Genomic DNA, 72,089 nt, shown 5'->3' on the forward strand with positions numbered 1-72,089 from the left:
GCTTCTAGGGTCGCTCTCACGGGCTCTCTAGTCCCTTCTATTGTGGGTTTTACACACTCAGCCCTGTCAGCTGTCTCTGCCCCTTGTAAAACATGGCTGGAGTCAGTGTGGAATCTGAATGGTATACTTAGAGCAAAATATACCTTTGAAGGTGGATCTGATTTCTAGAAACAGCCAATGGTCTTTAGGAATCAAGACTCTGTGAGGTGGATGATTGAGATGAGAAAAACTTTTGGTTTAAAAGATCGAATTGAGCAATTATAAAATCTGGCCCAAACTGTCACTAAAAGGATTTATTCCTAGAAGAAATTGACAAAAAACAAACAATAGCAACATTATTAAATGAAGTGTAGACCCTCCCAAGGCAAGGAGACGCTCAATTCTCTGAAAGCAGGCACATCCCAGTAAAATGTAGACAAAAACTTCAAGAATGCCATTTACAAGTATTGGCAGAAGTGTCATAACTTATGACACGATTGGAGAGAGACCACCAGTTCGCGCTGCAGCTGTGTCCCAACTGCAGTGTGGCTGGGAATTTACGGTGGTGAAATAGTCCAACCCCAGCGGCACCGAGGCTTCCCCACTCTGAGCTCGTGGCCTCTTGTGGGGGCGAGGCCAAGGCCGGTGTGGGCAGCCGCCCTGCCCAGAGCCCCGTGGAGCCAGGTCCTGGACTTTCCCTGAAGCCTGGTTGCCTTTCCAGTAACAAGCATGACTTCAAAGGACTGCCAGGGAGCAGATGGGCAGTTTCGCCAGTGAACTCACTCAGCCGCATGCGTGGGAGTCTTGCGCCCGGGGGTGTTGGAAACCACCCCTGGCAATTCTGGGCTCCAGAACCAAGTCCCGAGGGAGGGAGAAGGAGGAGGGATGCAGCCAAAGGACCTGCTTTGAACTTGATCCCCCAAGGCAGAGGTCACACGTGGTGATTCAAGGCACCCCTGCCCGGCTGGCAGGGAGGCCGGGAGGCCCAGGGACGCCACCTGCCTTACTTTCCTCTTTCCAGTCCTGCGCAGCCCACTGGCATGCTCTTTCCACCAAGCCTGACTTCCAAACAACACAGGCTTTACCTATCTCTCCTCTCATCCCCAGAGACAAGCCCCGGCCCTATGGGCTGAAACATAACGAGAGTACAAATCAGGATGAGCATCGTGAGAGCCGGACACACGAGGGCAGGCCAGGGAGTGAGGGGAGAAGCGCCGAAGGAGCGAAAAAGGACGGTGTTCGGGAGAAGGGAAGGTGGGGGCTGGGCGTGTGGACGGCGTTGGCCGGCACAGCTTGGGTGGCTTCACAGAAGGTGCGAGAAGCAGGGGGTTTGCAGCCCACACAACTAGGGCAGCCCCTGTGGCCCCCACAAGGCCCTTGTGAAGGGGAGAGGGGCCCGTGGTCACAAGGACTAAATGATGATATTTAGCACCTCCCGCAGTGTCTGTCACATTCAGTACCACTTGGGACACCTCCTAAGCTTCACAAAAAAAGAAAACGAGTTTCAGGTAACTTGTTTCACATTTATAAGCACTTTCATTCAGTTCATTTGGCCATTAAGATGGCACTGACAAAACAAAGAGCTTTACAGAGTTTCACAAACACATGGACCGTGAGCTGGGAAGAGCACGGTCACGTGTGGCCTGAGCTCTGGGTTTGGAAACCAAGCCCGGGGAAGGTGAGGCACCTCGGCTGCTACCATGTTACCTGCGTGGACAGTCCTCCCTGCACCTTCCTGCTGTTTGAACTTGTCTTCACAAGACAGAGGTTATTTCTCCCAAATTCAAAATGCTTAGACACTGAATAAATGGTCCAGGAAACGGTTGCACAGTAGAACTAGTTAGAAGCCGAAGAGACCCTTGTAGCACAGCCATCACGGCGACTTGTCAGGGATGTGGTTCCATGAGGAATTATGTAATATCTTTAAAGGCCACAGAGGCCCGAAAGCATCTTTAGTAACAAGGGCAGGCCTCTTAGGCATGTCCCAATACTCAAAGGGAGTCTAGCCGCACAAAAGCGTCAGAGTATGCCAAGGGCAGAAGCCAGCCAGCCACTGAGAAACCCTCGGGCACACACGTGCTCAGAGCTGCCAGCTCCCTGGACACACGGAGTCCCTGTTGACTCAGCCCCACCTCTTAAAGGCATTTCCAGAACTTAGGTTACTACTGCCCTTGGCAGCTCTGCTTCACGCACAAATACTCGGAGGTTGAAGTTTATGAAATGTGACCTGTTTATCAATGACTAAGTTCCATTAACCTCAGCTTCCAAATGTGAATTCTTACCTCTGGCCCTGGTCGGGCCATCGCAGTGGCCGCCTTTACTGGGGGCGGGCAGTGGGGCAGACGTGGGTGGGGGGGCATCACAGAATCCTGAGCCTAAGCCACCAAGCTAGGGGCTCCCGCACCCAGAAAGTAAACCCGGGGGCTCCTCAAAACGAGGATGGGTTTACAAAACGTTCCCTGAACTTCAGAAGTCCTGCTCAGCTGGGGAAAGAGCTGGCCTCGAGGATCCTGAAGAAGCAGTGAGAATCAGCAACGCCTACCCTGAACTCAACCAGGAGACAGGGTGGCTTCCTAGACCCTAGTGTGCCCCCCAAAGCAGGAGGGCTGGTGGGGGCCTATGGCAGACAGATCCAGGGGGTTGCCACGGAATCAGGAGGCAGAGGGCATCCCAGGATCGCAGGACTCCCTGGGCACCCCCCGCTCCTTAGGGCGACTTATGGTTCTCCCCACCCAGGTCAGAGAATACTGGGTTTGTCTGGCGTTCAGGCTCTGCAGGTTGTTTCTGGAAACCACCACGTTACCCCTCTCTTACCTTGTTGTTGAATAGTACGCTCACGCAGTTTAGAGGATAAGACGCGAGGCTGAAGTACATCATTAAGAGCCAGGTTTGTACCTGGTGGGGCAGCCTCACTGGGCTCCGGGGGTCATCCGTGTCCCCACTAGGACAATAAGCAGGAGGGAGAGGGAGCCTGCTGGTGACGGCAGTGACTGGCGTTTCTGAAGTCTTACGAATTTGGAATGTGTAGGAAAGAGTTTTATTATATTTTTTTGAGTCAACAGACATTTTAGAAGGACTGCAACCATCACTCTCAAAGGTTTTTATGCTGAAAAGAGCGGGATGGGAGGTGCCCTTTGGCCATCATCCTGTCGCCCAGCCTTTTCTCATGCAAACAGGTGGATTTGTTCCCCAACAGCATTTTTTTTCTTCTAGAGAAGAGGGTGCTTCTGGCCGGGGAGGGCCAGCAGGCGCCGGAGAGGACGTGGTCAGCGAGCAGGAGGCACGGGGCTTTCCCTGGCAGGGTCCAAGCAGGGCTCCGACTTTCCCAGGCCTCGGCAGCTGACAGCCCTGCCTTCTCTTTTCTCAGATATTGAAAGCAGGGCCTTTCCAGCGAGTAGATTAGGAAAGGATATGGGAACTTGTTCCCCATACTTTGAAGCAGGGAAAAAGAGCCTTGTTGTGAAGAGAAGAAACAAAACCTGTTTGGTGACTTGTCATTTCAATGAAAACACAAACCTCTCACAGGTGAGCATTCCCCACGCGCCTCCCCTTCCTCCTGGATCACAGGTGGAGGGGAAGAAAACACTGAAAAACTACCTTTGCTCCTTCAGAGGACGTGTTGACTTGGTGACAAACGTTTCAGAAAAAGTTTCTTGATAAGAGTAAATTGTTTTCATATTTATCTTGTTTTTCTCTCTTCATTCCTCTTGAATAAACAGAAAGAACTGATTTCTTAGATCATCTGCATAAAAAACATAACCATCAAATCCCCTGAAAGGTCAAGTTCCTCACAGCCAGACTGTGGGAATTCAGTAAAAAAAGAATACCATTCTTTGTATTTTTCTTTTCCATTATGGTTTATTACAGGATATTGAATATAGTTCCCTGTGCTGTACAGTAGGATCTTGGTGTTTATCCATTCCGTATATACTAGTTTGCATCTGCTAATTGCAAACTCCCAATCCATCCCTCCCCTACCCCACCTCCCCCTGGGCAACCACAAATCTGTTCTCTGTGAGTCTGTTTCTATTTCATAGATGAATTCATTTGTTTCATATTTCAGATTCCACATCTAAGTGATATCATATGGTATATGTCTTTGTCTGACTTACTTCACTTAGTATCATAATCTCTAAGTCCATCCATGTTGCTGCAAATGGCATTATTTCAGAGAATACAGTTCTGATTTTTTTTTTTTTTTTTACAAATAAAAAGGTCAATCAATCCTCAGGGTTCCATAAGGCCTGACTTATCAACTCCATGAAGCTCTTCGCAAAAACTTGTTTCAGATGGGGAGCCCACCCTGGGAGCTACCCATCAGGAACTCTGAGTAAAGAATCCTGTATTGTTGAAGTCGGGGGTGGGGGGAAGAGAGCAAGAACGCAGCTCTGGGGGAGCCCTCTGCGTCTTGAGAGACTCTTGAGAGACTCAGAGACGCTGGAGGGACACCTGCACCTCTGCCTTTTCTCCCCCACAAGCCTTATAAGAGGAGAATGACCCTGGGGAGAGAAAAGCAAAGATCAACATTTCTACCAATTTTGTGAAGATAAGCACGCACGCTAGCCAAATAGAGTAGGAGGAGGGCACTGGACCAGACTCTGTTACCCTGGTAACTGCAGGGCATTACCCTTTGCAGATGAGACTGTGGTTTGGCCATTTGAACATACCTGCCTAAAAGCAGAGGAGAATTTTTTTTCCTGATTTTAAGTATTAAGGTAAAGAGTTTCATCTTTATCTTAATGGAGACTAAAATGGACTGATTTACAAGCATCACTTGAAAAAAAAAAAAACAAACTGAGCACTTAAGATTCATCTTTCCTTTTCGTTACAAGTTTGCTTTGAAATATGGTCCTTAAGATTCCCTTGAAGATGACCCTTTAAGAACGTCCTATCACAGAGTTATTGCAAGGAAACAAATGCCCCTCAGAAAATGAATTTTTTTTGTTAAGGTGATACATACAAAAATAGGTTAGTTCATTAGCAGCTATAATTTGAACCTTGTACAAAATATATGGCTTTAATTACTAGGGTTTTGGGCACAAGAAATGGCCAGAGTAACAGTCAGTATAATTATGAATAAGTAGGTAGAAAAGATTATGAATAAACAGAAGGAAAGGATATAAAAGAAAATTTAAAAGAAAATACCTGAGAATAAGTATAAAATGCAAAAACAAAGTTGCTTATACTTAAGATAGATCTCTAAATTTATTTTTCAAAAATGCCATTATGAGAACAAATATACTAACATATAGTCAAGTTCACCTTAATCACAACGAAGTCATAGGATAAGAAAAAAAGAAAGAATCCTCAAATACAAGGGATATTTAAAATGTTAGCCATATCAAGATCCTCTATTTTTAAACACTGTAACATGGCATCTCGCTATATAAAAAGGAAATAACAGGGCTCAAGAATCCTTTAAACAAATCCAACATAAACAGGAGTAAAGTAAAGACTATTTTTAAGAAGCTGTAAAATCAAAGCACCCATTTAAATGAAGACCATCAAGAATCTATGAGATTATTTCAGGAGGACAAGGCCTGGGCGAGACACTAAATACTGTCGTTCTAAGGAAAACATTACAATCATTTTATGTAACTTACAAGGCAAATTAATACTATGAAAAACGTCCTTCACAGCACATTTAGAAGTTTGAGTTTAAATAATACTCAACAGAAAAGAAACAGATTCTGTGACAGTGGCTGAGACATACAATAAAAGGGTGTGACTTTCAAGTGTGGTCCTTCCGGGTCTATTTTAAGAGGTTTTAGACTCCAGCCTGAAATAGTTTTGATAATAATGCTTGTGGCTACAACTCAGCATGTAAGACATTGTCTGGGACAAAACCAGTTCTTTTCATGCTGTGTAACTTAGTTAGCTGTTTTTTCCCTTTTAAATTAATCCTGAGATCTTGCTCACAGAACATGGGGGATGTTAAGAATCTTTTGTTTCCTTCTGTTTACCAGCCACCTTGGAACATGCAAAACTAAAATTAGGTGATAAATTAAAATTAGGTGATAAATGACATCTTTAAAAGCATACTTCACTAACAAAGGAACTCTCTTGCTTAGTTGGAAGCTTATTCGGACTATTTAATTGGGAACAGAACACGTTGAGGAAAAAGCACTTTGGTTTAACGAAAAGTTATGGAGATGTGTCCTTAAAAGACTTCCTTATTAGGAAGTAACAATTTCTATGTCATTATCTCAATACTGAGATGGCTTGTGTATCAAAAGAATAGGAAGTGCTTGCATCCTGTAGTTATGTAATAGGGTTTTAAGAAGTTTATATATATATGTAATAATGAATGTGTGTGTGCACATCATCTATATCTGTATATAACATATATGTACCTATAAACACATATTATGTACATGTATATACGCAGTACACACTCATATATATATCTCCCAGTAACACAGACTCTGTAGTCTGATGAGACTTACTTTCTTAAAACTACCACCTTTTCCAAACCCAACCTTTCCATTCCACTTCCATAACTCAACGTTACAGTAAATCATACTGTAAAGGCTTCAATTTTCAATTAAAAAAAATCTGGGCAAACCAAATTAGACCAAGAAACAAAGGCATATTTAGGCTAACATACTGTCTTTCACCTTTCAAAAACAAACAAAAAACCAAAACAGTATTTTAAGACACTATGAAAATTGAACAAGCACTTCTTTATTTTCTTGGAAAGGAGGGGACGGTCCCTTTCTTAGAGAAACGAGTATGAGAGATCTAAACTGGCTTTCATGTCATGCACTTCGGATAAAAGGTTAGATTAGAGACTCAATAACAGAAAATTCAGACCCAATCCCCCTCCTCCTAGATCCAAAAAACATATGGCATTTACAAATCATTGAAACCTGTAGGTGTTCAAGGTTATTCTCCGAGCTCTTGGAAACGGGAAGATGTGGTGCGGGATGCTCTCGTTCGGAAGGATGTCCCAGCTCGGATGCGGGCCAGAGCGGGGCAGACAGTCGGCTGACTCCCGGGCCCCCATCGCTGGTCCTCCACGGGGTTCCGCAGTCCGGGCTTTGCTACTGTGCTGTGCGCATGCACACATCCATGATCGGCCACACGTACCTGGTCACCCTAACTCCCCCAGCGCCGCCCACTCTCCGTCACAAGTTCTCCTTCAGGAGGCCGAGCTTCCGCAGGGCCTCCCGACGGGCCTCCTCCGTGGAGCCCCGGCCCGAGAACTGGACAGTGATGCCCTGGGGTCTGAACCCCACAGCCCGGGGGAGCGAGCCCGACCGCTTCCTGGCGTCCTGGCCGCAGTCCGGCTGCCGGGGTGCAAGTTTGCTGGGGAGGGCCGGGTCTGGACGGAAGGTGACCGTCTTCCCTGTAGAGACAAAGGGCCCGGGATGGCTCTTGAGGATGTCGTGGAGGCTCTGGAAGCCGTTGGCCATCGGCAGGGGCTGTTCCGTCTGCACGCCTCTGGACTGCTGGCCGCCGTGCGCCCCTGCCCGCGCGGGAACAGCCTCCCGGGCCGGGCCCGGCTGGCTCTGCTCCGGGGAGATGCTTCTCCTCTGCTCGGTGGGCTCGCTCCTCTGGGCCCGGTCCTCCGTCTCCCCCATGGAGAGGAAGGAGACCCCATTGATGTTGGCCAGGACCTGGGCTTTGCGCTCCTGCACGTTGACCGCGGCCTTGGAGATTGTCTTATTGAAGTCCTTCCCCGCGCTGTTGGTCACGCTGATGTTGCTCGGGAAGCGGTGGATCTTGGGCGCCGGCTGTGCGGCGTGCCTGTGCCACAGCGAGTGGTCTCCGTGTCGAGGGGCCACGGAAGTCAGCGTCCTCCATCCTGCAGGCCTGCCCTCTTTGGACGGGGATGTGGGCGAGAGCCCTTCGTTCCCTGCCAGCTTCTCAGACATCTTCTGGGCGATGACGAGCGGAGTGGGGACCGAGCGGGCCAGTTTGGGGTGCTCTGCTGGAGTAGGAGGGGGCTCTCTCCCGGGGTGGGCCGGGGCTGCTGCGGGGACAGGGCTGGGAGGCGGCAGGGGCAGGGCCTCGGGACCTGGGGGGTCTGGAGGGGGGGACTTCTCAGCATCCTCTTTCCTGAGGACAGGAGTGTCTTCCTTTCCAACAGCACCAGCCCCTGAAAAGTAGCAAGGATCCTCATAAGCTACCACCATATGCAGAAATAAATGCATCACGTTTCCTTTTCACTGAATTTACAAAGGTCTCAAAGGGATTCAATACCAATTTCAACAGTACCTCTTGTAAGCTAAACTCCCTCTACCCTATTCCCTGGACTAGCGAAAGAGAACATAGTATATGATTCTCATAATCACCTGACGAGAAAGAATGAATTAGCAGTGGTGAAAGATGTGCAAGCCAGAAACAGTCAGTACCTGGGAAGCATATGGTAAATGCAAGTTTCTAAGGAGCCATCATCCTGAGACATGTAACAGGAGGAAACAACAGCTTACCTTATGGGGGATTTTACAGAGGGGAAATGGAGGCTGGGAAGTTTGTGGTACCCACCAACCCCTCCCTCAGGTCTCTCTAGATGAAAGATAATTGGATGTGTCACTTTCCTCTTGAAACAGAAATGTTTCCTGACAGCCTCCAGTACAGTTTAATACACCAGCCTATGATTCTTTACTATATCCTAACATATGTGATCACAGATCACCTAACACTTTTCTGCACTAGTGTTTATACACCCGTGTCTGCTGCAAAATTGGGAGCTATGTATTATATTTATCTTTGTATCCTCAGAATCTCACACAATGCCTGCCACAGAGTGGGCACTTAAAGTTGTTAAGAAAACATCATGTTAGAGAACTGATGGGCAAGTGGCTTACTTTCAAAGAAATGTTTTCCTTGGCACAATTATATGATCTGACATTTTTAAGGGATCAGTGGTTCAAATTAATTTTAGGAACTAAACTTCAAAGAAGAAGTGATAAAAAGGGGAAGTTCATATTAAGTCTCTTCTTTGAAGAGATGGCTGCAAACTCAGCCCCATATTTGGAACATATAACCAATAGTACATGAAATTCTGTGTAATACACAGCCTTGCTTACAAAAAATAAAGGGGTGGGGATATATTTCTACAGGCTTGTGACAAATGGAAGTATTTTGTAGTCAACAGAGCAAAGATATTTTCCATCCTATTTTTCCCTCATCTTTTCCAATCCTTATCCCCTTGTCCACATTTCCAATATCTTTTCCAACCAGGAAAAAAAAAAATTGGAAGAACGTTTTCTCCTTGTCCATGTCCCTCTGGTTCTATCACAGAACTCAAGGGGCAAAAAGCATACCTCTCCTCTGATGCCACCCTGAATCAAGCAAACTTTACAAAGCAGATGCTGAGCTGAATTTCTGTTCTGATCATTTTTGTTTTCCTGAACCAGCTGACTTTTCAGTTCAAACACTCCCACCTTGGAATAGGGGTATAACCTTGCACAAGAATTGAGATTGAACCTCAAAGGCTAAAGTACAAGTCCTTTGTATATTTTCTTTGTAGAATGGGATTGTTTCCTGACGCCATTTCCAGTTTTCTTTTTTCAATTTCCCTTCCATGTGTTTTCATCCTAATATACCATGAAAGCACCTATTTAGTTGGACAATCAGACTACCAAGAGGATGCTTCTACCCTACAAAAATCTGATCAGCCCCAAGAACTACTATACTGGCTGGAGACACAGAGAACACGACAGAAAGGAGGGCCTCTGTGTCTTGTACCACACGACAAGCCACGTCAGAGGTGGGGGACCTGTTCTCTGGTCCTCACCTGCTGCCTCCGTCACATCCTGAAGGCTCTCGGGTTCCCCGGCTCCAGGGCCCAGCTGCACTAAGTCCACTGCGTCCTCTGGCTCGGAGGGACCAGAAGTGCTCTCTTCCAGAGACCGTGGAGAGTGGCACTGAGCATCACCATCACACAGCACCTGTTCCTCAAAGTCGTCTTCCAGGGAATCAATCGTCTCTTCAAAAAACAGGAGGACGTCCTTTTCCTCATGTGTGAGGTACTTCAGGCTCTCATCATCCTGTACAAAAGGTTTGGACATGAGGAATGAAAGCAACAGTGGTTTCGCTGAAGGGAAAACACCCCACAACAATGTAGGGATCAATACAGAGCCTGGGGTGGAATTCATGGCATCCTCCAATTTCCCGTCTGGGGAGAGTGCACCATCCAGGCAACCCTGCTGGCGCACCTCTGCCTGTGTGTCCCTCACCATTCGACTTGCATGAGAAAGAAGTTTGTCCAAAAGGTGTAGCAGATTACGGATCTTAGACACTTTTGTTCCTCATGAGTCAATGACAAGAAAGCAATTCTTCAGTACCTCCTTGGAGGAGGTCTTTTCAACTTACTGCTAACAGATGTGCTTGGTTTCCCCGTAATAGCAATGGGGGGATCTTTAGTTAAAGACAGTGGAGTGAACTCATATATTTATCTCCTCTCCCTCCAGAAACCTCACTAAAACAAAAATGGGCTTTATCTGTTTTTAAAGATACACATCACAAAAACAAATATCATAGGAAATGAGGTGATAGCAACAACATGAGGGAAGGCAGACAGCAGAAGGACAGGTGGTGACTGACTCAGAGAATCCAAGAAAGGTGAATCTTAGTCAGCAGCTGGGGGTGGGGCCGGAATCAACCTGCGGTGGCATGGAGAGCCCTCACAAGGCTCAGCACAGCGTCGGGGAGGTGCTGGGCAGTTCTGGAAGTCTGCCTAAGATGACATTGAAAAGAGCAGAACTGGACGAGAGTCTCTTTCAGAAGCAATCAGGTCACCCAGGCAGAAAACTAGATGTTTATTCTTAAAGAAGGTAAAGCCGGGGGGCATCAAGCCAAGTTCATGGTAAAGAACCGTTCTGAAAACTGGGAGTCAGGGAATCAAACTGACCCTCTGGACAGAGGATTGGAAGGGTCTTCTCTGAGGAAGTGAATGGTCCAAGAGCTAAGAGGTGGACACCTTGGGCTCCCCAGGGAAACAGCTCAGCAAGATCACTCTACCAGTGAAATCACCGTCAACAAACCCCAGCACAGAATTCTTAATCAGTTTCTTAACATTCTGCTCTTAAGTGTGTTCATACAGCTAATGATCACCAGGCAGCTGAGAAAAACCTCTAACATGAAAGACACATCAAAACAAGATAAGAAGGAAAAAAAGGCAACTTGCAAGAAACAAACTATGCAGAGTGGTGAAAATTCCAAAAAGATGATCATGAACATCCTCAGAGGGATCAGAGGAGAGGCTGAAACCATAAACAACAATCTGATGCTATTTTTAAAAACTAGAAGACAGAAAAGAGCTCTTAGAAATTAAAACTATGACAGAAAAAAAATGAAATACAAGCCTAGAGATAAAGTAGAGAAACCGGAAAAGTACAACAAAAAGTCAAAAAAATTTTTTTAAACAGAAAACTAGAGAATACGAGTGGGAGGGCCAACATCTGAATAATGTGTTCCAGAAAGAGGAATGAGGACAAATAGAGGGGAAGAAATGATCAAAGTAAACAAGTAAAATTATTCAAGGAAATGTCCTTAAACAGAAGGATGTGAGTTTCCAGATCAAAGGGTCGTGAGAATAACCTGATGAACAGGAATAAAACAGACCTATGGCAAGGCCCATCCATTGAAATTTCAGCCATGGGAGACGAGGCAAGATACTAAAAGCTTCCCAGAGTGGAAAACGGGTCACATAACAAAACATCAGGAGTCAGAACAGCAACAGACTTCTCAGCAGCAGCTTTGGAAGCCAGAAGACAATGTTGTGATTCCTTTAAAATTCCAGATGAATTCAGGACTAGAATTCGTACATAATCAAGTTAAAGTTAGAGTAGAATAATGGTGGGGTTTTCTTCAATTAATTAATTAATTAATTAATTTTTCTCTGCGTTGGGTCCTCATTGCTGCTTTCTCTAGTTGTGGCGAGCGGGGCCTACTCTTCGTCGCAGTGTGCGGTCTTCTCATTAACGGTGGTTTCTCTTGTTGCAGAGCACGGGCTCTAGGCGTGTGGGCTTCAGTAGTTGTGGTGCATGGGCTCAGTTGCTCTGCGGCATTGGGATCTTCCTGGACCAGGGCTTGAACTTGTGTCCCCTGCATTATTGGCAGGTGGATTCTTAACCACTGCACCACAAGGGAAGTCCCAATAATGGTGTTTTTAAGACACACAAGGTCTAACCAGCAGATCTCCCATGCGTGCCTTTCTCAGGAAGCTACTGCAGTGGGGTGGAGGTAGGGCTGTTCCCCTAGACAAGGGAGGAGCCAAGAAGAAAAACCTGGGAGCCAGAATATAGGAGAGAATGAGAGAAAGTGGAGGGAACCCCAGGAAAACAGTGCTGTCCCCAGGATGTCAGCTGTGCAGTGAACAACCAACCTAGTTCAGAGCAAGCCATGGGGCCACACAGAACATGAACAAAGAAAGCAAATAAAACCAAAGCAATTATCAACCACAGGAAAAACTAAAGTTATGAGACAAAGCATGTATCTGTGAGTCAATTCCTCTATAGCAACACACGCCCCCACACCCACAGGTATACTAATTATATCAGTATTTATGGTAGCAAGAAAATGAGAAACCACCTAAAATGTCCAACAATAAAGGTATGGTTGAACAAATCAGGGCACATTCACAGATGGAATATTATACAGCCATTTTAAATGGTGTTTTCAAAAGAATATAATGTTAAGTGAAAAAAAATGCAGATAAGCAAGAGTTGCCTTGATTTAAATATCAATATATGCATACTTCATACATCCACAAATACAAAAAGTACTGAAAGGATAAAATGTCAATAGTGGGGGAAAATGAAGGTAAATAACAAACAGGAATGAGTTAAAAGTCGTTGCCTCCAGTGAGTCGGAAATGGGAGGAGGGGTTCAAGTAAGACTAATGCTTTTTATAAACCTTATAAAAGTATTTGAGTCTCAACGAAGAAACTAAATTTTGATAAAACAACAGGAAAAAATATAGTGGAAGCAAAGGTGACTATGAGTTGGTCCATGTGGTATAGAATAATGCACTTCATACCGTGATCTGAGAGGTCTTCAAATGCCCACCTATCCAGGCCCATCACAGAGCCTGCAGTGTCCAGAGGTTTAGAGACTTTTCTTTAGTTTCAGGCACAGTATATACTTGTTTGGGGGATGATTAGCACAAGAACACATGCAAATTTCTCAAACTAGCTTGGCCATGTTAGCTGAATCCTGAAGGAAGTCCACTCAGGAAAAGGGGACTGTCCACGGCATGGGTTCAGTAAATAGGAATAACAGAATATTGCTGGGGAGAGAAGCAATACATACCTATATACAACTGCTGGGTCATAAGATACGTGTCTGCTTTGGTAGACATAGCCTAACAGTTCTCCCAAGCGGCTGGACCAACACACACTGGTTGGTGCATGGCCCTGCATGTGGTAGCATCTCCTTCTGATATTCAGTGCATTCCCAAGAAGACAGCAGTGTTGAGATTTTTTTCCTCATAATACTTAACTGGCTGTTTGGAGATCCTCTTATGAAGTGCCTGTTCAAGTCTTTTGCCTATTTTTCTATCAAGTTATCTTTAAAGAAATAATTTGTAGGAGTTCTTTTATGCATACTTGATACAAATCCTTTGTGGGTGTTTTTATTGCAAATATTTTTTCCTACCCAGCGGCTTGCTTTTTCTCTCTGTTAATGGGGGTCTTCTGGTGACTAGTCCTTAATTTTAGTGTAGTACAATGTATCAGTCTTTTCTTTAGAGCTTTTTGTGTCCTATTTAAGACACCACTACCTACTCCATGGTCATGAAGATGTTCACCTGCTTTTATTTATTCTAAAAGCATGGTTGTTTTTAAACTTCCATATTTGTGCTGCAATTCATCGGAATGAACTTTTGTGTATGGTGTGAGGTCACAATTTGCTGTTTCCTACACTGATACCCAACTGTTCCAGCAAAACTGCTTGAAAAGACTATTGTTTCGGGACTTCCCTGGTGGCACAGTGGTTAAGAATCTGCCTGTCAATGCAGGGGAGACAGGTTCGAGCCCTGGTCCAGGAAGATCCCACATGCCTCAGGGCAGCTAAGCCTGTGCACCACAACTACTGAGCCTGCACTCTAGAGCCCACGAAGCACAACTACTGAGCCCATGTGCCACAACTACTGAAGCCCACGCGCCTAGAGCCCATGCTCCACAACAAGAGAAGCCACCACAATGAGAAGCCCGCGCACTGCAACAAAGAGTAGCCCCTGCTCGCCGCAACTAGAGAAAAGCCCGTGCGCAGCAACGAAGACCCAATGCAGCCAAATAAAAAAAAAAGACTATCGTTTCCCCACTGCAGGTCCCCTTGGTTGTAAATCAGGTGACAGGTCATGAGTCCATCTGTTTCTAGATTCTCTTTTCTGTTCATTTGTCTACTTGTCTGTTTGTACAATGATAAAACACTGTTTTAATTATAACATTATAGTGTGTCCCGAGTTTGAAGCCCTCCTGTTTTGCTGTTCTTTAAGTCTGTGCTGGCCCTTTTTATATCCAGTATCAGCTGGTCAGTTTCCATATACACATAAATACACACACACACCCATGCTGGGATTTTGATTGGACTTCATGGAAGTTCTTCAAATTGAGTAGAACTGATGTCTCACAATATTTTTTCTATCCATATGGTATACTTATTTAGATTAGTGGCTCTTAAAGTGTGGTTCTTCACCCAGCAGTGGCAGCAGCACCCGCGAACTTGTTAGAAATACAAATTCTTGGGCCCCATCTCAGATCTACTGAATCAGAAACTTTAAGGGGTTGGGCCTTCAGTCTCTTTCAACAGACCCTCTGGGTAATACTGATGAACTAACGTTTGATATGCTTTGATCCAGTTCTTTATTTTCTCTCAATAATATCTTGTAATTTCCAGTGTAGAGATTTTACAGATTTTGTTATCTCTCCTCTTAGGTATTTGATGTTTTGTGATGCTATTAGAAATGGCATCACTGTGAACATTTTCTAAATGTTTCTGGTCTATAGAAATACAAGATATACTGACCTTGAAATAAGCAAATTTAACAAATTTGCTGCACAGTACTAACAGTTTATCTGTAGGTGCTTTTCAGTTTTCTACATAAACAGTGGTGTCTATAAATGAGAGGTTTTTATTTCCTCCTTTCCATTCCTCATGCCTTTCATTTTCTTCATTCTGCCTTATCGTACCACCAGGGTCCTCCAGTTAGCTGAACAGAAGTGGCATCTTCATCTTGTTCCCAATGTTGGGGAGAAAGCTTTCAATATTCCACCATTAAGTACAGTGTTTGCTGTAGGTTTTTAAAAGATGATCTTCATCAGATTAAGAAAGCTGTCTTCTATTCCTAGTTTGCTAAGTGTGTTTGTCTTTAAAATAATGAATGGGTTTTGAACTCTGTCAAAGGCTTTTTCTTCATTTATTGCAGTGGTTCTCAGCTGGGGATGATTTTACCCTCCCTGGGGCATTTGGCAATGCCTGGAGACAATTGTAGTTGTCACAATTTTCTCATTTATTCTGTTAATGTACTGAAGTATGGTGATTGATTTTCAACTATTAAACCAACCTTACATTCTTGGAATAAGTCCAACTTGGTTGTGATGTTATTAGCCTTTTTATACAACACTGAATCTGATTTGCTAACATTTTGTTTAGAATTTTTGCATATATATCCACAAGACAGATTATAATTTTCCTTTCATTATAATCAGATTTTGTATGGATTTCCTTTTTTAAGTTTGAACTTAGGAAACAGTGTGCCCTTAGATTTTAGTTCATGGCATATCTTTCTGTTCCACTTCTTTTGAGATTGGGTGGGGGGGAACAGAGTGATTTTAAGGAAAAATTGTCTCCAGTTCAAATTGTAACAGTTTTGTATTAACTAGATCTCTGTAAGTTTATCAGTTTACATATCTAGCAGTTGTGTAGCCCTTAAGAACTTCAATTTTTCCCTCTAATAAGAGGATCCATGTGAAGGCACATTAGAAGAGTAGCAGGATACTACAGGGGAAAATGGGCACCAGGCGTTCCTTATTTAATACTTTTTATTGAGCACTGAACCAAAGAAGAGAGGAATAGGTTTTAACAAAAGAACCAGGGTTAAAATCTTGTAAGTCCTTCGTGTCTACAGGATATATGACTAATGGGTTTACACTTAATTCTGAGAACTCCAGGATCTGGCCCTACCTACCTTTTAAATTTATTTATTTATTTACTTACTTTTGGCTGTGTTGGGTCCTCGTTGCTGCGCACAGGCTTTCTCTAGTTGCGGCGAGCGGGGGCCACCCTACTTACCTTTTAAATGTCACTCTTACTCCTCTCCCCTTTATACTCTATAGCAGGGCTGGTAAACTTTTTCTGTAAAGGGCCAGATAGTAAATATTTGGGGCTTTGCATTCTTAATGGTGGCAACTATTCAACTCTGTCAACGCAGTGTGAAAGTTACAGGTGATATGTAAATGAATGAGCTTATTAGCTTTGTTACAATAAAACTTTATTTACAAAAACAGGCGGGGGGCCACATTTAGTCCACAGAGTCGGGTTTGCTAATTCTTGCCCTATAATCAAATCAAATCACTTGCTATTTCCTAGACCTGTTTCTCTGTCAGCAATGCCCATGACTGTACAGCCACATCTCACCTGTCCTTCCTGGTCCAATTTAAATGTCACCACACCTCCAGCCTACCCCCACAGCACCCATTGAATCATGCATTCAAATATTTGAGCATCTAGTAAGCATCAGGCAATGTATATAGGAGGGTGTAAATAATGTTCTTGCTGTCTGGTTTAGTTCATCTAATGAGGGCTTCAGACAAGAAAGTAGACAAAGTGGCTATGACAAGGTGACTATGGCGAGTTAGGGAAACATAGTATGGGTGTCAATTCACACTTTTGGGGCAGGGGTTCCGATACGGAAAAACTCTGGCGGTGAAATGATTGTCAATAATCTGAAAGAAGTGGGCGAGAGTTCAACAAAAAGGGACCAGGGGTAGTTAGATACGTATTTTGGAGAGATCACATTGGCAATAGTGTGGAAAATAGGAAACAGTGTGGACAACTGAATACGGAAACAATTTAGACAAAAGTTAAAAGTCACCTAAGGTAGAGCCATGGTGATGGGAACAGAGAGAAGCAGATAAGTTGAGGGTTATTTAACAGGAACAATCGACTCTTCGTATAAAATTCTATTTTTTACTGTAGTTGTTCATCACCCATGCATTTCACCTTTGCTGGACTTTATATGTAGAGGAAAGAGCCATGTCTGAGGCATCTGTGAACTCTGCACAGAGCTGAGAGTTTGTCTCGTGTCCAGGATGCAGTCACTGTAACCGTAGTGTCAGCTGCCTCCTCACCATGTAGGTCTGTCTTGGCCCTCTGGCCACCAGCACACGAAACTTCCATAAAAAATTCAGCGATGCTACTCGTTTCGTGATTTTTCTAGACTTATTGCGGGTTGGCAGGTGGCACAGAGCATCCTGCCTCCTCTTTCCTCTTAATCTAGCCTGAGTCTTGCTAGATTACCCCACGCCCATCATTCAGCACACACCACACCAACCCTGCTCCTCCCAGAGTCACCCTAAGACATTTCGCATTTTTCTTCTCTCCATGCAGAGAAGTTCAGCTTGGTGATTCAGCCACCACCACGACAAAAAACCCTGCAAGTCTAAAATGAGTAGGGCTCTTAGCATGACAAAGATCCCTCTAGTTAATAATTACAACCACCATGGATGTTGTTAGGGTGACGTGGTAATGGTAACAACCGGAACCAAAAAAGTCTTAGCCCCAACTATTTGTTGAATTAAACGTCTTGGGGAAATAAATTAATGCTCTCTACCCTTTTCCTCCTACTTTGACCTTCCCAACTCAGTGTTTCAATAGGGTTATTCCCAAGATTTTAGATAATCTATTGATACTTTGGCTGGGTATAATGATTTCTCTTTGGTTAGACAGACAGTAGAATTAAATAGGCAACTGACCTGTAACACGCCGTCAGCTTAAGACACACTCCCATTTCCCAATTAAGTGAGCGGCAAAAGTGAGAATGGGATATATAAACCCCGCACGTCCAATCAAAGCAAGGAGTCCCAACATAATATTTCATTTGGAAAATAAGCTTAGAAAGGGAAGCTCCTATTCAACCATTTTATGTTGTGTGACAAACTACAGGACTCACGGGCTGACAGATGCAACGCGGAGATCAGTCAGTCCAGCTCCCTCACCTGAAGGTGTGAAAACCAGGTGCAGAGGCAATGTAATGACTTTCCAAGGGTCGCACAACTATTTTGTAGAGCAGCCAAGGCCAGAACCAGTTCTCTGCTTGCTTTCTGTTCTGTTCTACTTATTTCCCTTTCTTTTTATAAATTTATTTATTTATTTTGGGCTGCATTGGGTCTTCATTGCTGTGCGTGGGCTTTCTCTAGTTGCGGCGAGCGGGGGCTTCTACTCTTCGTTGCGGTGCGCGGGCTTCTCACTGCAGTGGCCCCTCTTGTCGTGGAGCACGGGCTCTAGGCCCGCGGGCTTCAGTAGCTGTGGCACGCAGGCTCTAGACCGCAGGCTCAGTAGTTGTGGTGCACAGGCTTAGTTGCTCCGCGGCATGAGGGATCTTCCCAGACAAGGGCTTGAACCCGTGTCCCCTGCATTGGCTGACGGATTCTTAACCACTGCTCCACCAGGGACATCCCCATAAATCAGTTTTAACCAGGCTGGTCAGCGATCAGAGCCCCAGGTCCTGGCAGACTCAGATTCTTGCATCGTCAACTATCCAAGTTATCTCTCAAGCGTTAGAGGCTGGAGGACAGGCTGGGTGACTTGTTCGTGATCAGCCTGGCCTTGAGTCTTGACCTAAGGGGCAGGGCTAACCACGCCGTGGACTCTGTTGCCTAATTCCCCAAACAATAAGCTGCCCTCCAAACGAACCTGGACTCTGCCTGTACCTAGGAGAGGAAAGGAAGCAGAAACAGAGAAAAGCTGCAGTGCCAAGGGCTGGTGAGCCAGGAATTCAGGGCCAGAAAAGGGGCACGTGGCCCTTGGCTGAGAGAGTTCTGTCTACACCTCTATTCCCAGGAGATGCTGCTGCTGCCTCTCTCAGGCAGGGACGTTAAAGAGGAAGACGTGGGCCTCGGGGAAGAGGCAGAGCCTGAAGGGCAAGGCAGCGAGCACAGGCACATCTATGGAGCCAGGAAGCAGATGAGAGGTTGCCCAGGGCCTAGGGCAGTTGGAGGGAAGCGGGGAGTGACTGCTAGTGGGCACGGGTTTCTTTTGGGTGATAAAGATATTCTAAATTTGGTTGTGATGATGGTTGCACATCTCTGTGAATCTACTAAAAACCACTGAAGGGCATACTGTAATGGGTGAGCCACAGGGTATGTGAATTACATCTCAATAAAGCTGTTACAATACATTTAAGAAAAAAAAGCAAGGCAGTGGCCCAGTGGCCCCATGTGAGGAGGGAAGAGAGCTGGCACCGTGGCCGGGGTGGCCCCTGCTTGATCACTGGCGCTATTGGATGAGAGAATTACTAACTCAGTTCCCAAAGAACTAAGCAGAGAGGAAATGAGGATAAGAAAACATAGCAGCTTTCTTGGAACGGGGTGAATGGAAGAGAACAAACATTTGTCCCTATTATTTGGAAGGTAGTAGGCTGACAGCAGAAAAAAATTTTTTAAATTCCTTTCTATCAATGAAGTTTTTAATGCGCCAATTTGGGATGTGGAATAAAGGGAAGTTCTTTAAGGCTACAAATCTCCTGATGCTAAAAGAACGGTCTAGAGAACCATCCCTCACCTGTACTACCCCACCTACCATGCTGACTGCAGGTGATGTCTACAAGCCTCTCAGGGAAACACTGTTTTGCTTCAAGAACTTGGGAGTACATACATTTTTACCCTAATCTATGTATTATGATGGTGAAGAAATAATTTCTAATGTATTCAAACCAGAAAATTCAAAACGCCAAATCTACTGCCGTAACTGGAATGCACACTGAACAGGTCTCCCATGAGGAGGAGGACAGAGTCCCAGACTGGTGCCATCTATCCTCTGCTGCAAAGATGACAGCAAAATTGTCCCTCTAGTCCCGGTGGAGCTCTGAGAGGAACATGGTCCTGGCTGGATGACCAACTCTTATAACAAATGCGACCAGCAATGATAAAAGTCAGTGATCCTAGACATACCTATGGGAGTACAAATGTGTGACAGGAGATTTGTTTTTAGGCAAATGGCAGAGAGGAAAAAAACCTTTGTTTGTTTGGCTGAACAAAAAAGTCAAGAAGGCTTAAAACACTCATACTAAAATAACCCCCACCTAAAAAAGCCACTGAATTAATTCAGTTCTTAGGCTTTTTTTCCTTTTGTTTTGCTTTTCTTTTAAACAAAGAAATTGGATTTGACAGCAGATTAAGACAACAGTGGTAACTCCTTGTGAAGGAGGAAAAAAAAAAAAGAACCAGCAGAACTTATCTGTATCTTCAACGAAAAAAAAAAGAAAGAAAGAAGGAAAAAAAAATTTTTTTAATAAATTTATTTTATTTATTTATTTTTGGCTGTGTTACGTCTTCATTGCTGCTCACGGGCTTTCTCTAATTGTGGCAAGCAGGGGCTACTCTTCATTGCAGTGCACGGGCTTCTCATTGTGGTGGCCTTTCTTGTTGTGGAGCATGGGCTCCAGGCACACGGGCTTCAGTAGTTGCAGCATGCAGGCTCAGTAGTTGTGGCTCGTGGGCTCAGTAGTTGTGGCTCACGGCTCTAGAGCACAGGCTCAGTAGTTGTGGTGCATGGGCTTAGTTGCTCTGTGACATGTGGGATCTTCCCAGACCAGGGCTCGAACCCGTGTCCCCTGCATTGGCAGGCGGATTCTCAACCACTGTGCCACCAGGGAAGCCCAGAAAGAAAATTTAAGAAAGATTATGATGGCTAAAATAATTTCTTGAGATGAGTCAAGATGTCTTAACCCCCAACTCTCCCAGGTAGGCGGCCTTGGGTATTTGTTCAGGCAGAATGTGAGTTGATGGTCACATTCTCTTTCTACAAACACCGAAATGATCTCCCTGACACTTGAGCAAGGCTTTATTGACTTAAAAACCCAAGGTGATGAGAGACACCCCCCATGAGCTGAAACACAACGTAGGGGCAGTGAGAAGAAAAGAGGAATCAGTGTCTTCTGTGCTTCCGACCCCCCTGTGAATGCCACGCTTTACTTTGGCAACCTCATAAGAAAGACCATAAGTGCATGTGGCCTTTCCCATGGTTTCATTACAAGGGCTTAATTAGGGTTATTTCTAACTAGTCCCTGTTGTAATTTTTCACTATGGTTAACGTAAACCTCTACTTGTGGCCGGAAAGAGACACAGACAAGCCCGCGGGGGATGAGATATGCAAGCAGTTTTGATTACAGGTGGAAAGAATCATGGCTTTGAAGGACAACGCTGGGCTCCCTGGCCGCCTTAAACTTCCCTGAACTGGCAACGTCATAAAGCGGTCCCGACTGAGAGGGAAATGCCTTAAGCGCGTGGCGTCGTGCGTGAGACCCCACATAAGCTTGTCACACGTCCCAGAGTTCCACGTGGCGGTCGTGTCACTAAACTGTGAGTTCCCGAAAAGATTAAAACCGAGTTTTATTCCATCACCTATCCAGTCTGGTATGTGGGAGGCATTTACTGCATGTTTACTGAATTGAACTCTCCTCAAAGCAGTTTAGCTTTGTTTTAAAATAGCTGCTCTGTCCAGGAAGTTTTGGGTTCAATCTGGGGAAGGAGCCAGAGCTGAAAGGACAATGTGGTTACTACTGACCAGTCTGCTTCTCCTTCCCACGCCTCTGTTCTGTGTCTTCTCCTTGAAACTGTCTGGCGACAAGCATGTCAGATTCCTAGTGTCCTGCTTAGACTTCAGGCGGAGCCAGCCATGGAGACAGCTTTGCCCCCGCTTGCTTTACCTTCTTCTTCCACAACCAACGGGTGAGGCCAAACGACCTCAGAGGCTTTGGAGAAGGAAGGGGTGATCAGGAGCTGACGACCGCTGTCTGATCACAGGCTTATTATGTGACTTGAGGGTTATAAGATTTGTCTGCTGAGGGACCAGGCAGGGTTTCAAGACAGTTCACTGAATATCAAATCTCCAAAAACAATGAATTTGGATCATTGGTTTTGCCCAAGTTAGAGACAAAAATGAATAGGAAGTATGCTTGGGGACTTGGGCTGTTTCCAATCCACCTTCAAAGTGGCACACACATTATGAAATTCCTTAATTCCTAAGGGTATTAAGAGCATCCCCTCTTTTCAGCTAGTTAAATCATATTCTTTTCTGGAGGAAGCTTCAGGGTGCCTGCCGGGCAGAGCAGGCTTCAGACCATGTGCATAAGAAGAACCTAAGGATCCTGGCATGAGGCAGTACTGGTCCCTGGAAGTGCACTCCGGATGTTTGATGAGATGTGTGTCTGAGATATTGGCCTTAAGAGCTTAAGAATATGTCACCTTATACCCAAAGCTTCCTTTGTCCCCTTAAAGAGCTATCATTTATGAATGTCTCTAAATCCTTCCTGAACCTTTCATTTTGAATCCCCATCACCTCTCGAGGTGGTAAGTTTCAGAACTACACTACCAACTGTACTGTACTGAAGGTGTCCTTCTTACAGTTCAAAGGAAAAAGAGACCCTCTTAGTCAAGTATACAAGGATTTGGCCAGTTTGCTCTTTTTAAAAAAATTTATTTATTTATTTATTTATTTATGGCTGTGTTGGGTCTTCATTGCTGCGTGTGGGCTTTCTCTAGTTGCGGTGAGCGGGGGCTACTCTTCGTCGCAGCTTCTTATTGCGGTGGCGTCTCTTGTGGCGGAGCACGGGCTCTAGGCACGCAGGCTCAGTAGTTGCGGCATGTGGGCTCAGTAGTTGTGGTGTGTGGGCTCAGTAGGTGTGGCTCACGGGCTCTAGAGCCCAGGCTCAGTAGTTGCGGCGCACAGGCTTAGTTGCTCTGCAGCATGTGGATCTTCCCGGACCAGGGATCGAACCCGTGTCCCCTACATTGGCAGGCGGATTCTTAACCACTGCACCACCAGGGAAGTCCTGGCCAGTTTATTCTAGTTCTAGCTATACATTTTGCTAGAAAATGTTCAGAGGAAGAATTCCTTACAAGAAAAACAATACATGTACACAACCACAACTAGCCTCTTGAGCGATAAAAAGTTCACATACTTCATCCTCCTAGAACAGCCTGGGTCATGACGGTGGCCATGTGGATAGCCACAACAATCCTACCTAAGCAGCTATTTTAATTTTTAACTTGTACTGCCTCAGGAGAAAGGTTTCTAAAAAGCAAAGATCTGTCATCTTCCAGGCCACACTTCAACTAGTGTTTAAAAACTTTACAATACTCTCATTGAACTTTAGGCATTAATGTTTTATCTTCTTTTTAAAAATAACCGTTGCTTAAAAGAAATACACACTTCTATAAATTGGAACTATCTTTTATGTAAAGAGCCCTCCAAGGGATGCATTTAATCCCATACAATCTGGAGGCCTAAAAACACTGTTACTGACAAACCTTTTATGAGGTCAGGGAATAAAGAACAGGGAGTAGGGAAACTACTACAGTTGACTGTCGTTCTTTAGAGACAAGTCATAAAAAGACTGAGGATTTAGAATAAAAACATAAAGACCCTCCCCAAATTTAGTTACTTTTCCCAGGTTCCAGAGGGAGGCACATCTGAATTTGAACCGGGCATGTCTCCAGTATCCTGTGTTTATTACTCTCCTGAGCCAATTGTCAGGATACTGATTAGTATCACTAAATAAAGCAACTTGAAAAATGCATATGGATTTCTGGGAGGACTTAAGGGAAATTATAAACATCTTGGGGAGCGTCCTTCTGATCTGTACTCGACTCCACTGTGGAACCCGCTTAGCGCAGCACTAAGGCTCACGAAGCCCTTCTAGCACAGGCGGCTCACAGGCATAACGCTGTGCCCACCTCGCCCATCTTGACCTCCTGAAATTTACAAATGTCAGACATTTATAGTCTTTTCTGTCTTTGAACCTAAAGATAATTCTCATATCTTACCAAAAAATACGTCCGTGATAAAAAGTTTTATAATAAACCATTTCTCCTTGTGACTCCGGAGCTGAAACTTAGTAGACCTCCTTTCAAAGAAGAGCTTTTGCCTCTGAAGATGAATTCCTGGGTCTGACATCCTGACAAAGAGTCAAAATGATGCATATTCTCCAAATCTGCCAGGTGATGGAATGGACACCCCACCTGCCTAGACAGACACTCTGTGAAGAGCTGTATTTATACGGTGGTCTCTTGTAAACTCCCCGAATTCATTTCACAGTCTTGCTTCTTCTAGTTCAGACATCTTATAGCTGTTCTGGTGCCTTCGGTCCCTCTAAAAGGCTCTGTTCCTTTTCTCCTACACCTTCGTGGTAGGGAGTGTGATGCACCCCCCAGGTCACCCTGGGGATGAAGGACCTGCCCCCATCTGTTGGGAATGCTGCTGGCAGGCGGCCCTCAGCTGTCAGTCCCCTTTGGGGACTGTCTCCAACTGAAAGGAACTGTCTTGTCAAGGTCGTGCCTCCCTCCAGGGATGTCCTCATCCCAGGGCTGATGGCAGAGTGGGTATCCAGGCTCCACTCTCGGCCCAGCAGCGCCAGGGCCTCCTGAGGAACAGCTAAGGCCTCTGTTGGGTCTGCCTCACAGCCCAGCTTCTCTCTCTGCCCAAACCCTGCTTCCTCTTCCTTCCAGATGTTGAGCCCAGGAACAGCCCTAATAAGCCTCCTGTGCTGTAACGTTGTCCATCTCAGAGTCTGCTGCCTGGGAAGCAAATCTGCAGCCAACTCTGTGAGGGTGAACCACAGCCACCAGACTGCAAGCTCTGCCTCTGTCCTCACCTCCGAGAACAGTGCTTCAGTATTTGAGCAAAGGGATAAATCACCTACATAGAACAGACGGAAGGCAGTCCTCCATGGACGGGTTTGCAGAGATCAATCAAGTCCTTTCTGTCTTTGGAGTATGAGTTTGACCCACCACAGAGGATGTGGTGAGGGTGGGTATGAGTTGGTGCATGTGAAGAACGGACCCTATATGACTACAGTGGAGACAGAAAAGTAGCGACTTTCCTGCCCAAAATTCAGTGCACGTGACACACCTGGGGTTATGGACTCTCCCAGGAAGAGACAGAGAACAGGTATTGCTTCAGCTTTCTATCAAAAGAGGCCATGGTACAAAGGATGTTAAGAGATTTGCCTCAAGTTCAATAAGAAAATGAAAGTGAAAGGCAAGCAAATAATTCGAGCACTGACTCATAACGCACTATACCCATTTCCTCAGAGACCGAGGTCATCTGACGACCATTCTCGACTTTATTCCCGCCCCACACACACAGGGCAGCCCTTTAGACTATGGTTCCTAAGTTATCCACGCCATGTTTTAGAAATACCCTCTACATCAGAGCAGAGCTCCTTCCTAACTGTGCTTTGGAGAACAGACTCCACTAACGACTGGAGTAATAATCTGTATGTCTTTCTACCTATTCTTTTAACATATTCTTTAAATACAGTTTTTAAATTAAAAAATTAGTCCCAAATTCTCTGTTCTTAAGGATTTATAGATTCTCAGATATTCAGAGAGTAATTTGTAATATATTTTTCCTTTGGCGAATCAAATAATATTTATTACATACTTACCATGGTGATTGAAAAAAAGAAAATATGCAAGTAGGAGCCTATAAAATTCTATTGTTACTATTAACTGCCCTCTGTACACTTCTTTCTTATGTTCAGCATAGCTGGGGTTAATTTTAGGGATTGGTGTATCTTTAGAAAATTTGTGCTCCCATTGAAGATGGGCTGAGATGAACAATGGACCATTTTTAATTGAGATCCAAGGTGGACTCTCTCCTGTCCTTCCGTCTATGAATATGAAGGTCTCCATCCTGAAAGGTGAATACCCTGAGGGGTGGGGAGGGCCAAAAGATCTTCTCTTAACTTTACAGACTTTTTGTGAAAGTTCCCAAAGCTTGTTGACACTTACGTAAAGGTCTGAATGCCGAGAGAAAGGGATAGGAAAGCATTTGTATTTGTAAAGGACTTAAACATCTGTTTTAAAGTGAATTTGATGTTATCCTGTGAGGTGTTTCCCTTCTTCCAGACATTGGACCTGAAAGGCAGGCGCCCTGGCCTGGGCTGGTGGCCACCTTCAGGCACAGCGTGCTCTGGGTCTTAGCAGCCAAGTTATCACTGCTCTGGATTTTGTGCAAAACTCAATACGATTCACACTGAAATGCCGCTTCAGAGAGCGAGTATTCCAAGACGCCAAGCTAGTTACCCCAAAAGGATGTTGTAAGATACTCCTGATAGGGGGGCAAAATCAGCCAACATTCAAGCACACAGAGCACCGGAGAAACAGGGACTCACCCGAGTGAGACTTCTGGAACGAGAGCTGCTGGCCCGACTCTCCAGACTGCCCCCTCTGCTCAGGCCACTGAGCCTGCAGCCGGGCAACAAGTCAGGGTCCATCTCCCAAGAGTCTGACTTCTGGTGATGGACAGGCATCCCCACAGTAACCCCGGCCGCTGGCTCAATCACAGGAAGTGGGGAAGGGGCCGGTGTCCCATGCCCAAGTAGTGGGTCACCTCTGGCGGAGTAAGCACAAGGTGACAAGGGTTAGTGAGCTCAGACAGCAAAGGCCTCATTCCCCCAGGACGAACAGGCATCACGAGATACAGTCGGCTGGTCCACAGCCTCGACCGTTAGGACTAAGGTGATCAGGACCCCCGAAGTCAACTTGTTTGGTGATGCTCATTTCCATTTCTCCTTTATCTCCTTCTCCATTATGAAGACGTAAGAATTATTTTTATTTTATTTTTTATTGAAGTACACTTGATTTACAATGTTGTGTTAAGTTCTGCTGTACAAGCAAAGTGATTCAGTTATACATACATATATATTTCATTTTATATTCATTTCCATTATGGTTTATCACAGGATATTGAATATATCAATATTTCCCCATGCTGTACAGTAGGACCTTGTTGTTTATCCCTCCTATATATAATAGTTGCCATCTGCTAACCCCAAGCTCCCAATCCATCCCTCCCCCACCCTTCTCCTCCTTGGCAACCACAAGTCTGTTCTCTACATCTGTGAGTCTATTTCTGTTTCGTAGATAAGTTCATATTTTAGATTCCACATATAGGTGATATCATATGATATTTGTCTTTGTCTGACTGTATGATCATTTCTAGGTCCATCCATGTTGCTGCAAATGGCATTATTTCATTCTTTTTTATGGTTGAGTAGCAGTAAGAATTATTTTTAAGGAAAGATGGGTGTACTAAAAATTTCTTTCGTGCTGAAAATTTGATGAAATAATGTTCTGGCGCCGTCCTCTGCTCTTCGGGTCTGTACTTTCACGCTCCGTCACACTCGGACTCAGGCTTTCCCTGTACTGCTTATAAATTCTATTCTTTTCTGCCCCAGACACCACAACATCATGGTTCCTTTTCCAGCCTCGTTACAGTTCAGAGTTGAGGTAAAGTGACAAGAGCTAACAAATTACTAATGGAAGTTTGGTTGACATCTCCGAAATTCCAGACTCTTTGGAGGCCGTGATACTACTGCAGTTTCTACATAAAATGCTAAGGTCCCATCAGTTAATACCATCGGGAAGTTCATGTTCCCACTTTCAGGAACAAGGACACTGAAACTGTCCCCCCCGAGCCCTAGTCTCATACAGTCCTCTGACTGTTCCAGCAGGAAATTCAGCTCAGCCCCTGAACAACAGACAACTGAGTTCAACAAAACCTTCCAGAAGACTAAAGAAGGCTAGTAGGGAATAAGGGAATATGCCTCCTGTCCATTACATATGACCTGATGTTACGGCAAGTGAGGAAATAGATGCTCACCCCTCCCTACACTGAAAGCACCACCAGGTGGACTTACGAGCCCCTAAAGAATCCCGAGGGGCACGTGAGCTAAAACCACCATAGGTGCCATCTGGTGGGGGCGGGGGCGGGCAGTGAATCTTCCCCTGACAACAGAGGAAAGACGGGAAGCGAGGTACTGATTCACCTCCAATGAGGGACCTGGGGGACCGTGTGCTCGGTGGGGCAGGACCTGGAACTTGGCTCCGGATCTGTGCAATGAGACAGCACATGGGACCCTCCGTGGGGCGGAGGGTGGTAACTGACTATACCATCCGAGAGCACGCCTTTCTCCTGGGCTACTAGCGTTTTAAAAGCTATTCTGATGCTGTAACACTGTAGTGTTTAGACTTCTACAAATTGTTCCCTTGAAAGAAGATGAGGAAGCTAATCAGAATTCTCCAGAAGGCAGAGTCTGTTGGGGAGAAAGTGGAAACCTTGGTTCAATATCCTTCACAGGCTCGAGCTGTCAGTCTTCTTTCATCTCTTAAGGAATTGAGAACCAGGGGCTCCCTGGTCCTAGTTCCCCAGGAGCCAAAAATATAAAATTCCATGGGTGAGCCACTATGGGGTGTGGATTTCTGAGCGGGGGGCAAGGTCCGCACTGGAAAGGGGAGAGCGTGAGATAAAGAAGCAGGAGCAGATCCGTCTGACAGAGCGGCCAGAGCCGTGAGTCTGTGAGGTCATGACCACCTCACGGTATCTAGTCTCCTTTCTCAAACAAGGGCTCACTTTTTGTGTTTGCTAACAGTGCACTTTAGAAAAGGGAGGCCAGGGTCAGACTAAGAGGGCTCCATAGATGAAGAAACCGACTTCTCCCAGAGGGCGCAGAGCAGGCTCACTGCGGGGGCGCCACAAGCTAGCACCACAAAGGGAAACTAGAGCCGCATGTGCGTGTTTCTGTTTATTCTCTTGGGCTTCCTGTGTTTGTTGCTCGGTATTTACTAGTAACAGCCTTTTCTGGTAAGGTTGAAGGTCACAAGTGATCTACAGTCTTGGTAAATCTCTGTCTGCCGAGCATGGCCGGTCAGGGCACAGCAGCCATCCAAGTTGATGGTGCTCGTGGAACTGGTGGAGCTAGTGGGGCAAGAGAACCTCCAAAGTGAGTGCACTGGAGCCAGAGAGGAAGGAAGCTCCTCCTCTTCATCCTCCCCTGTACATTCCAGAAAGACCTAGAATGGCCTGGATGGAAGGCATCCAGCCCTCCTCCCACTATCACCCCACTCCGTCAAAGTTCCAGATGGCCACAGTCAGGTCTGCAGAGCAGCCCAAGGAGCTAGGTCCTTCCACTATTCACCAAACCCCAGAGATGAGTCATCTTGTCAAAGACCCGTCCTGAGGCACAGTGGCTTTCAGCCTCGTCACACAAACAGCTTTGGGGACATCTTTGACACCTCCCTGTCCCTGCCACTCACAACCAACCAGCTGCCCAGCCCTGTTGATTTTTCCTGCCCAATGTCAGTTGGATCCGCTTCCTTTCTGGTCCCCCTCCCGAGTTCAGGACCATTTTTACCACATCATCTGACTGTTCTTGCTTTTTCCATTTTGGCCATCCTTTTGCTGTATTCTTCTGCTGGATTAATCTTGAAACACCACTGTGATGTCACCACTCTCCTAAAAGCAATCACCTCAACCCACTCCCCACAGGCTGCAGAATCAAAGTTCGTCCAATCAATCAATCCTTGCTTCACTTGGAACCCTATATTCCTTTCTAGTCTTAGCATGTTCTTCTGATGTTTACTGTTCTCCTACTTCATATGGGGCAGATTCCAGGTACTAGAGAAAGACTGATGGGTAAGAGGCATCTCCTCCCCAGAGGAACTTAATCCAGCAACGGGTCAGAACCAGATCTACTGAATACATCTGTGGGGGTAACAGCTGAGCATGTGCATTTTTATCAAGTTCCACAAGTAATTCTGCCACATGGCGCCAACTCTAATGGAGGACGGATGCATCACCGTGTTCAGCGCCAAGACAGGGCACATGGGAGCAGGGGGAAGGTGCCCACACTCCCCAGGAGGGCTCAGAGACTTTCAGAAAGGCCAGCAGTAAGAGATGTTTGAGATTTCAGGTTTAAACAAACCATGCTGGGCATTCCAAACACAGAAGGAGAGTAAGCAACACATGGCCTATTTGAAAAGTCGTGAGTGGCTGGGGTGAAGCCCTGAAATGAGCTAAAGCACAACACAGAATGAGCTGGAAAAGGGAGAAAGTGCAAATAGAGGCACACAGAGAAGTGGACCCAAGTGAAGAGGGACTTGAATCTTGAACTTCACCCACAGGTGATGGGAAGCCCTGGAGAGAGGCAGCATCACATTTATAGGTTAGAAAGATGACTCTGGCAACAGTTGGGAGGGTGACAGCACCAGGGGGAGAACCTAAAAGCAATCAGGACAAGCGATTTAAAAGAAGGAGGAGGCTGCTCAGTGTTCTCCGGGACACATTTTAGAGTGTGGAAAGAGCTAAAGGACAGAACAGAGTCTAGTATACTTCCATGTGTATAGGGAAAAAAATGAAAAATATCTCTGTTTATGCTTTGATGTGCCTAGAATCTTGCTGGAAGGATACACGAGAAAAATTCCAACAAAGGCTGCCTGTGGGGAGGGAGAAATGGATGGATAGGAAGTAGCTGGAATCATTACAGTAAAATCAGACAAAGGAAAAGAAGGGAAAAGTGAATTACTAGAAACAAAGAGGAGTACTTCAAAATGATAAAAATTTCGATTTACCTGCATGTACCTCAAATATAAATAACATGAGTTAATAAACCCACCATTATAGTGGGAGATTTCTGCACACCACTCTTAACAATAGATAAATCCAGCAGACTGGGAATAAAGAAGATTTAAACAACACAATTAACAAGTTTGATCTAAGCGACATTTACAACATACTAAGTGAAGCAACTTCTTTTTCTTTTTTTTCTTTTTTTTTTTTTTTGCGGTACGCGGGCCTCTCACTGTTGTGGCCTCTCCTGTTGTGGAGCACAGGCTCCAGACGCGCAGGCTCAGTGGCCATAGCTCACGGGCCCAGCCGCTCTGCGGCATGTGGGATCTTCCCGGACCGCGGCGCCACCAGGGAAGTCCGAAGCAACTTCTTAATACATATTTTTTCATGTTCACATAGAATACTTGTGGAAACTGATGGCATCCTGGGCCAGAAATCAAGTCTCAGCAAATTTCAGAAGACTGGTGGTATCAGAAAACACATTATTTTACTACAAAGCAATTAAATTAGAAATCAGTGACCTAAAGATAATCAGAAGAATCCATGTCGTTAGGAATTTATATTTCTAAGTAACTCTTAGAAATATTATTAGAAAGTAGAAAGTATTTAGAACTACATGATAATAAAAATACTGCATATCGAAACCTGTGGGATGTAGCTAAAACATCACTTAAATGCTTACAGTGTTAGAAAACAAGGCTGGAATTTAATGAACCAAGCAAGTAACGTTTAAATTAGAAAAAAAACCAAAAGAATAAACACAGAATAGACAGGGTAAAAAAAAGAATGTGAAATTAGATAGATAGAAAAACATACAATAGAGAACTAAATTTCAAAATGTATTGTTTTGAAAATGCTAATAAAATTGACAAACTTTTGGCAGAAATAATCAAGAAAAAATAGACAAACAATATCAGAATGAAAAGGGAAACATAAGTATAGATGCCACAGGTATTGAAAGGGGGTATTATAAACAATTTTATGCCAGTAAATTTGAAAAGATAGATGAAATGAACAAATTCCTAAGAGAAGATCTCCTTAAAACTAACACCACGAATAAAAGAGAAAATCTGAATAGTAATATAATCATTAAAGAAAATAAATCATTATATAAAAATCTTACAACAAAGAAAACAGCACATCCAGAAAGTTTTACTAGAGAGTTTTATGAAACATTCAAGGAACAAATAACTCTAAGTTTACACAAACTTCTGCAGAGAAGAGAAAAAGTAGAAACAAACTCATCTCATTTTGAGGCTATTAAAACCTTGATGCCAAAACCCAAGAATGTATAAAGAAGAAAAAATTATAGGCTTCTGTCATTCATGAACACAGATACAAAAAGTCCTAAACAAAATTATTAGTAAGCTGGATCTAGAAAGCAAATAATGACCAAGATGACTTAATCCCAAAAATGCAAGGTTGGAATAACGTTGATTTTCCAACATACAGTATAACATTAATTGATTAAAGGAGAAAAGTCATACAGTCATTTCAATAGATGACAAAAAGCATTGGATGAATTTAATATTATGCATAATTTAAAAATAAACTTCACAAATTATGAAGAGAACTTTTTTAATCCAATAAAAGATATCTATAAAAATTATAGCAAACATCATATTTGATGGCAAAATATTAAAACCACTCCCATTACCACCATCCCATCCTCTATTCTATATTGTATATTAAGTCATAACCCACATATAAGGCAAGAAAAATAATGAATAGGGATTGAAAAGGAAGATGTTATTATTCACATATAATTACAGTCTTTGTAGAAAACTCCAAAATTCTGTCAAATTATTAGAATCAGTAAGAGTTTAACAAAGTCACTGGGGATAAGCCAATATTAAAAAAAAATCAATTTCTATATACTAGCCACAAACAACAACTAAAAAAGATACCATTAAAAATAGCATAGGGCTTCCCTGGTGGCGCAGTGGTTGAGAGTCTGCCTGCCGATGCAGGGGACACGGGTTCGTGCCCCAGTCCGGGAAGATCCCACATGCCACGGAGCGGCTGGGCCCGTGAGCCATGGCCGCTAAGCCTGCATGTCCGGAGCCTGTGCTCCGCAACAGAAGAGGCCACAACAGTGAGAGGCCCGCGTACCGCAAAAAAAAAAAAAAAAAAAAAGCATAAAACTGTACTTTCATGGTCGTGCGGTGGTTAAGAATCTGCCTGCCAATGCAGGGGACGCAGGTTTGATCCCTGGTCCAGGAAGATCCCACATGCTGCAGAGCAACTAAGCCCGTGCGCCACAACTACCGAGCCTGTGCTCTACAGCCCGGGAGCCACAACTACTGAGCCCACATGCCACAAGTACTGAAGCCCGTGTGCCTAAAGCCCGTGCTCAGCAGCAAGAGAAGCTGCCGCAATGAGAAGCCTGCGCACCGCAACGAAGAGTAGCCCCTGCTCACTGTAACTAGAGAAAGCCCACGTGCAGCAACGAAGACCCAATGCAGCCATAATTAATTAATTAATTAATTAAAAATAGCATAAAATAAAGATGCATATATGTATATATACATTATATTACTTGGGAAAAGATTTAACAAAAGATGAACTCCAAGAATAAGCAAAAACAAGGTAAACATTTTACAATGGAATACTGTTCATCAGTCAGAAGCAATCAATTGGACGATGGTGTGGATGGATCTTGAAATGTATGGAGTGAAGTTATAATTAGAGTCTTAGCACAATCCTTGTGTATACATTTAAAGCACACACAGCCCTGTATTTTACATCCATAACCAGGGACACATCCCAGTGGTGCGGATGGGTGGATGGGGGCGGGGCACACATCGACTGTACTATAGTCTACACCTGGTCTGCTCCACCACACTGTTTTCTTACACACCTCTTACTGCCCGAAAAACAATAAGATTTCCTGCAGGTTTGAATAATAATGATTTATCAGATCATTTTATCACCTGGGAAACCGTGAAAAGTCCAGATCTCAGGAGATGACACAGGACAGATGAGTTTGGATTTAAAGAGAGAAGCAGAGGAGACACCCATAATCTAGAAACCCTGGGGCAATTTAGGAGGGAAACGCTGAAGGCGGTCTGGCTTAACTAGGAAGGAGAAACCCTGAATTTAAACTTTTCTTGGATCATAATTTAGCTCAAAATTAGCCAGGGAAAGGTTGACCAGATCCAATTTACCTAAGAATCTAAACTGGAACAAATAGATAAGTTCCCTTACATTCAACTACTAAGCTTTGTCCCACTTGGTGGGGGGAAGGGAATCGCGTCTTCTGAGACTTAGATTCCCTGCAGACATGCTAAACAAAATCACAAGGGTGATTATTGTCTTTGCAGTTCTGAACACGAAGGGGAAAATGATCCTCCTTAACCAAGTGATGTGGAACTAATTTTGCTTAGCATGTCTGCGTTACACTTCAGAAAGAGAACTGCTCCAACTGACAGCCAAGGCAAACGCTTCACAGAAGAAAAGAAAGGTTGGGTCTTAGGGTTCTGAACCCTGTGGGCTATGATCCAGGCTTAGAGACCCTGACTCCTGTCTAGACACCACTATGAACCACCACAGCTACGGTACAGTCAGCAGAAGCACAGCTTAGCTGGGAAAGGAGAAGAAATGAGCTTTTTAAAAACACCCCCTTCCCATATTGGGCCATCCACAAGGGCCAGACCCATGTGCAAACCTACATCCCACTCTTTCATCATCTCATTCTCCATTCATAGGAACGTTGGGAAGATTTGTTCCCAAACCTAGAAAAAGAATCTTAGGACAGAAATTACCTTGAAGACTATATCCTGAGAAATCCCAATATGATGATTTAACGGCCAAGCCGCTTTCAAAAAGATATGTTCTTCTTGACCTTCAAGGACATTAAAAATGAAGGAGCTTCCCCGTGGGAACTGTTTCTGGGTCATCACAGCTCATTACCACTCATGGGCTTTTCCTATGGTTAAGCAGTGGGCGAAAGTAAAGAAAGAGCCATTTTTCATGGAATGTATACAATCTTATATGAAAGAATCAGAAAACACAAAATAGCCATTGTTGGCCTTAATGCTGGCCGCTCTTGACAACCTTTGTTTGTCTGAACATGTACTGATGTACTTTGCTCTGATTTACACAAACAAAGAAGACAGGGGTCCTAATTTTATAGCTTTCTATAGCTTCTATAGTTTTCTGTCTAGTTCTCTGCTCATTCCTGTTTTTATGGGAGTGATGTGCATTAACAAAAATGAGTTTTAGGGTTTCCCTGCTGGCGCAGTGGTTGAGAGTCCGCCTGCCGATTCAGGGGACACGGGTTTTTGCCCCGGTCCACATGCCGCAGAGCGGCTAGGCCCGTGAGCCATGGCCGCTGAGCCTGTGCTTCCGGAGCCTGTGCTCCGCAGTGCGAGGGGCCACAGCAGTGAGAAGCCCGCGTACCGCAAAAAAAAAAAAAAAAAAAAATTTTTATAATGAGAAATTACCTAGAAAATGAAGCTGTAATCGATGCCAAGACTCTTTTATACTGTTTTATTAACCTAATCCATAAGTTAAAAGGAAACGGAGTCCTGATATTCTTTCTTTTCTACTATTCAACTTAATTACGGCTTGAATAAAATTCTTAGACTAATCATTTCATTTCTTCCCCTAAAAATAATTTATAGATGAACTCCATAGAAATGATTGTGCTCTAGTTATGACAACACACCTGATAATGCAACACAACTCTCAGTCCCACCTCCCATTTCACACATAAAGGACAGTCTCTGGCCCCTCCCATCCCTCTCGGTACCAAAGATGCACATTTAGACACAAATGTAAAGAGCTGACCTGGTAGGCAGGTAAAAGTTGTTTGGGGTCCTGTAGTTCATTTTCTTCCAAGTTTTCTGCCCTCAAAAATTTTGTTAAAAATAAAACAGGGCTTCCCTGGTGGCACAGTGGTTAAGAATCCGCCTGCCGCCAATGCAGGGGTTTGAGCCCTGGCCGGGGAAGATCCTATATGCCGCGGAGCAACTAAACCCGTGCACCACAACTGCTGAGCCTGCACTCTAGAGCCCGTGAGCCACAACTACTGAGCCCGTGTGCCATAACTACTGAAGCCCTCGCGCCTAGAGCCCGTGCTCCACAACGAGAGAAGCCACCTCAATGAGAAACCCGCGCACTGCAATGAAGAGTAGCCCCCTCTTCCGCAACTAGAGAAAGCCCGCGCACAGCAACGAAGACCCAACGCAGCCAAAAATAAATAAATAAAAATTTTAAAAATAATAATAATTAAAAAAAAAGATTCAGTGCAACATTCACCAGTGAATTGCAAAGACCTAATTAACCTTTCTGAAATCCTGGATTCCTTTCAGGACCACAGGCCTATCAAAGTGGGCACCGTTTTTGTTTTCCTAACCAATCCTGCCAAGGAGCTGTAAGAACATAGGGCTTTAAAGTGTGTCTGGAATCTGGCCTAACCTTGTCTCTTCACACTTATTGCCACAATAGGAACCCTTTTATCCAGCCGGGTCTCCTTCATGCTCTGCTCGGGTGTGAGCCACGTGTGGACTGCTTCCCCGTCCCTCTCCTCTCCATCCTCAAAGCCTGGCTCATGAACGATGGCAAACCCCATCTAGTCTTCCTTCAGAATGCTGCCCATCGCCTGGCTCCTCCAGTACTGCTTACTTTCCACCACTTTTTAACCACATGATGCCACCTTTGTCCCTCTGATACAACTCATCACATCAGATTTCATTATGCTCGTAATTCCTTTTCCTCAGTTAGACTAGACTTGCAGGCAAAGCTCTCTCTCTCTTTTTTTAAAACTATAGCCACAGGATTTTGGAAAATATTCATCCCAAAATATTGACTTAGTATTTGTTACTTAACCAAAATTTATGTTTTATTTATTTTTAAAAAAAATTGTGTGGAAGTACAGTTGCTTTACAATATTGTGTTAGCTTTAGGTGTACAGCATAGTGATTCAGTATTTTTTGCAGACTATATTCCATTATAGGTTATTGTAATATAATGGCTATAATTCCCTGTGCTATACAGTATATCCTAGTTGCTTACCTATTTTATGTGTAGTAGTTTGTATCTGTTTATCCCATACCTCTAATTTGTCCTTGCCTTCCCCCCTCTCCCCTTTGGTAATCATGTTTGTTTTCTATGTCTGTGAGTCTGTTTCTGTTTTGTATATATTTTGTATATACATGCATTTGTATTATTTTTTAGATTCCATGTATAAGTGATATCATATAGTATTAGTTTTTCTCTGTCTTATTTCACTAAGCAAATACTCTCTATGTCCATCCACACTACGTCAAATGGCAGTATTTCATTCTTTCTTATGGCTGGGTAATATTCCATTGCATATATACCATGTTTTTTTAATCCAGTCATCTGTTGACGGGCACTTGGGTTGCTTCCATGTCTTGCCTATTGTAAATAGTGCTGCTATGAACACAAAATTTATATTTTAAAACTCTAAAACCATGAGAGTATCCTTAAAACAGACCTTTGATGTAGAAGAAAAGTTTGAACACGTAGGAGTCGTTTCAGACATGTTAACCTTGTTGCAGTAAGTGTCCTTTATCCTTCTATCATATTCAGAGACCAAAGCCTTGAAATTTATGAGAAATTACTCTCAGTCAATCTTTATATTCCAATCAAGGGCAAATGTGGAGCAGGAGGGGAGTAACTTTAAACGTAAATAATGATCTGTTAAAAACTTGGCACCAATAACATCAGACACACTAAGCCAGTAATGCTTCCTGATATTAACATGTGATAAGTATCAGGATGAATGCACACACGTGTACATCGACAGGTGTAACCATGACCAACATTAACTTCTAAAATGGGCCTCTACACAAATAAACAGCTGAAGTAAAATAAATAAGTAGTAACTATTCTTTAGTATGGGCTCTTTCTCCATGTGCAGAAAACAAAAGCCTTGGAAAGAAAAGAATGCTTCCAAAAAATACTCACTAAGCAAACTAGCAAACTAGAACTGGATCCCAGCACAGAACATCAAAGGGAAATCTTTTTCAGGTAGAGGCTGGTTGTTGCTGGGAGAGCTGGGGGCGGAGGCTTAATTTTGTCTGGCGTTTTAAACGGTTGACATGGTCAATGGTTTAGCATTCCTTTTCCTTCGCTTTTTTCTCTGAATGGTTTTTTCCCTTACTTCTGAAAATGTCTGCTGTAAGAACTTAGGACCTTAAACTCTTAACTGGCACTCAAAGGTATTAAAGACAAACACTTCAAAGGCTTGTAGTTTTACTTCTCCAGAAGAATTAGCATGCTTTCATTTAGAGGTTTTTTTTTTTTTTTGGAAAAGCTCTTACTGAAACAATGTAAAAATCAAGGTTGGTTTCAGATCTTCTCAATTGTGAATATTTTCAACTGTTAATAGGAGGCAGTAATTAATTTACTTAAGGCCGTATGCCACATGATTCGCCTACTCATAAGCAAACACTTTCACAGCAGAGGCCTCAGCCAGGTAGGCTGGTTAACAGGCCCCAAGGGAAGATGTCTCCCACCACCAGTGTACTACCACTGAACAGAAGATTCGGAAATCAGATTTTCCCAACGTAAATCCTCACCCGAAAAAACCCTGACCAGATTTGAGTTTTGTTACTAATAACAAAAAGTAATAACCCAGGAAGAAGCAAACAGAAAAGCATCAACAGGAGGAAAATCTAGTTACATCTGATGAAATGTTTGCAAAGGTAGACACTTCAAATTTTGATTTTTGGCTCATTTAAAAAAAATTTACATTCTGTATGCATACTGCACTTCTGGATTGTTTAACAAATTAAAAAAAAAAAATCAAAGGAAAAGTCCCAGGTTAAGTTGCTCTTGTTTCGTTAAACAAGCTTGTGTGCTCTCTCTTTATTTATTCAGCAAATGTCACCAGAGCAGGCACTATGCCCTACTCCGGGGAGCTAAAATGTAGACCTCCTTACTTGTCATAACAATTATACCTTATTGTTTTATAATGCTTTTTCTTTCTTCTGAGAAGCTCAAAAAAATTCTTAGCTGAGTTTTTCATTCCTCCTCACAGCAAAAATAAAGCTGACCGAGAGCATGTTCATCCTGCACTGGTATTTACAACACCTGGTTAGACTGGAAGCCAAGATCTGATTTACATTTCTTATCTCAGGCTGAACAGATTTAAGTCCAAACCTGAGTGGGGCAAAGCTCCCGCAAGACCTCCTGCTGGGTCAGCCCACTGCATCAGACTTTGAACCCAGTCTTCCCCAATCTCTTTGCCAGCCGTGCATCTCCAGAGGCTCTCTCCTTCCTCTTCCTGGACGCCTGCAACCCAGGAACAAAGCACTCAACTCCCTCCCTGCAAATCCAGGCCCTTGGGTGCAAACTCCTACTCCAGTTTTAATAGAGGGGTAGAGACAAGGGGCTTTCAGAACTTTTTAAAGAAATGGGGGACTTCCCTGGCGGTCCAGTGGTTAAGACCCCGTGCTTCCAATGCAGGGGGTGCGGGTCAGGGAACTAAGATCCCACAAGATGTGGGGCGTGGCCAGAAAAAAAGAAAAAGAAATGGGGACAACCAGTATAAAACAGATAATCAGCAAGCACCTGTTGTATAGCACAGTGATCTCTACTCAGTATTATATAATAACCTATAAGGGAAAAGAATCTGAAAAAGACATACATATATATATATGAATCACTTTGCTGTACACCTGAAACTAACACAACTTTGTAAATCAACTATATTTCAACTTAATATAGTTAAATTGTGGTTGAGAGTCTGCCTGCCAATGCAGGGGACACGGGTTCGTGCCCCGGTCCGGGAAGATCCCACATGCCGCGGAGCGGCTGGGCCTGTGAGCCATGGCCGCTGAGTCTGCGTGTCCGGAGCCTGTGCTCCGCAACGGGAGAGGCCACAACAGTGAGAGGCCCGCGTACCGCGAAAAAAAAAAAAAAAAACTGGAAAAAAAAAAAGAAAAGAAATGTGGACAACCGAATGTTTGTTGAAAAAACTGGATGACGCTAACCAACAGTTAAGATGATACTGATGTCAGCGTTTCAAGGGCCTATCAGCCTCTCTGAGAGAAAGCTCAGCACCTTAAATGAATCAACAGTGGAATTTGATAATTACTCAAATTACTCAAAATTTGACAAAGACCCCTTGGCTACTGAAGCTGTCCGGCTCCTCACCACTTTGGAAAAGAAAAACAAGACTGACATGAGAATTCGGTAGGAAATACAGTATTTAACACACTGTATTTTTATGTGAATTTTCAAGTTCCCGGCAACATTCTTCTAGCGGTTGAGAAGGGAAGGGTCAGACCCCTGGCCCACAGTTAGTAAATTGAATTGTATGAAGCTGCCATTGGTGTAGGTCAAAAATAGTTGAATATAGGTAGTTTTCTATGGTTAACCTAACAGCTTTGGAACTGAATTGATAACTAACATTGTAAAAAAGTGAAGTGTTCCTTGAAATGCAATTTTGGTTGCAGTATGGCTTTATTACACATTGATACTAAAATGCTTTTCCTCAGATGATACCTCTGAAATCACAAATGAATGAATAGGGGGGGAAATACACAACAGGTTCACCTCACACACACTTTACAGACAATCTGACTGATGAAGTGAAGCTGCCTGTATCAGCAGGAGCTCAGACCACAAATTCATTGGTTCTCTAGTACGTGTGGAGGACAAGTTATATGAGGAAACTGAGGTCAGAAAGAGTTGGATTTAGGCTTCAGATTTCCACTCCAGAAGAATGCTTTTGTGGACTTTTTCTGCACCAGAACTTCTATTCAACATTGGACATTTTCAGCGCCATCCCCTTGTCTGTACTGTCTTATCTCCTTCATCTTTCTTTCCTTCCTTCCTCAACCCTCAACCCTCAACCCTCCGCTCAACTCAGATTATTGCCTCAGTGTACAAACGTCTCGTCCACAGCAGAACACAGGTCACTCGTGACCCGTCAGCGGTTCATGCCCCCAAACTCAAGGCTAAACTTTTCGGCATGATGAGCAAAGCCACGGTTCTACCATTCTGACATCCCACTATCCTGCCCTTCTTGGCCCGGTTCCATTACATCCTCCTGAAAGAAAGGGTACCTCTATCCTCCACTCCCTGAAGACCTGTGGGCCTCTGAGATAGACTCCCACTTGACACCTATATCTCTGTTACTAGATCACAAGATTCTCGAAGGTGGGGACCACACTCATTGACCTCTATATTCCCAGTTGTGCCCAGCACGGAAGGAACTTAAATGTTCATGAAAGCTCTTCAGACCCTCTGAATCTTCACAGAAAATGTCAAATGTGCCATTTTAGAAAACAGCACCTGACCAAACTCACGTGTCTAGTATAAAAGAGCACAGGCATCTTTTTCTTTTCCGCACACAAGATAATTCCTTTAAGTTTTACAAAATAAACTATTTTACATACACTCATTTGTAAGGGAGAGCTGTGGTGAATCATGAATGTATAACCTCCAGTTTCAAGGTCTGAGAGGGCCTGAGAAGTCATTTAGTCCTGCCCGCAGTTTTACAGACCAGGAAACCGAGGTCCACAAAGGTAAAGTGGTGAACCCGATGGTTACACGGCTATTTGGTATTGAAACCTCTGGTGGAGAGAGTTAAGTACTGCTCTTTTTCCCTATGCCAGGCTCTATGAATCAGTTAGTTTTAAAAAATAAAATGTAACCTGCAAACATCCAAAAGAGAAGCGTATGAGGAGTAGTAGGTTTATATCTCCAATGACGACTCAGTGATCAGCACATGGCAGGTGGCCCAACAGCCTACAAATACTGCTGAATGAAGAGACGAACAGCCCAGGCCTTTGGACCAATAACTAAAATAGGTAAAATATTAAATATTTAAAAGGCACTAGTCAGACAACCGGTCTCCTGGAAGGAGCAGCAGAAGCCGGAAAGAGAAAGAGAAAGAAACAAAACCAAAACAATAGAATGAGGGTTGGAGAAGGTACATACTATACAAACCAAGTCCTATAAAAATAATTATACTTACATGCAAGATGCTGGTGATATAAAAGCTAATACAAAAGAGAATCAAGTCCTTGAATAGACCTGTCTCCAAAGAAAATCTGGAAGTGGGCAACAAGCCCATGAAAAGATGCTCATCATTATTAGTCATTAGGGAAATGCAAATCAACACTTCAATGAGACACCACTTCATGCCCATTGGGGTGGCAATAAAAACAAAAACATGGAAAATAACAAGTGTTGGTGAGGATGTGGAGAAACTGGAAACCTCCAACATTGCTAGTGGGAATGTTAAATGGTGCAGCTACCGTGGAAAAAAGTTTGGTGGTTCCTCATAACTTCACTACTCACAATAACCAAAAGGTGGAAATGACCCAATGTCCATGAGCTGATGAGTGAATAAGCAAACTGTGATACATTCCTACAATGGAATATTACTCAGCCATGAAAAAGAATGAAGTACTGATTCATGCTACAACATGGATAAATCTTGAGAGCATCATAAGTGAAAGAAGCCAGACATATGTTGTATGATTCTATTAACATGAAATATCCAGAAAGGCAAATCCATAGAGACAGAAAGCAGATTAGTGGTTGCCAAGGCTGGAGCAGAGGGGAAATAGGGAGTGACTGTTTAATGGGTATGGAGTTTCCTTTTGGGGTGATGAAAGAGCTCTGGAACTGGATAATGGTGATGGTTGCAAAACATTGTAAATGTACTTTTTTACACTTTAAATATGTGCAGTTTATTGAATGTCAATTATACCTTAGTAAAGATATTTGAAAGAAAATTTTTTAAAATTGGAAAAGACATATCAAGCAAATATTAACAACAGCAACAATTAAAAGATCACTTCTGGTTATACTACATCAGACAAAATAGACTTTAGGGCAAAAATCCTCACTAGTGATAAAAGTAACTATGTTATGATAAAAATTCAATTCCTATTAGACATTGCATGTCTAACAATATAAATTTACAAATGCATACTGTTAGATATTAAAATAGAAAGCTGTTTATACAAATAGTCTCAGAATATTTTTTAGCTCAAATATAAGGAGATATGGACAAAGATCCCATTCTAGTGGGATCTTTCATATACCTCTCTCAATTACTGACATGTTGAGCAGACACAAAGTTAGTGAGGAATGATGCAATTAATAAGGTTCATTTAACGGATATCTGTAGACCTCTACAGAACAAAATGAAAGAAAACACATTCTTCTCAAACACATATAATGTGAATATACTTAATGCCACTGATTTGTACACCCTAAAATGATAAATTCAATGTTATATGTATTTTTCTACAAAAAAAAAAAAAGAGAGAGAGAGAACCAAGTGTTTCCAGTAGTAGCGTCTTTGGAAATATCCAGTCTGAAGATACGAGTTCGTAAGGAGCAATCACATCCCTAACCAATAAGGCAGAATGTTCTGCCCTACACATTCCTCTACAACCGATCCCGACTGCACGGATTTTAAACCCAGCACCTACTTTCTCAAAACAGGATTCAAGATTAATGCTGCGGGTCTGGGAGGGGGACAACGGAGTTACTGAGAAGTGCAGCTTCAGGGTGGTTCTCTACAGAGGTGGCTACAGTGACTGCACTGTACTGACGCCACTGTGTCAATGTGAACAGATGCTGGACCCACTCAGATTCAAGAGGGGAAGGCTGCAACGTCCCAGGGGTAGAGCTGCCCAGCCCATCCTCCTGAGAACACACAGGCAGCGGGGAAGCCACCAACACTGCCACCAGAGAGGGCAGTGGAAACTGAAACAAAAAGCCGCCCTCCGCCAGTGATGGCAGCGGCTCAGGTTCTGGGATGCTTCTAGGATGCCACGGCACTACTGGCGGCCATCCACAACCAGGCGGATAAGACGCACTTGAACTCTTGTTCCAGAGGATGCCCTGTTCTCAGTTCTGCTCCACTCAAGCCTTTCCCCTCTCTCCCCCCAGGCTTCAAGGCTCAGCTCTCTCTCCTGTAGTTACTTGAGATGATCTTGACAATCAACACAGGGTGCCAACCACAGGCTCCTAAGGTGTCTGAGAACTTTGGAACCAGGGCCAGGTGTATCTTCAGCTCCTGATGAAGGCTTACTCGATCTGGTTTTAATCTGTTTGGGCCGTGTGGCTGTTATCTAGATGTGTCTGTATGTCCCATGACTAGTTCAGCACTCAGCACATTGTAGGTGGTCAAACAGGCCTGAAAATACTGCTGAATGAATTAATGAACACGCAGGGCCTGCACGAAAACAAGCAAATCCCGCCCTCCGCCACAAAGGGAGCCATCGTGGTGTCAAACACCCGCATGTTTTCTTAAAAGCATCTCTCCTCTTTCCAGCCTTCTCTAAATTATCTGATTTTGGCTTTCTGATTTCTAGTAATGGAGAAAATGTGTTACTTTTAAATTATCAGCATCCAAAATTCCCCCCCCCCCAAAATGTAAAAAAAGCTCTGAAGTGCGGTTACCAAGGCATATACCCCGTCCCTTAAAAATGGCTATTACTGGTCTGAGCAAGAAAATACACAAGATTCCATACATACACTGTCAAGTTTGGCAAGAGAGATTTTAGACAACTTCCACCCTTCCCGCCCAATCCCAAGTAAACAGGGCATTTGTTTGTATTTCCACATTGGCCTCATGAACCAAAATACCTCCTCCACCTAGAAAAACAATCTGTAACATTCAGACACTGAGCTTTGAGGGCAGACTTTTCATTGCATGCTAGAGCAGTAAGAATGTAGTGCTTAAAAAAAAAAGTAGAAAAGCATCTTTAATAAACTTAGGTTCTCCTGTGAGCATTTTCCTCACGTTTACACTTATATCTGATTTGGTGTTTCTATATCTTTCAGAAATATAGATTTAAAAAAAAATCGTTCTGCATGAAAATTGGAGCCAGAGAAACCTTCTTTCTACGGTCTCCAGAAACAGACCTGAGTGTTCTACTGTGTTTAGGGGGAAAAGACACAAAAATCATTTTCCTTTACTCTAAGTTTTCGCTTTGCACCAAGTAGGTCCTGGCAAAGAGTTAAATGTTTTCTGATGTTAGTTCCTGCGGTTTAAGAAAAAAATAAAAATATAAAAGGCTAGGTGCTTAAATTTAGACTCCGTAAAACAATACTGGGAAACTTTCAAAGCTTTGGAGAAATTCTGGAGTTTATTTTATTTGCATCACATCGGCCACATCGCCTTCTCTTTTTATAATCCCTCCCGCCCCTGCTCACCGGCTGATCCTACACGTTCCCGCGTGATTCAGTTACCTGTTGGGGGTCAGGGGTTGGGGAGCGGGGTTGGGGACGAAAACCTACTGGTCACTTTGCGCAGGACCCAAGTTCAACAGGTGGCTTCGGCCACCTCCTGCCAATATGAGGCTCCCGCCCTCCTCTCCGCGGGGGATGGGACACAGCGCCCTGGGAATTCGACGGCTGCGGCGGCAATTGGTGCTCCGGGGAGGGCGGTGGGGACAGGGCAGGGGTGTTGGGACAACCCGGACCTCTCTGCGCGTAAAGCAAGAATCGTGCCATGGACCACCTTCGCCCGCCGCCAGGACAGCCTCGGAGTCGGAAAGCCTCGCGTCCTCCCCACCGCCCCCGAGCCGGACGCACGCGGACCCCCCGTGATCCCGAATGAGGCCCCGGGTTTCCCGGGTGGGAGGCCACCGGGTCTACGACGGCCCCTCGGACGGCGCCAGAGCCTTTCCTAACTTCCAAGGGACGCGATGCGGAGGAGCGGGAGAGCAAGCAGAAGAGATCCCCCCTGGGAGGGCACCCGCAGGGACGCGCGGGAAGCGCAGGCAGCCGGCTCGCTAGCAAAGGGGCTCGCCCTTCCCGCCCTGGACCCCACCAGAGCCCCGATCTCCCCCGACCGGCTGCAAACGTCGCCCCACTCACCGACGTGCTGGACAAGGGGATCGGCTGCCAGGACGCCCTCCCGCCCTCCGACCCTGTCCGGGATCGAGAAGCCCGCACTCACCTCGCAGGAGTCCCGCAGGAGCCCACCCGGACCGCAAGCGGGAGCCGAGCCCTAGCGCCGCCCGTTCGCCTGTCCGCCCGCGCGCGCCTCGCAGACCTTCCAGGGCCGCCCCGCCGCGCGCGCTCGTGCGCGCTCCCGTCGGGGTCTCGGCTGCTCCCTCCTCCAACTCACACGGCGCGCGCGCCCGGGGCATTTAAAGGGACAGGCCCCCGCGCCGGCGCTGCCCCGCAGCCGCCTCTCGGTGTTGGTGCGAGGTTTGAATTGGGGACGATCTGAGGAAACTCCAGCCCCATATCTGAGTTAAACACTCGGAGGAGAAATAGGGATTTGCATTCGAAGCTCTGAATAAGACGGGACATTTTTTCCCCCTCCTTGGTCAGTTTTGAGAGGTTATTTTACATTTAATGACAATAATAACTACCACGTATCGAATTCTTATTACCCTTGGACAAGGCATTTAACACACACACATTATTTCATTCAATCCTTAGAACCCCCAATTTCTTATCCCCATTTTACAGAGGAGGAAAACTGAGGTTCAGAAAGGAGAGGAAACTCGTCCAAGAGGTTTTGACCCCATTCCTTGGTGCCATTTCTTCTTTATCACCATGGAAATATCCACTGAGGTTAATAGCTGGTTGTGGAAGGCTTCTGTAAGTTGGTGGAAGTTAATGTTACCGGTGTTTCCATGGGGTGGGACAACTCTGTAGGAAAGGAGAAAACAAGAGTTATAGGGTTTTATTAATTATAGTGTTTGATATATACTCAAATGGCAGACATAAACCCGTATTGCAAAGTGCTGTTGGTGCTTATCCCCATTTTACAGAAAATTAAGGAAGTGGTTGGTGGCACGGGATGACTGAGTCACTGGTGGCACTCGGGGCTGAGCCCCAATTCCTTAGTCCTTATATCATTTCTTTGCTCTCCCCAGGAGGAGATACCTGATTAAAGGGAAGAAAACTTTTTCACTAATAACGTATTGGCCTCATCTAACTCCCTGCATCTTTAATTAATGTTTACAAAGCACTTTAATCTACCGCACTTACTAGTTAATTAGGCAAGTATTATTATCCCCCTCTTTCTGAACCAAATCCAGGAGAGATTCTCAATTCTGTCAGTCCTTAATCCTCATTGAATAATGGACCTAAGCTTTCTGTTCATGTTCTTTTTTCTCTTAAATTTTGTTCCATGTAAACACTAATGCATGTATCGTGAATTGGCTTAGTAAAAGTTAAATAGTATTAAATAGCCACAGGCGAGAGTAATATAGGCAGCCCCTGTTTTTCACAAATTCAGATAAAGAAAAAAAGACATTATAAGTGCTTCCCAGAATTATTTTTCCTTTTTAGTAGTGTTCTTTTCGCTTGGTTAAGCTTTTATGATGTATAAACATACGTGTGGCTTAGTTTTTTAGCTTTAAAATTTTTAATGTACACATTATCTTGTGTGTATGAATTAAATTTTACACGGTATCTTTTCTTCCAGGTGAAGAGGAGATAGGGAAGAAGAAATTGAAGGATGATGGGATTAGGAAGGAAGAAAGGGAAAAGAAAAAGGCACAAAAAGAAAAGAAGGGTGGGAGGGTGTGGCGGACAGGAAATGAACAGGGAAGAAAATGAGACTGAAGTTTCAACCAAGGCGGTAGGGGGAGGAGGCCAGCCCTGCTAGCTCGTACCTGATCTTTGTGGGAATTGCGAACAGGTGGCCCTTCCGCGGGGCCGGTGCAGACCTGGCCAGGGCGCAGCGTGAGTACCTGAGCTCAGGCTGCCTTCCAGTACCCCCTGCACCCCTGCCCAGGCACCTCTGTGCCAACTGAACCTACTCAAAGGCACTAGAAGGTGAGAAAGGACATAAAGTGAGGTAAGAAAACAAGAAATGGCTTAGAGGGGGAATTTAAAGATTGTTATTCCTAAAGTACTTAGATAACGTCAATGGAGAAAAGAACGAAGAAACATCTGGAGGGTCTTTGGACCTGCTGTTGTTACTACTTTAAAAATCCATGAAATTGACAAAATTTTACTTTCTTTTCACTCGACTTTTTACTAAATTCTTCTGAGGCTGTTCTTTGCTAAGAAAATGCCGGTGATACATGGCTCAAAATATTAGACAATTATTCTTATTAACTCTGTGTAAGTTAAAAATTTTAAAGTAAACTTTAAGCTAAACATATAATTTTTATTGTATAAAAATAATTACTGTGTAAAATTGGCTTGAGAAACTGCAATATTTATAGTGACCACTAGAGGGAGGTAGACAGGAAAGGAGAAAGTGGTTAGTGAGTAAGCTTCCTGAGTTTACTAAAAATTACAGCATTTTAGAGCTGAAAGAGGACATGTCAAAAGACATGATTTTGCTTTATGCCTCTTCCACTTAGAATATGTGTAATCTTGAGCTGTTTATTCTTTTTGAGACTCAGTTCCTCAACTGTACAATGAAGCTATTAACACCTACCTTGGGAGGCTAAAACAAAATTATTTTAAAGTTTACTTGAACAAGTAGCAGATAAGAAGGGTTAAGAAGATTATGAAAATGAAGAAGCAGATGGGAAATTTCCCTGTTTGTTAGTTAAACAGTATAAAATAATAATTTAAAGTATCAAAATAGAATATTAGTAGATATTGAATGATATAGATAATAAAATAGGATAACCCAGAAAAAGACAGTGTTGATATACTGTAGATTTTAATATGTGATGGAGTCATCTAAAATAAATGAAAAAGGGACAGATTCTCAATAAAATGGACTTGAGAAAGCTAGTAATTTGAAAAAAAAAATCAAGTTGAGCTCATACGTTTCATTATGTGCTAAAAGAAATTTCAGCTACATTAAAGAACTTTAAAAACTAGGAGAAAATTTAGGCAAATATTTATGTAACCTCAAGATGGGGGAAGAAAAGAAATCGAAAAATCATAAAGGAAATCACCAGTAGACTAGATTACATAAGAATTTAAAAATTGTGACAACTAAAAATATTGTGAACAAAATAGAAAACAGAACAAATCTGACAGTTCATTTTTTTAAAAAAATTTATTTGTTAATTTATTTTTGGCTGCACTGGGTCTTCGTTGCTGTGTGCGGGCTTTCTCTAGTTGCAGCGAGTGGGGACTACTCTTTGTTGCCGTGCGCAGGCTTCATTGCGGTGGCTTCTCTTGTTGCGGAGCACGGGCTCTAGGCACGGAGGCTTCAGTAGTTGTGGCACGTGGACTCAGTAGTTGTGGCTCGCGGGCTCTAGAGCACAGGCTCAGTAGTTGTGGTGCATGGGCTTAGTTGCTCTGCGGCATGTGGGATCTTCCCGGACCAGGGCTCGAACCCATGTCCCCTGCATTGGCAGGCGGATTCTTAACCACTGTGCCACCAGGGAAGCCCTGACAGTTCATTTTATCCTCAATACAAGAGTACACACACATTGATAAGAAAACTCTAATAACTCAATGAGAAAATTTCCTCAAAGAAAAAATAAAAACGATTAGTGTGTATATGTAATTATATTTTAAAGTGTTTGGATTACCCAGTAATTGAAAAAATTAAAATAGTAAGCAGTATTTTCATCTATTAAATTAGAAAGACGTTTTAAAATTCTAACATTCAGTACTGGCAGGAGTGCAATGAAATGGGCAATTTTATATATTATAGTGGGAGCATAAGTTGATATAACTTTACTGGAAAGTGATTTTGTGAAATATTTCAAGACCCTTAAAAATGTTTATATACTTTGGCCTACAATTCCATATCTAGGGATTCAACAGAAATAATCAGAAAAGGGGAAAAATATTTGTGCACTGTCTCCTTTTTCATGTCAGAAAATTAGAAACAACCAAAAAATCCAAAATTAGGGGGAAGTTTAAGTGAACTATTATGCAGCTATTAAAAATGAGGTATTTTTCATGCACACAAGAAAATACCTAAATATATTGTTAAAGGGGAAAAAAGAACATTACAGAATTGTGTGTAAACTATTGCTTCAGCTATGGAAAAATGCATGTATATATTCAAAAACTAGACGGAAATATATCAAAAGGATGACAGTTACTCTTTCTGGCTGTGATTATGTGATTCTTATTTATAGTATTGTATATGTCCCAAATTTTCTGTTGTGGTTCTATATTTACTGTTATAAATCAATACAGACTAATACAAAATTTTTGATACAATAAATGCCAATGTGCATAGCATAGAGTCTGGCTTATATCAAACATTCCATAAATATTTGGTAGATAATAGAAGGAGGGAAGAGAAGGAGATTGATGCACTTCAAGGATGACTTGCTAGTGAAATTTCTTGATTTAAAAAAAGAAATAATTATTCTACAAATGAGGAAATTACAGCCTGGAGGTTTTTTGGTGACAAATTTCAAGAAAAACTTTAAAAGATGATAATAAAGTGGTTCCATACTTCCTGAAAGCAAGTAGATAACATGCTACCTTGTCTGTATTCCAGGTCCATATTCTGAAGGAGAACTACATGTTGGAAGAAACAAATGTGGAAGAAAATGGTAAATAATTTTATCTGAACTCAATGATAAGAGTCTGAAAGAGAAGCTAGGTTCTAAAAAGATCCCTGATGAAGAAGTGCTGTTCATTCACGCTTTAGGACCTGCCAAGTGACTGACGTCCAAACAGGAAGAGAGAATGTATGGAGCCCATTCATTTTTCATCCAGAGATTGCTTGTGGTTTCTTCTGTGCCAGGTGTTACTAGGGGTAAAGTCCGGGAGATGCAACAGTGAACAGTATGGATAAGTTCCCTGTCTACAGGGAATTTATGGTCCAGGAGGGCTTGGTGGGATGCAGACAAGACTCAAATGATAAACTGGTTAGTCACCAACCATCTATTAATCCCTAGATGAAATAGAAGTGATTCTGTAAATAAAACAATGGTGAGGTGAACCGCATCCCCCCAGAGATAAGCCTGAGGACTCAGGGGTTGTTGAAATTTGTCTGAGGATAACTTGCTTCGCTTTCGCTGTTCTCTGGCTAGCTTTCGGTTTACAGATGGAGGATGCAAAGCCGACAGGGTCTTGGAAATGGCTCCAGGAACCTGCGGTGTCTGGGGAGCCGGGGACAGGAGAGCCTTGGGAAGTTTTCTGTGCAAGTGTCTTTTAACCCTGTCCGTCTTCCCACAAACTTCACTAAGGCCTCCACTCCTCACGAGTGCTTTTGGAGTGAACCTTATTCTCAGGAGATTTGAATATGGGCTGAAACTGGCCTCAGGTGGGTCTTAGGTAAGAGCTGGGACCCAATGAGACCCAGTCCTGTTTGTGTCACAGACATTTGGAAGGAGAGATGAGTGCAGTGCGTTGGAATACTTAACATTTGTAGTTTGTGTTACCTTCTGCTAAGTTGAATTCTTCTAAACCCATTTTGGGTAAAAGATTTCATTATGCCAGATTTCTACGTTTGAGGGCTGACTTTGTTTTTTATACAATTCTGTTGTGACCCAAGACATAACTTCTTCTTTGATGTGACCCTGAACTTAAGGATGTTAATTCCCTGATCTTGAGGGAGCAAAATGTACCTAGTGTTACAGTCAGAGAGACGGAGGAATCACTGGGCAGGGTCTTTAACCACTTAGTGGGACCGTGGAGTCCAGGTCTGTCCCCAGCTTACAGATTCAATAACTCTGTTCCCATCAGTGCCACCTGGATGCCACCAGGTGCTCAGACAGTGGGTCTCAACTGTATTTCCAAGTTGCAATGCTGGTGGAGGAAAGGATGGGGAAAATGAAACTGGCAATTCTTTGATAAGCTTAAAATGTTTTATTTCAATTTCTAAATTGTTAAATAGGATGAAAAAAAAAAAACCCTCTTCCTACAGAGAATCACAATAGGAAAAGAAATCACACCAAATGCTACCGTTCACTGGGAGTAATAAAATGTGGGATATTTTTTCCCTCTTGTACTAAAATTGCCCTGAGGACCAAAATACCTACCTCTTACATTCCCCATTCAGGAAGTCACCAGGAACTAACCAGCTTCTCAGGACTTCCTGATGGTCAACACTTCTGAGCTGGCTCTACTGCCAGCTACACCCCCAGTCCCATTTCCAAACTAAGAAGAGGCTTGCAGGTCCTAAGCTTTGTGGAGATGTAGTTAGTATTCATGGTGGGAGGCTGTAACAGGAGACTGGAGCAGGGCTGTGTTCCCTTTCTATCCACCCAGGACAATCTCCTTTCTAACCATCTCCAAGTCAACTGATTAGGGACTTAATTTTATTGTTTTAAAATATTTATTTATTTATTTAGGCTGCAGCGTGTCTTCTTCCTTGTGGCATGCGGGATCTAGTTCCCTGACCAGGGATTGAAACCCGGGCCCCCTGCACTGGGAGTGTGGAATCTTAACCGCTGGACCACCGGGGAAGTCCCTGATTAGGGACTTTACATGCACAGAATCCCTTTTGCCACATAATGTGACATAATCACAGAGGTGACATCCCATCATATCTGCAGGCTCCACTCACGCTTAGGGGGCTGGAATCTTGGGGGCCAGCTTAGAATTCTGCCTGCCACAGAGGGGAAGGGGTTCCTTTAATCCCCACAGCCAAGTCAGGGCGAGAGTCCTAAGACAATCACTTATAAAGATTGGGGTTCAGCAAAACAGGGAATTAGACTCTTGCTAGGGTGACCTCGTAGTTACCCCCAGGCCACGAGGAGCTGAGAGGGGTAAGAAGGTCACAGTGAGCATTCTGGGAGCCGAGGAGCATGGCACAGTGTGTCCTTCCCACTGAGGTTTGGGGACAGACTTGAAAGGCTTGTGACCTGCCAGGCTGGAGATTTCAGAGCAGTCCCTTCCCTTGGGCTGGAAGGGCTGCAAGCTCAGTGAGCCTTGAGGGAAGATGGGGCAGCTCCACCCACCCCACTCTCCAAGTCCGTCCAAGCGTGTGGAAGGGGACCCTCCAGTTCTTGGGGCTCTATGTGCGGGAATATACATTACCCCAAGGGCAGAACAAGCAAGCTGCTGGGGGGCCGATGGGCCAGGCGACTGAGTTTGAGATGGAATGCCTAGGACTGAACCTTAAAAAAAATTTTTTTTTAATTGTGGTAAAATATACATAGCATAAAATTTACCAGTTTAACCATTTTTAAGTGTACGGTTCAGTGTTATTAAGTGCACTCACAGTGTTGTACAACCATCGGCATTATCCATCTGCAGTACTTTTCCATTATCCCAAACTGAACCTCTGTCCCCGTTAAATCCTCACTCCCATTCCCCAGCCCACACCCCTGGCACCACCGTTCTACCTTCTGTCTCTATGATTTCGACGACTCTACGGACCTCATATAAATGGAATCACACAGTATCTGTCCTTTTGTGACGACGTCTTTCACTTAGTATGTTTTCAAGTTCATCCATGTCATAATATGTATTAGAATTTCCATCGTTTTTATAGTTCACTAATAATCCTTTTTATGTATAGACCATGCTTTTTAAGTCCATTCTTCTGTGGTGGACCCTTATGTTGTTTCCATGTTTTGGCTGTTGTGAATAATGCTACAGTGAATGTGGGGGCACAAATCTGTTCAAGTCCCTGCTTTCGGTGATTTTGGGTGCATACCCAGAGGTAGAATTGATGAATCGTATGGTGATTCCATGTTTACCTTTTTGAGGACCCACCATACTGTTTTCCACAGTGGCTGCACCCCACCTGCAACGCCTGTATGCGGGTTCCAATTTCGCCACATCTTCATCAACACTTGCTATTTTCTTTGTGGTCGTCGTTGAATGATTAGAATTGAATCTTAAATACAAAAATGAGACTGGTCTAATAACCCCAAAATCTTAGGCAGGTTATTAAATCTGGCCAGTCTGATCGCTGGTGGGAAACGGGGACTCAGCAGAGAGCAGCTGCTGGCGGCAATGAAACCATCCCGTGCTTACATCCCCAGCAAGGTGAGAATCCTCTGTAAACCAGTTACAGGAATAGAGTTCCTTTCCTTAAAATGCTTACTAGCTTTGTAAATGATTCACGTAAGAGCGCAGCAGCCTAAATACATTTACTGCCTTCTTCATTCCACCTCCATTCACTTCCTAAACCCTGGCTGTCCGGGTTCTATTCCCACGACTGTTCTGAAGCTGTCTTCTCTGAGTTCTCGTCCCAGCTTACAGGCATCTAGGAGCTTGGACTGTCCATTAAATAGAAGTATTTAATTCCCGAAGTTGAGTCTTATAGCAGAGTTCACTCTGCTCTCCTTGGGCAAAGACATTCATCACCCTGCTCTCAAATATGACTTCTGTGACCATGACCTGAACAATCTTCACCTGTGGGCATTATTCATTTCGTTTAACAAGCTGAGTGCCTCCCCTCACTGTGGTCAGGAACCTGGTTTTAAATTGTCTGCTGGGCATCTCATTAAATTTAAATTCATTCATCCATCCATCATCCCTGTTGGGTTGTGAAAGGTGAGGCTGTCTGCTTAGGACGCTTGAGTTGGGAGAAGTATAGACACACACACACAAATGTTAAATCATTCTGCATGATACAGAAACAGGAGTAATCCACTGGTATCTCAAGAAGGGGGTTGGGATCCTGAAGAAGGAAATGGAAGAGTCTAGAGGAATGGGGGTGGGAAGGGCTAGCTAGAAACATGGAAGAAAACCAGGGCCTGTGGAGAGATGTGGATATAAAACATTCTCTATGTCGAAAGCGATGGGACTTGGAGAGCGCAGCGATGTCTGACGTTGGATTTGAAGTGTTTGCACACCGTGTGGTAACTCTCCCTGCTGCTCCCAAACCATGTAATGCCGGCAGTGCTTTGGGGGAACGGAAAGGGTCATATCCCATGATTTCAGGAAAGCAAGGACGGTTAAAGCGGGGCTGGGAGTAATGGTTTGGAGTCAGAGGAAAGCAGGGAAATCGGTGACAGTGTGGATGAGAAGGCAAACTCATGTTAGAGAAATAGATGAGAGTATTCTAGATTCAGCTGTTAATGACCGCATTTCATTTTGATATTAAGTGAAACAGTGACCTCAGGAAGTTGGAGGCCAGGGAGTTGCCTGGATTATAGAATCTTCACGAACAAGACTTGACCTGGGGCACCAGGTGCCTGTTCTTCATACATGTTAACATCCTTATGGGACCGGTGACATGTGTTTTTCATGCTAAGTGTTTGGCCCTCACCTTTCGGGCTCATAATCTTCTCTGTCAGATCCCGACCTTCTTTCTTAAGCTCTTTTCAAGGCCTGGAGGGAATTTCCAGTGGTTAGGACTCCGTGCTTCCGCTGCCAGGGGCCCGGGAACTAAGATCCCGCAAGCTGCATGGCACGGCCTGTTGCTCACATTTCAGGGGTATAAATAATAACAACCGTTACATCTTTATACCATTTCATGGTTGACAAAACATATTCACACACATTTAATCCTCTTGACAGTGATTATTCCCATTTTACAGATGAAACTGAGGTTCAGAAGTGTTCAGTGACTTTGCTCAATCTCACTTGTGTAGTAAGTGACAAAGTGGTTGTTCTAATCCATTGCTCTCTGCTTTTGACCAGAGCTGCCATTCCTGAGTCTGTGTTGACCGGGTATAGCAGTACTATTTCATGCATTTTCTCTCTGTAAAGCCAATTAAGGAATTTGTGCTCATACTGTTGACTATTTTCAAGGTTATTAAATTAGTATTGGGGGAAAGTACAAACTTTATGAGAGTTTTAGGAATAGTCATAAACATGAGAAATGTGGAAATCTTGTCTTATAAAATGTTCATCTGAGTGGAGTCAGCTGAGGAGTTACTGAGAGGGAAGCCTACAGGGATGACAACAAAATAGAAGCTGTGTCTCAGCTAAAGGTTGAGAACTACATAAAAATCCATTATTTCGATGGAACGTGCCACAACATTTCCCCGAAGTGTTCCATAAAGAATTACTGAATGCCAAATGCAAAGTTAGTACTTTTAACTTGTGAAAAGATTCTGTGCTTCCATGTACCAAAGAAATCCAAACAATAATTCCACGAGTAAGGCTAACCTACCTAAAGCATCACCTCCTCCAACACAGAGTAAAGCCCTTCATTCAGGCAAGACCACAGAAGCTACAGAAAGGTAAGGCTACAGGCTCGTGCTGCGCAGACTTCATTTTTTTGGCCATCTTCATGTCTTCCTTCGGTTTTATTTGGAACCCTTTAGCCAGGCTGACAGAGGTGACAAAAATAGATGCAAGACCCTGCAGGTGAGGGGCAGAGCTGGCTGGGGAAGGGATGCAGTCTGCTTCACGCTGACTCTCCCGGGCAGGACAGATGGCCTATGCCTGCAAAACCTGTATTATGGTGGGAGAATAATTACGCCCAATAGAGTATCTAAATATGCCCATTTTCCAGCATCCATTTGAGGGGAACAGCGGTAATTGATATCCAAACAGCTCCATAATAGGTTTTGAGTTTTGTCTCCCATCAGCCCATTTCCCACATTCACTAAAAATAGCAAAATTAATTAATTTTCATTGGCTTTCCCTTCCCCTTCCTCTCCTGGGAAGAAGTGCTTATGAGCACTGAAGAGGAACAGGCCTGCTTAGATTCATAAATTGAATAGTTGAAGCCATTGAGGTCTGACTCTAGAGCTAAATTCATCTGATCTAATCAGAAGAGGGCAGAACAAATAACAAGCCATTCTGACTTAACATTGCGTTAAAATGTTGTGTTAAGAAATTCCAAATGTTTGAGACATTTCTAAGAGGGCCACATAATTTTTCATTTCATAAATGCATTTACTAAAAGATGCCTTTAAACTGTAAGCTCCTTTTGTGTGTTAAGAATATTCAGATTACACACAAGACCACTTCTGTGGCTTAAAAGCTACATCCATAGCTCTGATCCTATAGCAGTTTTCACACCTCAATCTCAAAATATTTTTCAGATACTAATTCGTTAACTAGATGACATTATATATCCCATTTTCAGGAGGAGAAACTGAGGCTCCAAGAGAACCTGCAGAAGGACATGGTTCTTGCTCCCCCATCTGTGGCTTTCTTCAGTAAAAGGCCTTTGCAAATTCAGGGACACTGCCCAACAGGTGGAGTGGTTATAAAAGGAGGGTATTATTACAATAAGGTGGTAATAGAATAACACACTGTAATTTTTGGCAAAATAGTTTTCAGACAACTGAAGAAAGCCATAAACATTGGATTAGGGAAATAAAAAGCTATTTAAATATATTTTTTAAATAGATAGCCTTTGTTCTCTAGCCCAGCGAAGACATACCTGTAGGGTGGCATTGGCCGGACATCTTTAAATAAGTGAAAAAGTATCTAGTAACTGGAACTGTAGCATCCGCGGGAGCCAAGTCTGTGTGGCATGTCAGTGCCAGGTGTGGGCTGACCACCGCCCTGGGGTCTGATCACTATCTCCTGGCCACTGTCTGCTCTCTGAAGGCCTTCCATTTCACCAGTGAATACCGTCCTCTGGGGACAGAGCCTTCTTGGCAGCCATTTCCAGATTGTGAAGTGATGACCCAGTTCTCTTAGGAGACAAACTGGGAGGAAACCGTGGATGTCAGGTGGAGGTAGGAAGGCACGGGGCTCCTCCAATCCTGCTGGAGCAGCCCCTGAACTTCAGAGACCCGCCCCTCTCCCCAGGCTTTGCTCACTTGGGCACAAGCCCATACATCTTTCGTGGGAGATCAGAATGGACACTTCTTTTTTTTTTTAATTTTATTTATTTTTTTATACAGCAGGTTCTTATTAGTTATCCATTTTATACATATTAGTGTATGGATGTCAATCCCACTCTCAGAATGGAGGCTTCTGACCCTGCCCTTGTTAAGAAGCTGAAGTCAATTACTCACTAGGAGGCCACTGAACTCTCTCCTTTTGTTTTTTCACAAGTGGGACAGGACCATGGGGCGTGGCATAACAGAACCTGGGGATCTATTGTAATAATGACTCAATTCCTTTGTTGCTAATAAGTGGACAAGTTGGAGCGAAGCCCCAGTTTGTGATGTGTGAATGCTGCCCGCTAAAGGCCCCTCAAGCAGAGGCCTGCTCACACACGCCAAGCTCAGCCCAGACTCCTCAGCGCTGCATTCCTCTGTTTGGCCCCCAAATTCCCTCCTCACTCAGACCCCTGCTGCCTCTGTGGCCTGAATGCTTCCTGAACCTGCACCCTGATCAGCCCGAGTGGCTCTCATTCTGTACCTTTAAAGATCTTGCTGGTCCTTTTGAAGCTCAGCTTGAGTGTGGCTTGCACGTCCCCCCAAAATCTCCACCTACTCCTTTTTCTCTCTCTCTCTCTCTCTTTTTTTTGCCGTAAATATATATTTCTTTTTATTTATTTATTTATTTATTTTTAAAGGGGAAGAGTTTATTTATTTATGTTACGCATTCATGCATGCATGATCTTAGTCCCAGGGACTGAACCTTCGCCCCCTGAAGTGGAAGCACAGCGTCCTAACCACTGGACCGCCAGGGAATTCCCCAAAGTTTCTTTGACTTTCTAAAAATGCCTTACATGATATGACAACAGCCATCCATGCTCCCTACAGACAAGTAGACAATACAGAAAGGGTGAAGCAGGAAAATTAGAGAACTCCCTTCTTGGACCACAGCAAACAGGTTGGTGCTTTTGCTTGGAATATTTTTGTGTGTGTGGGCAGTTGGTTACCTTTGAAAACACGGGTTGCTAACTCCGAGGGTCCACTTGGGTGCACAGGCCCTGGGGAGCGCACACGTGGAGGCCCCAAGGCTGCAAACTCTGTCCCTCCCAGCAGCAGACAAATGGTCAGGGCCCCGACAGACAGTCGCGGCCACGCCTATATTTCTTTTTTTTTAAATCAAAGTATAGTTGATTTACAATATTGTGTTAGTTTCTGGTGTACAGCTAACTGATTCAGTTATATATATATGTGTGTGTATGCGTATACATATTCTTTTTCAGATTCTTTTACATTATAGGTTATTACAAGTTACTGAACACAGTTCCCTGTGCTACACAATAGGTCCTTGTTTACCTATTTTATATGTAGTAGTGTGTGTATGTTAATCCCAACCTCCAAATTTATCCCTCGCCTCCCTTTCCTCTTTGGTAACCATCAGTTTATTTTCTATGTCTGTGAGTCTGTTTCTGTGTTGTAAATAAGTTCATTTGTATCATATTTTAGATTCCATATGTAAGTGATATCATACGATATTTGTCTTTCTCTGTCTGACTTACTTCACTTAGTATGATAATCTCTGGGTCCATCCATGTTGCTGCAAATGCATTATTTCATTCTTTTTTATGGCTGAGTAATATTCCATTGTGTATATATATCACATCTTCTTTATCCATTCACCTGTCAGTGGACACAGGTTGTTTCCATGTTTTGGCTATTGTACATAATGCTACTGTGAACACTGGGGTGCGTGTATCTTTTCAAATTAGAATCTCCATCTTTTCCGGATATTTGCCCAGGAGTGGGATTGCTGGATCATATGGTAGCTCTATTTTTAGTATGTTTAAGGAAGCTCCATCTTTCTTTCTCTTTCTATAGCACTTGAAACATTCTGCTTGGCGGCGTGGTTGTCTCTACCCCCATCTAACTGAGCATCCACCAGTGGGTCGGAAGATCTTTGATCTCTTAGGAGCCAGGCCCATGCCTTCTTCCCCCTGAGCCCCTGGCGCATGGAACACACCATTTTGAAAATTACGCTTATTTGGAGTAGATGGAAACCGAATTGAAGGGGGTTAAGGAAGAGACAAGGGGTCAAGAGGCGGAGGCAGAAGGTTGGCGGCCAAAGGAAGGGAGCAATAAGATGACCGCTCAGAGGGCAGCAGGGTTGAGTGCCGCTCGTCAGCAAGTGTGATGGAACCAGTGTGAGGAGAGGATGCAGTGGGAGGTTGCAGAGAGAGACGGGCTAAGCCCTGTGTCACTGATGCGTGTTGCTCCTCATGAGGGCTCACAGGAGCTTGGGGAACGGCCAGAGCGCTAGCCTCTCAGAGCATCATGTCTTCAGGGAGTGCACTATAACAAACAAAATGCATGGTCAGTGTTCTTGGAATAGCTGAACGGTAAGAGTGCCGGTTATGAGGAGGGGAAAGATCACAGCGTCCAGGGCAATCACGACAGAGGAGACGGTTCATGGTCCACCCCAGGGGTTCCCTGTGGAGGTGACCAGGGCTGTTTAAACCACACGGCTGGGTTCTGGATCAGAGGATCCCCCAGGCCCCAGGAGACATTCCACTCAGCCTCACGCGTCCTCCAGCTACAACAGATGAACCTCTCACCTATTTTTAAGGATTCCCAGGAGAGGGGATCTCGTTCCCTTTTTCGCGGGGAATGGAAAGAGCATGGGAAGCTTTCTTTCCTGGGTTAATTGAGGCCGTGTCGGTGAACGTCTCGAGGCTGCCTGGATAGTGTTTTGTGAGGTCCTGATTCAAGGAGGGTGTGTCAGGCTGCTGTCTGGTCCTGGGTGCTCCGGGAGTTGGGAAGTGGAGGGGACACTGCCGTTTGCTGGAGCCACTGAGTGATGTCACTACGTATAGAACTTACCTCCTGCTCTCTGGACTCTGAGACCAGCCCAGCAGCGAGGGTGGTGGGATGAGGCGTGGGGTCAGGATGGGGGGATGCGAGGCTCTTTCCCAGAATCAGGTGGAGTCACACAGCCCAGAAAGGAAGGGCTGAAAGACCTGGAGTTGCTTTTCATGAGGGGCCTCAGAGTGATGCCATTCCTACAGCCTGGGGGGCAAAGAGCTGCAAACCCTGACTAAAGGCCATTCTTTGAAAGGTATGCAACTCAGGTAACGAAACGTGAAATAGAGCCGGAGGGGTGGCCCCAACCAAAGATCTGGGCTAATGCTGCCAGCATCGGATTTCCGTAATCCCTAGGATTCAACCAACAGAGGGAACAAGGACTTTTGATTTTATTTCCATGGTGGTGCAATTTCTCCTTTTAATTCTGAAATGCTTTAATTGATAGTCTTCACCTGGGTCTACCGCTTCTCAGAAAGTCACAGGGTGTCCATCACCAAAGATGCCCAATCCAGACTAGAAGTCATCTTGTGGGTAAAATTCAAGATACCCTTGCAGAACCCACTTCTAATTCTGACCAAATAAAGAAACCCGTGAATTGCCGGCAGGGTTGGTCTCCCAATTTAAAGGCACTGTGTCCTGCCTAATGTTCTCCAGGAGAACTTCAGACTAGAAAATCCTGGATCTAGGAAACCTGCTCTGATAAATTTGAAATGGATGTAGGGGCAGTGTTTCAGGATGGGAGTCAAGGGCCTTTGAGGGGACTCTTCAAAGTCAGGTATTGTTGTGGGCTGAGTTACGACCCCCCAAATTCACATGTTGAAATCTTAACCCCCAACACCTCAGAATGTGACAGTATTTGGAGATAAGCCCTCTAAAGGGGTAAGTTAAAATGAGATCACTAAGGTAGGCCCTAATCCAATAGGACTGCTGTCCTTATAAGAAGAGGAAATTTGAACACAGACACAGAGGGAAGACCCCATGAAGATGTGGGGAGAGGACAGCCGTCCACAAGCCAAGAGAGGCCTCAGCAGAAACCAACCCTGCCCACCCCTTGATCTCAGCCTTCAGCCTCCAAGACAATAAGACAATAAATGTCTGCTCTTGAAGCCCCCAGGCTGTGCTACTCTCTCAGGGCAGACCTCCTGAGCAGACCGATACAGGTGTTATACTGTTATAGGGGAGCGGGGCACAAGGCCCAGGAGAGGGAGGCACAGCCTGGAGCCTGAGGGACTGCTCTGAAATGACAAGAGCTAAAGTGGACTATTCTAGGTTAGGGCGGAAGCCTCAGGGGGTGGAGAAGTACAGACAGTTGTAGGTCAGGCTGGGTTAAGACAATAGCAATCAGCTCATCTAACCTCTGCTCCCAGCTTCAGCTCACATGCTCACCTGCCCCTTGCCCAGCCGCCCAACCTGTTTCTCATTGGTCAGGGCCTTGACCGCCAGGGTCTTGTTATATCTCCCAGGAATATATGCAATATATTAGGGGACCCCTGAAGTTGGCAGAATACGTGTCCCTCCCCCAGTGCTCTCCGTTGGTGGAATTTCACAATAGTGGTGAAGAAAACATTTGGAGTAAAGGCCTTTCCTAGGTAGCCCTCAGATTATATCACTTTGGGGACTGCTGGCCATTAAGGCTTCCCTGGTTAAAGAGGAAAAGATTGAAAAGAAAAAAATTATGGACCATGGGATGCAAAACTGAGTTGAAAAATTGAACAGAATCTTCAGTGTGGCATCCCCCGACGGAGCCCTGTGTCCTACTCAATCTCAGATCTTGATTCCTCTCGTTTTTGTCTTTAGTACCTTAAAACAATCAATGGCCCAACACAGGGACAATATTGGAAGTTTTCCTGTTGAGTGGACTCAATGCTCCCCCAAAAGTGAGTTATTTCCCTACTTACAGTCTTGATTTTCCATGTGCAAAACTGTGGGTCGTGCTAGCCATTGCCTCCTTGCTCAAAAAACCATCAGGAACATTCAAGTTGAAAAAAATATTCAGGTTCCCAGTAAGTATTTGTTAAATTGGCAGCTCCAGCATACTTACTAGAAGTGGGAAATACAGTGACCTGAGACTTAAGTTCCCCTTTTTAACTTTTGAGGTTGGAGGGAACTACTTATTGCTTTTTATGAAAAAAACCCCATTCATTTTGCTCATTAAATTGTTATAATTTTCTTTTTAATAATAGGTCTGTAATAGGTAGAAATTCCCCCAAATTGTGGAAAGTATGGCTTCTCATCTCACTATAATTTTGATAATTATAGCTAACAGCCATTCATTTAGTTGGCATCATTTGGGAGAACTGAAACATTTCTTTGAGTGTCTTCATTGTAATGGTTAACGTTTTGATAGAATCTCTTCAAAATCCATTGAACATCCTTTTATCTTCCTAAACATTGTCCACTGGATACAGCTTAAAGGTTTTATTCCTCAGGGCCATCATACCATTCCTGTCACACTGAGGTGTAATGAGGGTGTCATCACTGAGCTGCTGTGTTGGTCTTTTTGCCCTGTGGCTGAATGATCATGTTTTTAAATTGAATCTTGTGTCTGCTTGGTGCCATTGCCTGTTTTTGTCAATCTATCTGCTTCGAGTGCTGTCCACTTGCTGTGGACTGGGAGAGCAGATATGAAGCTTGCTAGAATATGTCTATAGCTGGATAAAATCGGCTCTGAACTACTCTTTGGTGAAAAAAGGTACAGTGGACATTTGTGAATGCCATCCCAGCTTGCATTACACCTTTCCAATCGTCCCTGATTTCTTTTTTTTTAACTTATTTTGTTGAAGTATAGTTGATTTACAACGTTGTGTTAATTTTCACTGTACAGCGAAGTGATTCAGTGTACATATATACATTCTTTTTTATATTCTTTTCCATTATGGTTTATCTCAGGACATTGAATATAGTTCCTTGTGCTCTATGCAGTAGAACCTTTTTGTCCATTCATTCTATATGTAATAGTTTGCATCTATTAACCCCAAACTCCCAGTCCATCCCTCCCCACCTCACTCCCCTTTGGCAACCACAAGTCTGTTTTCTATGTCTGTTTGTTTCTGCTTTGTAGATAGGTTCATTTGTGTCATATTTTAGATTCCACATATAAGTGATATCATGTGGTATTTGTCTTTCTCTGTCTGACTTACTTCACTTAGTATGATAATCTCTAGGTCCATCGAGGTTGCTGCAAATGGCATTATTTTGTTCCTTTTTATGGCTGAGTAATATTCCATTGTGCATATGTACCACATCTTCTTTATCCATTCAGCTGTCGATGGACATTGAGGTTGCTTCCATGTCTTGCTATTGTGAGCAGTGCTGCTATGAACATGGGGGGCATGTATCTGCCTATGGATTTTTAAAATGAGACTTTATATGATAAATTTCCTTATTGTGTAAGCCACTTTGAGTCAGCTTTTCTGCTATCTACATCAAAGAGAGTTCTAATTGACTGATAACGGGAAATAATTTAGTACTTGGACTTGATCGAAGATCTATTTTGGTACCTCAGAATATATCATTGGTACACTTTGTGGTAATACGTGGGTGCGCACTTATTCTTTAAAGAGTACATACGCATTGTAGGCACTGTTGTATTATGATATTTCACTATTAAAAAGAAAATAGTTAATACCATTATACACCCATCTAGGCAGACTACCAGTAGCATTCATTCAAAAATATTTATTGAATGTCTGTTATTTGTCAGACACATTCTGGGTCTTAGGGATATAGTTGGGGAACAAGAAAAAAATCCCCATTCAAAAGGATACAATTTAAAAGCACAGAGGATCTATAGGAATGCCAGGTAACGATGTGTGCTATGGAAAAAGTGAAGAAGGTTAAGGGAAGGATGAACGAGGGCTGTTATTTTAGGCAGCATGGCTGGGAAGGCCTCTCTGATGAGGTGACATGTGAGCAGAGACCTGAAAGAAGTGAGGGTGAGCCTTTCAGAAGGAGCTCTCCAGACATGGGAACAGTGTGTGCAGAGGTCCTGAGGTATGAGTGGGCTTGGAGCGCTCTGGACATAGCACAGAGGCCAGTGGGCTGGAGTGCAGGGACTGGGGGAGCGGGTGTCAGAAAGACAGCCAGGAGCACAGCCTCATATACAACGTCAGGGACTCTGATTACCTTCCGAGAGAGGTGGGGTCTGTCTGGAGGATTTTGAAGGCGTATTAGGATCTGACTCAGTATTCAAAAAAATCGCTGTTGGGTGTGGAGAACAGTCTGTAGAGACTAAGGACGTGGGGTGCTTTGATGTTGCTCGCTTCAGCAGACTTCTTTTTTTTTTTTGGCTGTGCAGAGCAGCTTGTGGGATACTAGTTCCCCGACCAGGGATGGAACCTGCACCCCCTGGAGTGGAAGCCGGGACTCCTAACCCCTGGACTGCCAGGGGTGTCTCTCGGCAGACTTCTAAATAGCAAAAAAGCACTGACCTGAAAGAGAACAACGCACAAGTTATTGCATTTTATTTTTGCCCCCAGAGTCCTCCTGCACTGTGGGTCCTGTCCTCCTGCAGGATGCCGTGCTCCCCGAGTGACTAGGGAGCCTGTAAATACAGCCGGAGTGCTGGAAGCAGATGACGACAGCGGTGCCTGGGACTTTGCAGAACGTGGGAGTCCCTGCCCTGGGTGTTTGATAACCTCTAACCTCTGACCTCTGACCTGGGAGGCAGCCCCGGGCAGCAGAAGCAGCAGTGAGTCCGAAACCCATGGCCCTGCTGGACCCCTGGACTCTGCTTCTTCTCTTCCGTCAGACACATCTATACCTCAGCCCGTGGGCTGATTCTCTGTAAGATGATTTCAAAATGAACACAATATAATGTTCTAGGAGTTGAAATTAAAAATGCTCACTTAGGGACTTCCCTGGCGGTCCAGCGGTTAGGACTCTGAGCTTCCACCGCGGAGGGCATGGGTTTGATCCCTAGTCGGGGAACTAAGATCCCACATGCGGCGCAGCATGGCCAAAAAAAAAAATGCTCGTTTAACCTAGCTAGATTCCTTCTCTACTTTCCAAAAGGGAGCGGGCAAAGAGAAGAGGTTGAGAGGGCATTAATAACTCTCCAGATGATCTCTGAATACTCCTGCGGAAGGATTAAGGGTTCTTTTGAGGCATCTGCCCAAAATACCCCTCTGTAGTGTTGCATTGAAATTAACTAATGAGATAAGCCTCCTGTTTTAGTTTCCTGTCTTTGGTTATAATTGCCGCTGCAGCCTTGCTCATCATTTCCTGCGGGTTTTCCTTCTCTGGCTGTGATAAATATTAATGCCTTTAATTTTTCATTCCTCCCTTCGGCCTGGGATTCTGTGAAGAGTGAGATTTTCTTGTTTTTTAGGCTGCCTTTCTCAGCGATGTACAATTTTCATTTTCTACAACAGATCTTCCTAGGTTAGTTTTTTTTTTTTGTTTTTTTTTTTTTTTTTTTTTTTTTTGCGGCACGCGGGCCTCTCACTGTTGTGGCAGCCCTGGCTCACGGGCCCAGCCGCTCCGCGGCATGTGGGATCTTCCCGGACCGGGGCACGAACCCGTGTCCCCTGCATCGGCAGGCGGACTCTCAACCACTGCGCCACCAGGGAAGGGAAGCCCCCTCTAGGTTAGTTTTTAATTTAGACCTTCACTTTGGTTTTTCTTTGACTATTTTAAAAAGAATGAGAAGCCTACAACAGCCAGAGCTGAATCCAGGGCTTTGAAGCTCATCATGGTCTCTTTTTCTCTCGAGTCCTTAACCTGAGGGTGTCAGTTCCCTGTGATTCTAGGCAACGTTTTGTATGTTTAGGAAGATGTGGTTTTTTTCGCCTAGAAAAGATGTCATAACTTCATCAGGTTTTCAAAATATTCTTACTAAAATAAATTTTAAAACATTCAGAAACCCTGCTTAACCATCCTGGGAATCATTGCTTTGGGTAAATCTAGTGACTAATCCTTGTGATACATGGGAACAAACATAATCATATCTTCTAGAGATTGTAGGAAAAAGGTTCTCTCCTCTCTTAGAACCACAGGGCATTTGAACCAAAAATGATTACCACTTCCCCACCCCTCCTTCATTGCACAGACGCAGAAATGAATTTCTCAAATCTCACAGCATGGGAGTGGCAGAGCTGGGACATGGTATTCTGTTTACTATCCACGTTCCACCAGCAGCAAGGTGACATCTAGCACTCCCTAGTATTCCACTTCCCAAACTCTTCTATCTTTATTAAGGTAAACTAGTTTATTCCTGCCAATGAAAACAATTTCATTCCAAGTACCAAAGTAATATTTAGTAATTGACAAGAAACCTGACAAATCATATAAAGGGTCTGTATGTCATAAACCTGAGAAATCATCTCTTGTCCTTCCCAGCCTACAGAGGACATCCCTGTGCTTTTTTATTTTTTGGCCACACCACGCGGCATACAGGATCTTAGTTCCCCGACCAGGGATGGAACCCCCCACCCCCTGCAGTGGAAGCGCAGAATCTTAACCGCTGGACCCCCAGGGAAGTCCATCCCTGTGCCTATCGTGGACTCCAGCCATTGCATTGTTAGTTATCTCTTTGTATCCATGCTCGGCATCTCCCCCGGGATTTTCGGGGCCTTGAAGACAAGAACTTTCTCTTGAATGCTTTTATATTCCAGAGAATCTAGCACACAGGCCCGAGCACTATTTGTACATTCCATTGCACTTTAAGGACATTGTCTAGGTGTCACCACTGTGGATCATAATTCCTAAGCTCAGTGCCTTCAAGGGTGAGGCAGGTAATGAAGCAGAACAAGTGTAGGGCCATAGGGACAGTGGAAACAGCAGAAAACTGGGAAATTAGTGCCCCATCAAAATTAAAAATTAAAAAGAAAGCAAACTTCAGAGGCCAAACTTCCAGCTATCATGACATGAAAAGGTCAGTAAATCCTCTCCTCCCCAGACAGTATGAAACTGGACAATATTGTCAGAACCAACCATTTCTGTGCTTTGGAAATTGGCCAAAGGCAGATAACAAACTGAGAAGCATTTACTCATGAAAAATGGATAGAGCTTCAGGCAAGAACGGGTCTGCAGCCTTTTTGTCTGGTCTGTTTCCATCCCAGCCCTCTTCCCAGTTTTGTCCACTGTTTTATCAGCAAGGGGCTGACAAGAAAAAAATATCAAGTTTACTGCCAATGGGGTCAAATAAATTTTGAGCAGAGGGTGAAAACCTACAGCACTGACAGCAACAGAGAACTTGGCAGGAAACAGATGGGGAAAACTCACATCTCTGCAAGTGCGAGAATGTGCTCCTGATTGGGGTAAGTGGTGAACCAGCTACGTATTTAACAGAAAATCTTGGAATGGGAGAGCCAGAGGGTTGAGATGGGCTCTCCACACATCCCTGCTGGCTGGGAAACTATGCACATGTGCAGGAGAGACCCAGGAGAGCCCGGTAGAACATGAATGCTCTTTCTCCAGGACCTAGCACCGTGCCTGGAATATAGGAAGTGCTCTGTTTATGTTGAATCGATGAATGCTAGTCGCCATATGCAGTATATCTGTCTATGAGTTGCCTTAAGTGCTTTTCAGAACAAGACAGGGTATAAGTAAACACATTAAAAACTGATATTATTATTAAATAATATATGTTGGGAGAGGGCTCAGGAGAAAGGAGCCATTAAATACCTGAGAATCCAGGTACATGGGAGCAAATCCAGGGAGAAGCAATGGACATGGTAATGAACAAAGCATTTGCTCCCCTGCAAAAGCTCTTTCCCTGACACCCTAAATACACAGGCGTTACTCTTGGTACTTTTCTAAATGCAGGCTGGCCCCTTTGTGTTGAAATCTTGCTTGGGAGAAAAAAGTGTACGTGAAGTGTTTAACACAGTGTTGGTAATGAGAAAACTCAGTGGGAGTGTTTGTCTTTAGGAATGGTATAATAAGGTCTTCTGGACTTTCCTGCCTTGATCCAGATTTCATGGCTCCAAATAATTTTGCCAGGAATGATAAAGACCCCCATGTTAAGACACCTCCTCCATTTCCAACTCTTGGTCTGTGACTTCCTTGGGGAACACAAGTAAAGCCCATTAGACCAGAAGTTTATTCAGAATTTGTGGGCTCATTCAGCCTGGTCCTTGGGCAGAAGACTGGCTCCATGTGTGCTTTGCTGCTCAGGGCTTGTAAGACCAAGAAAGGGCTTCTCTTGAGGTTGGAACAGGGCCCAGGAGTATGTGAACATTTGGGTAGGTTGGGCTGGCATGAGTGACTGATGACCCCAAATACACCCCCCACTTCCCTCCTCAGGGGACAGTGGCTTCTATTTACAAGGAGGCAATGAACTCCCAGGAGAAAAGACACCCAGCGAATACCTGGTGGAAAGCACCCAGCTAGATTCCTGAAGAGCAGTGCTCCCTCCTTCAGGGTGTTGCCTGATAAGAGAGTTTTCATCGTTCTTAGCAGTGTAGGCTTGCTCCTCTCCAAGAACCATAACTCAGATGACGTTAGGTGTATTAGTCAGCTCAGGCTGCCACAACAAAGTACCACAGGCTGGGTGGCTTAAACAATGGACTTTTATCATCTCACATTTGTAGACTCAGTGTCCCAGATCAAGGTGTGGGCAGGGTTGGCTTCTCCTGAGGCCTCTCTCCTTGGCTTGTAGATGGCCGTCTTCTCCCTGTGTCCTCACGTGGTCGTCCCTCTGTACCTGTCTGTGTCCTAATCTCCTCTTATGTCAGGATGCCAGTCCTGTTGGATTAAGGCCCACCTATACAGCCTTACTTTATCATAACCACCTCTTTAAAGGCTCAATGCCAAATACAGTCACATTCCGAGGTACTGAGGGTAGGTCTTCAGCATAGGAGTTTTGTTATGATTCAGCCCATCATGTTAGGTAACCGAGGGGCAGGGGCAGGGGCAGCTTAAGGCTGTAACTTACTCAGCAAGATTGGAAGAAAAGAAGAAAGAGTGTACAAAGAGGGGCTTTGAAGGGAATAAGGGAATTAACATTTGTTTATTTAGCCTCTACACACACAGGCAATATCCTAGGTGCAGTTTAATGAGATTTCGCAACCATCTTATAAGGAAATTATTCTTCACCTTTTAAAAAATAGTGTTACCTTCCTTCGTCTTTGTTTTTAAAATCTTATTCTGATGGTGGTGGTTGAATCTGTGAAAAAACTTAAATTCCAAATGTTCAAACTCGTTTTGACGTTCAGCTCTTCTCTTGGATCATCTGAGCCCTGGCAGAAATGTACATGAGCCTATCAACTGAGCATTAGATTATTTCCCTGAAAAGCAATGAAATACCCTTCAGCATCCCTAAACGCTGGCCTGATCCCACCTGGACATCAGGGGACTGCAGTTTGCTGTGGTCAGTTGTGTGAGGGGTAAGCCTGGGATTGTACATGTGTGTACCTTCATGGGGGTGTTGGGAGGAGGGTGGGAGAAAATTTTCTGCTGAATTTTGTCTGACTGAATGAATAGATAAGAGATCTACCTCTTAAATGAGACGCTGAGCATTTTATTCCTTCTTCACCCTTTGTCCTACACAGACACAACGTATCCTACATGATACACCCGGAGACCAGCTACATGGTTTGAGGGGGCCAGTGAAAAATGAAAATGAGGGGGTCTCTTGTTCAAAAATTGTTGCTGAACTAAACTTGGATCCGCTTGCCTGACACGCAGCAAAGCCAACCCACTGACACCGGGCTGTGGGGAAGGAGAGTGCAGCGTTCATTGCAGGCTCCAAGCAGGGAGTCCAGGCAGCTCATGCTCAAAAGGCCCGAACTCCCTGATGGCTTTCGGGGAAGGGATTTTAAGGGCAACGTGAGGGAGAGGGTCCCCAGGTGCATGATCAGCTTGTGTACGTCCTTCTGATTGGTTGGTGGTGACGTAACAGGGTGGTATTTCGGGAGTTAACATCATCAACCTTCTGGTTCCAACCGGCCTGGGGTCCACCTGGTCAGCAGTTTCCACCTGGTGGAGGTTTCAGTATCTGCAAAACAACTCAAGGACACGACTCAGGATATTATCTGTAGCCCCTGAGGAGGAACTAAGGGTCCTTGACTTTGTTTTATGGCTAAACTATTTTTATTTTGTCTTGCTCGACTGCTTTCCCTTGTTTCTGCATTTTCTCACTTCTCTGATTAAATTTGCTCTCTGGAACTTGGGGAAGGCCTAGGAGGCTAAAACTTTTCTACAAACAAGAGGTGGAGGACATAGGGGTCTGCCCCGGGGAAAGTCTCGCAGGGTCCTGTTCGGTTTCAAAGTGATGAATAAGTTTAAGATGGTGACAGCCAAGCTTGAACCCAACCGTGAGATCCTTCTGGGTGGGGGCCCTGGGGGGCTGCCCAGGTCACACACACGTGAGGCCAACCCTCTGACCCTGCCACTTGTCTCCTGGGGTCATTGGACTGAAGGGGACCCTCCTGGTTAATTATTATCCCTCTCTAGATGAGCAGCTGATACCTTGTCTTCACTTGCAGACTCTCCATCCCTCATCCCTAGGTACCATGGATGCATTCTCAGCTGGCTTTCCCAAGAGAAAGGAAAACCCGCCTCTGGCTCCAGATATTCCTGTTTGTCTGCTCAGCACTGGGGATGCGGATGGGGCTTGGTTCCCTGGTCATAGCTGACACCCCTCTGTCACTCTCCTCCCACCCGGCTCCTCCTCTCTGAGGCCCCCAGCCTTCCCGGACTCTGCCTGTGGTGGTAGAAAAGTGGGAACACCTTTGGAATTTTATCGTTTCCATGGCAATGAGGCTGGCAGGATTGCTGGTGCATGTTTTCCGGGCGGAGTCCTCTTCTGTTTCTTCTCCAGCCAACCTTTCTTGGCTGAGGGGGTTCTGAGTGGTCGGTGGAGGTGACTCAGCTGGCAGTGCTGGGTGGCCAGCCCTTCGCTGTTCCCTGGGCACAGGCTCCTTTGTCCTGGCCTCACACAGACCTACTGACACCACAGCTCAGCCTGCTTCTCTCTTCCCTACTCTCCTCATCCTGATTCCCTTCTTTGCTGGCTTCTCAGCATGGCTGGTGGGCATTTGTACCAGCCCTCGGGTTGCTCCCAGGGCCTTGCAGATATCAAGGTGCTTCATCTTACCACACTCAGATTCCTGAGAGGTACCCCCAGGATAGTCAGCAACACTATCTTTATACCCCCAGCCCTTTTCAGTGAGCCACCAAGATGCTTCCTGAACCTAAGGGGCCAGCCCCATCCTTCTGAGGAGTGATGTAATGTAGGGGTGGTTATGGGGTAGCAGGGGTATACGGGGTGTGCACAATGGTAAACCGCCACTTTAAGAGGAAACCCTCTGCTGCCGTGCAACCCAGCTTCTGTCTCTGAACCTCAGAGATGACCTTGAACTCTGAGGAGCCCAAGGGGTAGTGAGGGCCTGAGAGCCATAGGGATACCTGGGCTGGGAGTCAAGGAACCTGGGTTCTGGTCCTCTGTAGCAGGCAGAATAATGGTCCCCCAAATGTCCGTGTCCTAAACCAGTGAATATGTTACCTTACGTGGCAAAAGGGACTCTGCATATGTGATGAAGTTAAGGATTGTGAGGTGGGTAGAGATTCCTGGACTATCAGGTGGGTCCAGTATAATCACAAGCCTCTTTATAACAGGGAGGCGGGTGGGTCAGAGCCAGAGAAGATGTAACGCCAGGGGTAGGGGTTGGGGTGATGTGATCGCTGGTGGAAGTCACGAGACAGAGAACGTGGGCAGCCTGTAGAAGTTGGGAAAGACAAGGAGACTGGTTCTGTCCAGAGCTTCCAGGAGCAACGCGATCCTGCTGACACCCTGGTCTTAGTCCAGTGAAAGCCATTTTGGACTTCTGACCTGCAGAACAGTGAGGTAATATATTTGAGTTGTTTTAAGCCTCTAAGTTTGTGGTCACTTGTTACAGCAGCGAGAAGAAATGAATACGTCCTACACCTGCCATTGATGAAGCTACTTGACTCTTGGGTGGGTAATTCCTCTTTTCCGACCTCAAGTTCTTTACATTAGGGAGTGTGATACACAATCATTTTCAAACATTCACTAGAAAATTTCAAGGAGCAGGATGGTTTTATTAGTTGAAATCACGTGCAGAAGCCCAGTGTCAAGCAGGTGAGAGTGGAGCTTCTTTGGTGTTTTGGGACCTGCTGGGCAGTGCTGAGTAGTCAGAAGGCGCTGGCAGAGCTGGAGGTGGGCCCTCAGCGTGTCTCTTGTTATTGACTTCCCCTCTGGGGGGAAGGTGGGCACTTGTG

At 44.4% G+C, this 72,089-nt stretch overlaps 1 protein-coding gene across 2 annotated transcripts; it reads right to left on the reverse strand.

Moving 5' to 3' along the window:
* Positions 1-5,667: 5,667 nt before the first annotated feature.
* Positions 5,668-27,021, reverse strand: PROSER2 (proline and serine rich 2). Of its 2 annotated transcripts, XM_022580299.3 has the most exons (3): positions 26,330-27,021; positions 9,725-9,977; positions 5,668-8,080 (listed from the first exon to the last, which is right to left on the reverse strand). In XM_022580299.3, the coding sequence occupies exons 1-3, from the start codon at positions 26,465-26,467 to the stop codon at positions 7,107-7,109; spliced, it is 1,365 nt and encodes a 454-aa protein (XP_022436007.2). In that variant the 5' UTR covers positions 26,468-27,021; the 3' UTR covers positions 5,668-7,106. The 2 variants fall into 2 exon arrangements, with proteins under 2 accessions (XP_022436007.2, XP_022436006.2); XM_022580298.2 differs by lacking the exon at positions 26,330-27,021 and having other exon boundaries at positions 9,725-11,501.
* Between the last annotated feature and the right edge of the window lie 45,068 nt (positions 27,022-72,089).

The sequence above is a fragment of the Delphinapterus leucas genome, chromosome 2, assembly GCF_059928025.1.
Source record: "Delphinapterus leucas isolate spDelLeu-1000000601 "Yukka" chromosome 2, BTC_Dleu_Yukka2, whole genome shotgun sequence".
Lineage (NCBI taxonomy): Eukaryota > Metazoa > Chordata > Mammalia > Artiodactyla > Monodontidae > Delphinapterus > Delphinapterus leucas.

What these genes read in the sequence shown, in the direction of transcription:
- PROSER2 (XM_022580298.2), bottom strand. Translation starts at nt 10,169, where the DNA reads ATGGTGAGGGACACACAGGCAGAGGTGCGCCAGCAGGGTTGCCTGGAT. An exon ending in GGATGTGACGGAGGCAGCAG is followed by an intron (nt 8,081 to 9,724) that starts GTGAGGACCAGA and finishes GCTACTTTTCAG; the next exon opens with GGGCTGGTGCTGTTGGAAAG.